The 72089-nt window shown below is 39.1% G+C and overlaps 1 protein-coding gene across 2 annotated transcripts; it reads left to right on the top strand.

The window, feature by feature from the left end:
- Positions 1-50816: 50816 nt before the first annotated feature.
- LOC120531207 (C-X-C chemokine receptor type 2) lies at positions 50817-60278 on the top strand. Of its 2 annotated transcripts, none has more exons than XM_039756414.1 (2): positions 50817-51252; positions 58084-60277. In XM_039756414.1, the coding sequence occupies exons 1-2, from the start codon at positions 51246-51248 to the stop codon at positions 59148-59150; spliced, it is 1074 nt and encodes a 357-aa protein (XP_039612348.1). In that variant the 5' UTR covers positions 50817-51245; the 3' UTR covers positions 59151-60277. The 2 variants fall into 2 exon arrangements, with proteins under 2 accessions (XP_039612348.1, XP_039612349.1); XM_039756415.1 differs by lacking the exon at positions 50817-51252 and adding an exon at positions 57835-57893 and having other exon boundaries at positions 58084-60278.
- The last annotated feature ends 11811 nt before the right edge of the window (positions 60279-72089 follow it).

The following is a 72089-nucleotide window of genomic DNA, read 5'->3' as shown; positions in this document are numbered from 1 at the left end:
AAACAAACATTGCATACTTTTAAAAACACATATTTCCCATCATCAAGTATGGCAGTGGCAGCATCATGCTTTGGGGATACTTCTCTGCAGAAGACCTTAGAAGACTTGAAGTGTAGATGATGAAAGGAAATTAAAAGAATGCAGGCAACTCCTGCAGGAAAACCCAATGTAGCCTGCAAGAAACCTGTGTCTTGGGAGAAGAATTGTTTCCAGCAAGGCCACAAGCCCAAGCATGATGCCAAATCTACACAGCAATGGCTTAAAAACAACAATGTTAATGCCCTGGAGTGACTGAGTCAGAGTCCAGGTGTCAATTCAACTGAGAATTTGTGGCTTGACTGGATAAAGGCTGATTAACTCACTATCACCATGCAATATGAATGAGCTTGAGTAGTTTTACAAAGAAAAATAAGGGCAAAAGTGCAGCATCCAGATGTGCAAAACAAACAGAGACCTGAGCACATAGACTTAAGGCTGCCAAAACAACATCTCCTAAATACCCACTTGGATGGTGTGAATACTTATATTTGTAATTACATTAAACCAGTTTGCAAAGATACGTTTTCAATTTGACATTGAAGTGTCTTTTTCTCTTGAGCAGGGTCGAAAGGCTAGATTAATTCCACTGTATTCAATGTTGCATAATAATAAAATGTGAAAACATTCAAGCAGGTGAACATTTTTTATAGGCACTGTAGCTATCTAGCCTATTTTTTATCTGCTTCTATTTCATTTACACAATTTCACATCTATCTATCTATCTATCTATCTATCTATCTATCTATCTATCTATCTATCTATCTATCTATCTATCTATTGTGATAAAAAATTAGGCAGCAGACAGAAAAAGGTTTGGGAGTGGGCACCCCGTATACTGAAACATCAGCAAAAAGAAAATGTATGTCTTTACATAAACAGAGTTCACAACTGAACTAACAGGTTGAGACTGCTCTTTAAATATGGAGGATAGAAGGAAGAGGTGGAGTCAGGTCAGCTGGAACAGGAACTGATGTGGCAGGAAGGGAATTATTGGTACCGGAAATTATGTCATCAGGGTTAGCTGGAAGTGATGTCAACAGTGGGAGGACTGATGTTGATGTCATTGAGGGGGAGGGCCAGCTGAGGAGGAGAGAGGATCAGGTGAGAGCACCAAAACCCGGTCTGGCTGACGAATAACACTATTTGAGCCTGTAAACTGTCCCCCATGTGCATTTGTGTGACACTATCTATCTATCTATCTATCTATCTATCTATCTATCTATCTATCTATCTATCTATCTATCTATCTATCTATTAATCAAGCTTCTTTAGTATCAATCTTTCTATGACATACAGTATGATTAAATACACAAGTAAAGTTTTGTGAAGGTGAAATAAAAGGTAATATACTTAAGCCTTCAGGTCTTCCCATGCAATGTTAGCAATAAAACTAGAATATACCTATACAGACCACGCCATATTTGACAACTTTTTCCATGATTTTCAGATGTAGCCCTCATTTACATAGTCTTAGTGAGTTGGAAGCGCAGGTGATGGGTGTAACAGAACAAGATGCAGAGGACAGAAAGATATGGAAGAAGATGATCCCTAACAGGAGCAGCCAAAAGAAGAAGCAGAAGAGTGAGTTGGAAGCAGTGATATACTCCCATGAGGCAAGTTGTGTAACGTGACATGCCCTATGACTTGCTTCAACTAGTCAACTAGTCCATAACCTGCTCCAACAACATCTAACAGGTTTGATTTAGCCTTAGCCTTTAGTAATGGGAGCGGGCTTTGTGTGCTGACAATCAATGAATGCTATATGAATACAAAGAATCTAATGATAAGTAATTAGGAACATGAGTGCTTTGAACCTCACAAAGAGGACAGAAACTTGTCTGTCTCTTGTCTCATATTTTACTTCCCATAATAAAATGGAAAAATGAAAAAAGGGGTCAAGACTGTGGTTAAATTTGCTGTAGCTGTTAACCCTTCATACAGCACTGGCTCTGTCAAGCAGCACATTATTGGCTGTCACAAAAACCCATTAACACGATTGTATTGGAAGGTCAGCATGCGGTTGCTAAATGTGACATGCCCAATGATTTTCAATAATGTAAACTGACATGATCCGACAATGAGATCAGCAACTTAGTCGATAGGTCTGGCATACCCCACAACCAGAAGTCATGTAATGTGACATCAGCTTTAAGAAGAAGACATTGCAGGTATAAGAACACTTTACATGGGGTAGGGGCACTTCAACCACCAGAAATGTACAGCATCCGCCTGAATGATGCAATGACAGCCACACTCACAAAACATTAGTTATTAGACGGTGAAGGGGTGAGAGATAGAGATAGTTAGCCAATAAGGGAAAGGGGAGGATTAGGTGGTCAGAATGACCAGGACATGATGGGCAAATTAGCTGGATATCAGTAAACACCCTACTCTTCACAAAAGATGCCCAGGGATCTTTTATGACCACATAGAGTTAGGTCCTCAGTTTTACATCACATCCAAAGGACAACATCAATGTTTACAGCACAGTGTTCCCATCACCGCACTGAGATGTTGGGATCCACACACAGACCCCCTACACCACTGGCCGCACCTTACACCTCATCCAGCAGCAACCAAGGTTTTTCCTAGATGGTCTCCCATCCAAGTATTAGCTGGGCTTGAACATGCTTAGTTTCCGAAGGCTTTAGATTTAGATAAACAGCTTAGCTTGCAGTCATGACAGTTGAGCAGTCAATTTATACCAGACTGCTTTGTGTATTAAATAAAATGGACTTATGTATTTTAATAAATGCTTGTTTGCGCTGGCACTGGATAGTGGCAATGTGTTGCATGTTTTATCAGAGATGCCAGTAAGAATTTCACTGTACTGTACACTATGCACTTTATTACTACTACTAATACATCTACATACATAGCAGTGGAGCTTACTTTTAGCACACTGTCCTAAAGAAAAAAAAATCAAGGAGACCCAGGTAAATGAGAAAAGTAGTTTATATATCTAAACATAAACACATACAAGGTAGGTAGAACACAAGGAATTACAAGAATACAGAATAATAAGGAATAAAGCTTCTCTGGGTCTATCTAAACACAGCAGTGTGCTTCTCTAGCCCTATGGAGTACCCGGTCCACTTACCTACAATGCTCCTTCTATTTTCCTCACCTCCTTCAACAACTACTGACGACTCTGCCCCCCTGACAGGTGAGCCCTTGCCAGCCTGTCTGATCCCAGGATTACCTCCACGGTTACTTTTGGTCCCTTTCCTGGATGAGAACTAGCCCCTACCTTCAGTGCTATGCTACCGGAGCTCACCTTGGTAGCCATAAATATCACTCCAGGCCTATTAGTGTGTTTACTATGGAAAGGCCAAGTAGCTCCACAGAGGCCCGACTAACATATGCAGTTTTCACAAGCTGCTGCCGTCTATCAGCTTGGGGAATTTGCCAGACCTGGTGCTATATCCCCACAACTGTCCTTCCATTCATTTTTTCTTGAAATAATTTCTTCTGAGGGTTATTTAAATATACACAAAACTCACATCCCTGCTAGGATATTCTCTGTTTGGTTTCCTGGCCAGAATGCTACCTAACATAGTGCACATGACTCCCATGACTGCCACATAAAGAGAATTGCCAAACAACAGAATTAGGTGGTCAGTGTCAAAGATAAGCTATACATAAAGTAATGAGCTATAGGGATGCAGACCAGGCCCATACTTGCCGATAAGACTTGACCATGATGAAGCTTACAACACATATTAATAAATGCTGTATCAAAATTTCAAAACTACAGGTGGCACAGTGGAGTACTGCTTAGTGCTGGTGTCTCAAAATTCAGAGACCCAACACTGGACATGGCATCTGTTAAACTGTCCATCAGGATTAAATATGGTAACAGAAGAAGAACCTCCTGTGGCAGACGACCAGGGATCCTGCCCCGCTGAGACGCCTGGAGGAAGGCTGGACCAGGAGAGCTGCACTACTCTTCCCTGGGTGCCTGGACGGTCCTAGAGCCCTGGAGGACAGCTCTTCCACCACACCAAGAAGTGCTGCCGGACCAGGGATGGTGTATGCCTGGAGTGCTTCTGGGTGTAAGGGCAGCACTTCTGCCACACTGGGGCGTTATAAAAGGGATTACCTCACTCCATTCGAGGAGCCAGAGTCGGGTGGAAGAGGACAGAGCTTGCGAGGAGTGGAGTGGAGGCAGCTGAAAGGACCAAGGACTGAGCAAACATGTAAATACTGTAAATAGTGTGGACTAAACATGTGTGTTGTGGGCATTTTGGTGTCGTGTCTGTCTGTGGCCGGGCTATCTTTTACATTCCTAACAAGTCATCAACAATCACCAGTTGTCCCCACATACTGTAAAAAGCTAAATGGCACCCATCCCCACGCCAGCCCCCTGTTTTTGGAACCTGTATTTTCTAATCCAGAAACAAAAAGTATGCAATATGTCTGTTTGTCACAAATCAGGCTTGCAAACACTCTGTCTTCTTCACAGTTCACAATTTGGTGCCACCATACCAGACAGCATCATGCATTCTCTTGCAGGTCTGATGAGTAATCTGTTCTAGGATAGTAATCTTTTCAAGCCATCAGACTATTTTTACATTAAGGGTCTCATGTCACTAGCATATATTCTGTATCAATATCAACTGGACATATTAACATTAATCTAATAGAAGTTTTGAATTTTTCAAGTCAGTTATTTTTTCTCAGTCATGATGTGTACAGTATACGTGAAGTTACGTTCTAAATTGAGGCATTTTATTTTTATAAATCCTAAAAAATACTTTACGGTCCAAATGTAAAAACCATAAGTTTTTTCCTTTCCATAATATGAAACACAAATTTACACTCATGAAAAGAACGAGATCCACAAACAAAGAATGCAATTGTCACCTAGCAAAGATCAGACTGGGCTGATGAGTGAAACTGTACAGTATATTTATTCTCTGATTTGGTGGTCAAATGCACTCCTTCTTGTCCTTTCTTTATCAGTTTATTCATTTGATTACACTAATTTGTCACTGACTTAACATTTGTTTTTCTTTGAAGAGGGAGTAGCATTAACTCAATTGTGTGTGAACTTCGAAGATTCCGTGAGGTAATAAGAAAAGAATTGTAAAATTATTTGATTATACACTTGGAATCCTGACCGTCAAGACTGAAGCAATATGCATTTGACTCCTTCTTCAGTATACTGAAGCAGGGATGCCTTGTGCCTGTAAAATTATCCCTTGAAGAGTTCAACGATGTCCATGTTTTTGTCAATAAACGTTAAGGCTATCTTCAGCTACGTTGATGGGATGTCACAGACTGTGGTCCTCCCATCTTTAAGGATTCATTAATTTACACTAAGCAAAGGAAGGATAAAGTCCCAAGTGGACAATCATCCAGACATCAGCATAGATCACCAATGACCCCAAATTGACCTACTGGACTGTTGAGTCTGCAAAGGCTTGCATAACATAAGGATTGGAGTGGCCAACAAGAGAACACGCAAGCCAGAGTGCAATGCTGAACTAGCAATCTCTTTCCAGTCATATCACAAGATGCAACTCTAAGTGTAGAGATTATCTTTATTTTATTTAGCATGAACCATCATAGAGTGCATTACTGATCTAACATGAGAACAATACAGTTTAAAGCAGAATACTGCAATAAAAAAGAAAAAGCACAGCAAATAATGAGTAATACCCCACTTTCAGAACGCAGGTTGATTTTAAGCAACAAGTAACTAAAACACCTCTTAGACACCAACTCTGTAAAGTTAGAAAAAAACGATATGTCAGACAAATAAACGTGAAGGAGTTATACAGTTCAATAAAAACTACAGTATAAAAATATAAAACCGGGTACAAAGTAACGGGGCAGGGCAAATTCATAAATTCTTGGTGGAGTTTTCAAAATTCAAAGTTTATTGTCATGTGCACAGTAAGGAAACACATTTCCCTGTACACAGATATTCTTTCTGTGAATAAATGACAAAACCAATGTATAAAGATAAACATAAATAATAAGTAGCAGACAGATAATAAGTAACAGAGGCAGCATAAAGTATAAAAACAGCATAGAAGTATAAAGTGTAATTGGGCAGGTAGGTGTGTGATGGACAAGTGGATACAGTTGTGTGAGGTAAATAGAATGAGGTGGCCCATGGTTATAAACTCCAGTTAGTTATTTAGGAGTCTAATGGCCTTGAGAAAGAAAGAGTTCTTTAGCCTGGAAGTCCTGCATTTCATACTTCTATACCTCCTGCCTGAGGGTAGAAGTGTGAACAGTTCATGTTGGGTGTGTGTGGGGTGGTGGGTGGGGTTCCTGAGGATCAAGGCAGTTCAGAGAAGCAGACTAAGCTGGTACATACTTATCACACAGGGAGTAGTGGCAACAATCTGGAAACAAATAAATAAAGGGACAGCAAATATGAGAAAGAGAGAAAAGGCCAATCTTCAGTCTGATCTGAAGGCCGTCCCAAATGGAGCCTCATTAACACTCTTAGGAACCAAAAATGATGCGAGTGTGGCAGTGAGAAGAATGAAAGTCAAAAAAACTCTCAGTAGTGTGTGGTAAGAAGAAAGGAAACATAAAAATGTTTTTGAGATAAAAGAGCAGATAAACCACATGAACAAGTTTGCATAATCCCTCCAGTGGTTGGCTTTGACTTCCTGTGATGAGGAGGTTGTCATAGAAGTGATTCAAAGAGCAATGAGGCACGAGAAGACGTCCCTGGTTACACAGAGAGCCCAGGAGGTTAGGAATGCTTCGAAGGCGCAAACACTAAGAGCACAGTATTTGATTTATGTTAATATACTAACTTGAGGTGATTAGATTTATAAAATGAGCCATTTAGACTATAATTTTAAAATGATAGTGGGGCTATAACATAAAAAGAAAAATAAATCAATAACTGAACTTCTGTTGTTTCTCATATAAAGAACACTTGGAATTCTCACATCATCAAGCTCCATAAAGACTAACTCATGTTGACTATGCATGCTGGGATTCACAGAGTTTAGCTTAGCATTGCTACATGTTATGTCATCATTACTAGCATAAATAATTTGTGACATACATTAAAACCTGTTTTTTTTAAACTGATCAAGACTTAAGCTCTCCCATAACCATAATCATTTGTATATTCCTTAGTGAATGTGATAGCCTGCTTGTTCAGTTCAGAGTCTCAGGAACTTGCAGCCTATCCTGGCAATATTGGGCACAAGATGGGAACCATCCCTGCTTATTCATACATAAAGTACTTGGCCAGTTTAGCGCAAGCAGCCATACCACCTGTGCTTCAGAACAGATCATCCACCTGAAGCTAAGTATGTTTGGGACCAGTCAGTACTTGGATGTGAGATCACCTAGGAAAAGTATGGTTTACTGCTGGAAGAGGAGTTAGTGAGGCAAGCAGAGGGTGCTTACTCTGTGTTCTGTGTGTGGATCCCAATGCCCCAGCACAGAGACAGGCACACCGTGCTGTGATTATGGCACTATCCTTCGGATGAGACTTAATACTGAGGTCTTGACTCTTTCTGGTCATTAAAGATCCCTGGGCATCTTTTGAAAAGAGTATGTTTTATTGTAATATCCAGGCTATATTTCCCATCATGGCCTTGTCCGTTCTGACACCTTAATCACCCCCTCTTTCTAATTCTCTATCTTTCTCATTTCTTCACCACCTAATAGCTAATATGTGGTGCAATAATGGCTGACATTATTTCATCCAGGTGGGTACTACACATTGGCGGTGGTTGAAGTGCTTCCCCTCTGCCTATGTAATAGTGCTTTGAGTAGGAATAACAGCACTATGTAAATTAAATTAATTATTTAGGTAATTAACTTAATGTGCACATTTTTTTGGATATGGGTAGAAAACTGGACTTCCTCTTTTCCTGTGACTAGCTGTTCCATCCTCAACATTCTTATCCCTATGTACCTCTCATCTCTCCTCTGAACATGTCCAAACCATCGCAATCTAGCCTCTCTCACATTGTCACCAAACTGTCATACCTGTGTTGTCCCTCTAATATGCACATTTCTCAGAATGAAAATGGTAACATCTTCAACTCTACCACTTCCAGCTCTGCATCCTGTCTTTTCATCAAGTGCCACTATCTCGAAATCATACAACATAGCTGGTCTCACTACCATTTTATACAGTAGACCTTCTTTTTCACTCTTGCAGGCACTCTTCAATCACAAATCACTCCTGCCATTCTACCCCACCCAGTCTACCCTGCCTGCACTCTCTTATTCACCTCTCTGCCTCACTCTCCGTTGCTTTGGACTGCTGAACCCAAGTATTTCAATTAACCTACCTCCACAACCTGTGCTCCTTGCAGTTGCACCCTTCCACCACCTTCCCTCTCATTAATGCACATGTACTTTATCTTACTCCTACTGACTTTCAATACTCTTCTCTCCACCTCTTCAGGTTCATCTCAACCTGTCATCTACTCTCACTATGGATCTCAATGTCATCCGTGAACATCATATACTTGTTTGACCTCATCTGTCAACCCATCCATCACCATTGCAAACAACAGTGCTCAGAGCCAATTCTTGATGTAATCCCACTCTCACCTTGAACCAGGCTGTTATTCCTACCACACATATCACCCCAATCACATTGTCCTTATACAGGTGCTAGTCATAAAATTAGAATATCATGACAAAGTTTTATTTCAGTAATTCCATTCAAAAAGTGAAACTTGTATATTAGATTCATTCATTACACACAGACTGATGTATTTTAAATGTTTACTTCTTTGAATTTTGATGATTATAACTGACAACTAATGAAAGTCCCAAATTCAGTATCTCGGAAAATTAGAATATCACTTAAGACCAATGCAAAAAAAGGATTTTTAGAAATGTTGGCCAACTGAAAGGTATGAACATGAAAAGTATAAGCATGTAAAGCACTCAATATTTAGTTGGGGCTCCTTTGGCCTGGATTACTGAAGCAATGCGGCGTGGGATGGAGTCGATCAGTCTGTGGCACTGCTCAGATGCTATGAGAGCCCATGTTGCTCTGATAGTGGCCTTCAGCTCTTCTGAATTGTTGGGTCTGGCGTATTGCATCTTCCTCTTCACAATACCCCATAGATTTTCTATAGGGTTAAGGTCAGGCGAGTTTGCTGGCCAATCAAGAACAGGGATACCATAGTCCTTAAACCAGCTACTGGTAGCTTTGGCACTGTGTGCAGGTGCCAGGTCCTGTTGGAAAATGAAATCTGCATCTCCATAAAGTTCGTCAGCAGCAGGAAGCATGAAGTGCTCTAAAACTTCTTGGTAGATGGCTGCGTTGACCTTGGACCTCAGAAAACACAATGGACCAACACCAGCAGATGACATGGCACCCCAAACCATCACTGACTGAGGAAACTTTACACTGGACCTCAAGCAATGTGGATTCTGTGCCTCTCCTCTCCTCCTCCAGACTCTGGGACCTTGATTTCCAAAGGAAATGCAAAATGTACTTATCAGAGAACATAACTTTGGACCACTCAGCAGCAGTCCAGGCGAGACGCTTCTGACGCTGTCTCTTGTTCAAGAGTGGCTTGACACAAGGAATGTGACAGCTGAAACCCATGTCTTGCATACGTCTGTGCGTGGTGGTTCTTGAAGCGCTGACTCCAACTGCAGTCCACTCTTTGTGAATCTCCCCCACAGTTTTGAATGGGTTTTGTTTCACAATCCTCTCCAGGGTGTGGTTATCCCTATTGCTTGTACACTTTTTCTACCACATCTTGTCCTTCCCTTCGCCCCTCTATTAATGTGCTTGGACACAGAGCTCTGTGAACAGCCAGCCTCTTTAGCAATGACCTTTTGTGTCTTGCCCTCCTTGTGCAAGGTGTCAGTGGTCGTCTTTTGGACAACTGTCAAGTCAGCAGTCTTCCCCATGATCGTGTAGCCTACAGAACTAGACTGAGAGACCATTTAAAGGCTTTTGCAGGTGTTTTGAGTTAATTAGCTGATTAGAGTGTGGCACCAGGTGTCTTCAATATTGAACCTTTTCACAATATTCTAATTTTCCGAGATACTGAATTTGGGACTTTCATTAGTTGTCAGTTATAATAATCAAAATTCAAAGAAATAAACATTTGAAATACATCAGTCTGTGTCTAATGAATAAATCTAATATACAAGTTTCACTTTTTGAATGGAATTACAGAAATAAATCAACTTTGTCATGATATTCAAATTTTATGACCAGCACCTGTACATATCCTGCACCATTCTCACATACTTTTCTGCTACTCCTGACTTCCTCATACAGTACCATATCTTCTCTCTTGGCACCCTGTCTTACTCTTTCTCTAAGTCCACAAACATGTAAAGCAATTATGTCTGTCCTTCTCTGGTATGAAACTATTTTGCTTCTCACAGATCACCACCTGTCCTCTCAGCCAAGCATCCATCACTCTTTCCCTTATCTTCATCATGTGGCTAATCAACTTTATACCCCTGTAGTTACTGCAGCTCTGCACGTCTCCCTTATTCTTGAAAATAGGTACTAATATACTTTTCAGGCATTTCTCAATTTTCAAGATTTAGTTAAACAATCTACTGCTATCTCTCTCCTAAACATCTCCATGTCTCCAGTGGTATATTGTCTAGGCCAAGTACTTTTCCACTTTTCTTCCTCTTCATAGCTTCCCTTACTTCAGCCTTGATAATCCCTAGTACTATGTAATTCACTATCTTCACTTCATCCAACCTATATTCTTAAGTTCTTCAAAGCACTCCTTCCTCCTTTTCAAGACACTTTCCCCACTTGTCAGCAAATTTCCATGTGCAGCCTTTATCACCCTGTTTTGCAGCATGTCCTTCCCCGCTTGGTCTCTCTGTCGGTCCAATTGGTACAAGTGCTTTTCTCCTACCTTTATGTCCAGCTTCTCATACATCTCAACATATGCCTTTTCCTTGGCCTTTGCCACCTCTCTCTTCGTCTTGCACTACATCTCTTTTTTCACCTGTCTGTTTCTGTCATCTTGCTGGTTATTCCATTTCTTTTTTGCTAACTTCTTCCTTTTTATGCTTTCCTGTACTTCCTCATTCCACCACCAACTCTCTTATTCTTCTTTCCTCTGTCTAGATGTCACACAAAGCACCTTCAGCTGTGGTGTTCCAATCATCTATCCTGTCTTCACCACTGCCCAGAGCCTTTCTCACTTCCTGTCTGAATTTCACACAATAGTCTTCCTCTTTCAGCTTCTAGAACCTGATTATTGGTCCCATTCTCACTGTCTTCTTCTTTTCTATCTCAAAACTCATCCTGCATACCACCAATCAATGACGTCTAGCTACACTATCCCCTGCCTCCACCTTACAGTCTCTAATCTCTTTCACATTGCACCTCCTACATAGTCCACCTGTGCACACCTTCCTCCACTCTTATACATTACACTGTATTCCTCCTTCTTCTTAAAATATGTAATCACCACCATCATTTCCATCCTTTTTGCAAAGTCAGCTACCATCTGCCCTTCAACATTTCTCTCCTTAACACTTTACCTGCCCATCACCTCCTCATCACACTTTTCCCTTCACCAACATGCCCATTATGGACCGCTCCTATCACCACTCTTTCTTCTTTGGGTATACCCTCCACCATTTCATCAAACCCACTCCAGAAATCTTCTTTCTCTTCCATCTCACATTCCACTTGCGGAGCACATGCACTGATGACATTTAACATTACTCCTTCGATTTCAAACTTTATGCTCTTCACTCTGTCTGACATTCTCTTCACCTCCAAAACACTCCTAACATACTCTTCTTTCATAATTACCCCTACCCATTTCTCTTTCCATCCATACCATGATAGACCACTTTGCACCCACCTCCAATGTTTCTAGACTTACTCCCTGGGGTCCATGCCCAGCCAGGATGCCTCTTTACTGGAAGGACCAGGGAGATAGCTTATCCAGGACATTACCTAACCCGGAATGCTAGAGGGCAGTCCCCTTAACTTGCAGCAGTGCCACAGGTTTGGAGCATGGCAGCTCAACACTCCGTTGGGCCCGTGGCCACCACTAGGGGACACCTGGAGAATTGTGGAGCCCTTGGAGAAGAAGGTCCTCAAGCACATGGAGCACTTCCGTGTGCCCTATAAAAGGAGCCAGCCACTACTACTCTGAGAGCCAGAGTCGGAAGAAGGTGTACAAAGCTTGCTGGTGGAGTGTAGGTGAAAAGAAAAAGAGAGAGAGAGAGAATGAAGAGAAAGGAAAAGAAAGAAGAGATCTGTGCTTTGTGTAGAGTTGTGCTGTGTGCTTTAACTGTGCTATGCAGGTGGGAAACTGGGGAAGGTGTTTCCCACATGGAAAAAGACAAATAAATAAATAAATACATAAATAAATAAATGTGTGCTGAACTTGTGCCCTGTGTCTGTCTGTGTCAGGTTTGGTTGGCAAGAATGCCCTCTGCAGGCCACATATTCCATCTACCTTTCTCTGATCTATCATATCAGCCATCTCTTTTCCTTTACCAGTCATAGTGCCAACATTTAAATTTCCAACTCTGAACTACATACTCTTTCTCTTCCTCCTCTCCCATTGTCTTTGAACCTGCTTTCCCCCTCTTATTCTCCTTCATCTTCTTCGCCCAGCAGCAGCATAGTTTCAACCAGTATCCTGCTGGACAGCAGCATTTGTGGCAGTTGGTGTTAACCCTGACCGTGACCAATCTGGTATAGACAGTTTGTTTCTCATCCACATGTTTGATTTGGCACAGGTTTTATGCCGGATGCCCTTCCTGATGCAACCCTCCCAAGTTTACCCAGGCTTGGCTTGTGCGACCTCCGTGGTAGGGTTATACCTTATAAACTAAGTAAAATACTAAAATTTCTAAAAAAGGCATTTTACTTACTACAAACATGTGCTTTTAAGACTAATGTCTTGGAAAAGTACCAAAAGAACAACAATCCATTGTTTATTTATTGGGATTTTAGCCTATCCTCAAGTTAAGTGTCCTATTGTGTCATGGTTTTATTATTTCCTGTTTCAGCAATCATTTTATTTTATCAGCGGTTAAGTAAGTTTATGTGGCAATTGGTCAACAGAGAATGACAAGGCACCTGAAAAAAAGAAGGATAATGATTGAAATATTGAAGGCTTTATTTAGACACTCCCCGTGCAGCGCCCTTCAGTTTATTTTCCAGGTAACTCAATCCCAGAAGGATTAACAATGGGTTGCATTGTCATAGAAACAGTCCTGTGCTTGTTCAGGTGAAGCACAGAGGGAAAGCAAATAGAGCAGACCAACTCTAGTCCTCCTTTCTGTAACTTGTGAGGTTGGGTTTTTTTTTAGATCAAAGCTTTTTGTATTTGTATTTGTCTGGCTTGAAAAATGTAAAATTATAGATTCAGGGCTTTTATTTCATAAGGCTGGAAGGAAATTAAATAAAAAAACACTCTTTTTGTTACATATCACAAAGTAACTTGGAAATGGCATAACATTTTCATGGATACTTCTAATTCTAATTCAGAGTTATTGGGGGCCTGCATTTATCCCAGTGGCATCCCTGTGGTTATCCCAGCTCTGATCAGGACACTAATCCATCACAGCACCCATTGATACAGTTAACCTAACCTGCTCACCTTTATAGATGTGCAAAAAAGAAAAAAAACCTTGAATATGCAAACAGCACTAGATAGCAAATTTGAAGTTAGGGCAGTGGATACACAAAGAAGAAACTGTAACCACTAGTCTACTATATATCCCCTGGTTTATTATTATTAATTAAGATTCCTTCAATAAACAAAATATTTTCTACTTTTTTACAAACAGGTCAACCTTGCAGTTTCATTTCAAAGTTGTCATTAGCAATCGAGTTGCAAACTAAATTTAACCTTGCCCAGAGCAGCATTGTTTTCATAGTCAGGCGCTATGTGATTCTTGAGATAAGCAAGCCTGAACATCAACATTTTATTGTATCAGTTCCATTGAAATTTTTCCTGGCTGAAAATCACTAATGCTGCTCTAAACAGGATGTCTCAGTCAGTCTGCCCAGGAATGGGGAAGGTAGTTTTTAAATATGACTAAAAGCAAAAAAGATCTACTGTATTCATTGTATGTGTCTATCTCTTTATAACACATGTAACTGTAGGTTATAATGAACTGGTGCTGGCAGATTTCTTGAAAAATGACCTTGATGCTGTGAAAGGTTAGATGTAGACATTGGTGATGTGCAAAACGATTCGTGTTAGCCATTCAGTTCACAAAAATTATTTAAATCTCTGAATTACTGATTCAGTCACTTCAAAAACAGCAGTTTAAAATCTAGAATAGTATCATAGCGATGTAACAGCTTTAACCTCCAAACAATATAAAGAGCAAGCAACAAAATAAGTAATTTGCAGATAATAATCTCTCTATTATAATAAAAAAAATCTTGGGATGAGACGAGACTTTTTAGCTTGGGACGAGACGTGACTTTTTCAGAGAGATACTTTCATGTCCCGCGAGATGAGACTTTGTGCCAAGAGATTTAACCACGTCCGGGGCCGGAAATAAAAGACAAAGAGTAAATGACAAAGTAGAAGAATTCAAAAATGTCGGCGCGATACACATGCAGAGCAGGTTAGAGATAATGAAAGTACTAAAATTCGAAAGTCTCAAAAAAATGATAGTAAAGATTGCATTAGCGCAAACAAATGGAAATTATTACTCGGTGAAATAACGGAACAGCAAAAAGAAATCAAATATATTGTTTGGATTTAAACTTTAAGTCAGAGACTTGAAGATCATCTAATTTGTGTTGCCATCAGGGAAAAGTAGTGTTTCTTCCCAATGAAGAGGAGTATCCGAGAGAATTAAAAGATTTGTTATTTGGTGAAAGTGAAATCCACATATGTGAGAGGCAGAGGTGCAAAGTGGCTGGTGCGTAGCGCAGGCCAGGGGTGTTGGCAAGCAAAGCAAGCAGGGGGCGAAGACCCTCTAATAATAATAATAATAATAATAATAATAATAATAATAATAATAATAATAATGGGCAGCACGGTGGCACAGTGGGTAACACTGCTGCCTTGCAGTTAGGAGACCCGAGTTCGCTTCCCGGGTCCTCCCTGCGTAGAGTTTGCATGTTCTCCCCGTGTCTGCGTGGGTTTCCTCCAGGTACTCCAGTTTCCTCCCACAGTCCAAAGACGTGCAGGTTATGTGCATTGGCAATTCTAAATTGTGCATGGTGTGTGGGTGTGTGTGCGCACCCTGTGGTGGGCTGGCGCCCTGCCCGGGATTTGCTTCCTGCCTCACACCCTGTGTTGGCTGGGATTGGCTCCAGCAGACCCCCGTGACCCTGTAGTTAGGATAAAATGGGTTTGATAATGGATGGATAATAATAATATTCTTTATTGAATTCTGACAGTAAATAAAATTTCATCAATCAAGAAAAAAAAAACTATCGCACTAATAGAACCTCCAAATAGTGCACACATCATGATAAAACTTTCAGATGGAATCTCCCATACATATATCATCAATGAACTGTCTCTTGTCTGCAGTTTGTTCCTCTATTCAGTACACAAACTGATTCTTTCGGTGAACTTTTATCTGCAGTTCTTGAACAAACTTGAAATGGCTCTCCAGATCAGTAGGGGACATGCTGGTTCATTCAGTCAGCCAGTGCATGTACTGAGACAGCCATAGTCACTCAGTCAGAGTGAACTGATCAATGGGAGGTGCTTGGTGTCTTCTACTAAGTCAGTCATTGGCTAGTTGTCATTCATAGACCAAGACAAGTACAAAAGAGCTAGTTTGTTAATTCATTGTATATCACTAGTAGACATGTTACTGTTGCAATTCTCCAAGCAGCTAATGGACAGCCTGCTGTAACCTTGCCAGGTTACTGGGGATTGTAGCCAACCTAGCACTGTCCAGTATTTCTCTACAATAGTAAAAGCATGCAGTGTTAAGGGTGGTTACACGGTGGCCCAGATGTAAGTGACTTTAGGCACAGGTATAAAAGTCCTTTTGACTTCATGACCAATGAGGTCAGAGTTTGGAGGTCATGACTTGACAAGGGCTCACCTAAGGTAAGAGAAAGACAGAGAAGCCAGAATAGAGTTTGTGACCAGAAAGACAGGCAGGGACTGTTAGTTTGCAAGTTTTATTTTTGTTATTATTGCATTGCCATTTGCTTCTCCTCTACAACATTATATTTTTTAAGTTAATAAACCTTTTCAGCTTTGTTTTGGTGTTCAGGTTCCTTATTTAAGTGTTCCTCGTCTGGTTGAATACCCACAAAAACCCATCAAGCTCCACACACCTCTCCTGCCTCTGACCTTCGGCCCCTTAATAGGCTCTGGCTCACTCCTAACCACCTGCCTCTTTCCATTCGGCTCAGGCGCTCTCACTCTCCATCTCTATCTCTGCCTCTCTGTCTTTCTTTAACTTTTAACCTCCTTCATGTCTCAAGTCTACTTCTCTCAGTCACTGGCTAGTCTCTTTTCTTTTTGACCCTCCTTCTTTTTTTTCCTCCCAACACTCATGCTTCCCTTTTAAAATGGATTCAGTTTCTGTCATTAGAACACTCTCGTAGGCAAAGTATTGTTCAATAAAAGCCAAATACAGAATTAAAGGATAGGTCTGGTATTTTTCAAGGTGAAATTATAGTATTTCTTTACAATCAAACATATTAATTTTCAACATAAAAATGCGTTCTATAGTAAGGTTTCCTATAAAGATTTTAAAAATACCTTGTCTGTTCTTGCAGCTTACAATGGGGCTCAAGGGCACTTGGGACTAAACATGAAAAAAGACTTACACTTAATGAATATGTCCATTTATTAAGACAAGAATGTTATCAATATTAATCTGTCTCTTGAGATGGCACAAATATTGTAAAACAGTGCATCTATGTTGCTTTAGAAATGAATAAAAAACCAAATAAACCATTTGTAAGATTAGGCCAATTTAAAAGAATATCAAGTCTGCACCTCATCTCGCTGATTGTCTCCTTCTCCTTGTAACCTTTCACCCCCCCAGGGGCATGGTTTTCTCCAGCTTATTTTGTAAATGAGACAGATGCCATTTTCATTTTGAAAATGATTTTTGGGGGGTATATTTTCTCTCAGGATTTAGACAAATAGCTATCCTTTTAAATCGAGAGTATGCCCCACTATGAAGACAAGGATATATTTAGCATTACTGATGAACCATATTTATACAATCCAGAATATACTGATGAGGAGGTCCAACAGATCAAAGAGGAAAGAAGTGAGAGGAAAGTAGAACTGAAGAGACAAAAAAAAAATGTAACTGGAAGCTATGGTGCTGCAACAAACAACTGGTGATTGATGGTACATATATGGAAAACGTGAAGTAACGTCAACTGAGGAAGAGTACCTCTGTTACAGGGAATGGGATGTGCTGCTTCCACCACTGGAAAATGTAGACATGTCAGGGAATGAGCCCACTTTGTTATGCAATGGAGAGAAATTTTCAGCTTCCACCAATCATGTTATTCTGGTGATATTTTTCCATCCATTTTCCAACCTGCTGAATCCAAACACAGGGGTCTTCTGGAGCCAATCCCAGCACGAACCAATCCTGGGCAGGGTGCTAACTCACCACAGGACACACTAGGGCCAATTTAGAATCACCAATCCACCTAACCTGCATGTCTTTGGACTGTGGGAGGAAACCGGAGCACCCGGAGGAAACCCACACAGACACAGGGAGAACATGCAAACTCCATGCATGGAGGACCAAGGAAGCGAACCCGGGTCTCCTAATTGCGAGGCAGAAGTGCTACCACTGCGCCACCGTGCCGCCCTGATATTTTTCCACTTTTCAAAATTAAACTGGAAGAAACAAATGAGCAGCTTTCATTAGACTACGTTTGTTTATTTATCTTATTTTTTGCAGTGTTAAATACTTACTTAGCATTGATGCGTGAGAGATCTGAGTGACCATATTGAGATTATTATTATTATTTATATGAACAACAAACAGGCACACGATTCAAATTTCATGCTGATCACCTTCTTTATTTACGTCTAAACTCCACTCACCATGATGGTTGTGAGAAGTCAAGCAAGCAGGAAATGTATTCTTAGTTCACAAAAAATCTTTTCAACTATCTTTGATAAAATAATTTCTAGTTTCATTTCATTATCACAAGAATGAATCATAAACAAGGCAGCCATGTTTTCCTAAATCAAAACCTTTATAGTTTTAAATTGGATGTAGTTGGTAAGTTTTAATGCAATTTCTATGGACTTGTGTACCCATCAGACCAGTCTTTTTAAATTTTGTAAATAAAAGAAACTTAAGTGTACACCACTATATTTGTGTCAAATTAATTTAGTCAACATGATTGTGAAGAAACAACTTTGACTTGAAAAATACCAAACATATCCTTTAAGAAGTGATATATTTTAATAAGATGATTTCATACACACACATACAGACATACATACATTCTCCTGAATGTGTCCCGTGCTGCTCTACACACAACTGAAGGGATTAAATTGGTTTAAGAATCTTATATTACATTAAATGGTATAAAATGATTTTTTTTTTAATTTCATTTAGGTAAAAAGATTACCGCATATGAAATATTTTATCACTTGATGAAACTAATAAAGGAAAGTCATTTTATACTCGTGTTTGTTAAACATTCATCTAAATGTTATATGTTGGCCCTGATTTAAACATAATGTGTACTAAGCACCCTGCCCCCTCAGCGCTTATTTCCGCTTTCTTGAAAAACAGGAGGCCAAGACCCTTATCAGCACTCATGTTATGTCTTCTTGTTGTACTGAAGCCTTAAATTGCAGCCAGAAAAAAGTGAGATCCTAATCCCTGCATTGCTCTAAATCAGTGAAACATGGTTTCATACTTCATTAAATTGAGTTTGACATTATTTTAACTTTAGCTTAAAAGCTATCCTGCATTTATACTTATTATTTGTCATTGTTCTTTATTTTTTCAGGTTTATTGTCCAAAGGGACTGGAACATTATCCAGTAGCACCAGATGCAAGGCAGGAACCAGACCAGGATGGAATGCACTCACTCATGTACTCCCACTGTTACCTAGGAGCCAATCAGAGACTCAGTCAAATGTGAACATTTTTGGGAAGTTGAATGCAACCTGGAATACCACAAAGATACAGGATGAACATGTAAATGTAATAAAGACATGATTTGAACCCAATCTTCTGGTGTTCTGCACCCACAGAGATAAACACTGCTGGCCTAAAATATATGTATGTTTGCAAATGTAACACAGAAATAGTAAGGGAAAGTCTCTGGAATGATAATGCTGTAATTAAATGAATTAGGTTTTTTTATTTACTATCCTTAAAATTTATAATTACAACATATGTATAACCTTATTTCATTTTTGCAGAGGGCTAGTGGAATGTAAGCCTGGAATTGTATTTCCTTTAGTAGAAATATGGATGAACCTCCACTGCCCTCTTGTGGTAATATAAGATTAGATAGATAGATAGATAGATAGATAGATAGATAGATAGATAGATAGATAGATAGATAGATAGATAGATAGATACTGAATTTATCCATTTTCCCTGAGTATAGATATCCTGCAGGCTTGGTGATCCATTTAGCACACTATATCACATTCTTTACACTTCTGAGAGTTGCAGCTACCAAAGTAGGCAGTAATGCACACAGTAAGCAGTAGCTCTGCTTTCAGTATGGCCGGGGAGATTTAGAATGGGGTAATATAGGCCCTGCTTTGCTTTGTTCACCAGAGTGGAGGCATGATTAGTCCATGTCAGTTGCTCATAAATATCCACATCAAGAAACCAATAGCTGCTAACTTGGTCCACTGGAGATCCATTGATAATAAGTGTGTGTAGTTCATGTGCTGTTTCTGTCTGAAGTCCGCAATCATCTCCTTGTTTTAGGAAATATTCAGGTCCAATTTTTTAAACTGACAACAACAAGGCACTGTGGTGGGCTGGTGCCCTGCCCGGGATTTGTTCCTGCCTTACACCCTGTGCTGGCTGGGATTGGCTCCAGCAGACCCTCGTGACCCTTTGTTAGGATATAGCAGATTGGAAAATGACTGACTGACAACAAGACAGCATCTCCATCCTGTAAAGGTAGGCAGTTATTACCAATATATAATCTATGAATTGCCAGATGGTGTTAGATTAGCGCATAGATGTACAATCACGAGTGTTCAGGGAATATGGTAGAAGATTCAGGACACAACCTTATGGAGGACCAATATTAAGGATGAGGGTGACACAGCCAACAGTCGCCCACAGTGGCCTTCCAGCTTGGCCATTCAAGACCCAGTCACAGAGAGAGGAGCTCAGTTCTGGATCCTTGAGCTTGGTGGGCCTGCTGTGGATGGGCAGCACCCTTACATCAGCATAGTTCCCATTTTTGAGAGAGAGTGGAGTGGAGGACATAAGCAATGACATCATCTGTACTTCTGTTGGATCAATATACAAACTGAAAGAGGTCTAGTGAGTCAGGGAGAGCTAAACAGAAAAGGTCCTTTGTAAGCCTTTCAAAACTCTTCATCACCAGTAAGGTCAGTGCTACAGGACGTTGGATGTTTAAGCAAATTGAGTTGTTTTTTCTTGGGCAAAAAATAATGGTGGAGAACTTTAAGCATGTGACAATAATGACCTTATAAACCTAAATGAAAATGAATATAAGAAAATGTTTCTCAATCAGTTAAACATTCATCCATCTGTTCTCTGAATCTCGTTAGTCACAATTTTGGAGTGTCAATACACTGAAACATATTCCAACAGAACTAAGAGCTAGGTAGAACTCAGCCCTTGAAGGGGCACCATCACCATTCTGAAGAATGTTTAGTCATGCAGGCCAAACTGGTATTACCAAGCAGCTTTAACATGGACCTGTTGGTAAAAAAACAAGAGTAAACAGTGAAGAGCTAATGTAGACATGGAGACGACATGCAAACTCCACACCAGCAGTGTCTGTGCTCTTCTTCATGCCCAGTATATTTTACTGGAGCTCTGCAGCTTTGATGCAGCTGTTGTAACCAATGCAACACCCTATTTTGAAAGTGCTTTTTAGTTAGTTTAGTTTTTTTTTTGTTATGAAATGTTTCATGTTATTAATTTATTTTAAAGCATTTCAATGGACTGTTGCCCTGTCCAGGGCTTTTCTCTCAATCCACTCCTCCAGGCAAGTGTTGTCCAGCCTTTCTCTCAACTCTGACTCACCTGGATGAGGCTGAGCAGCTTCTTTTGTGCCAGACTTGGGAGAACATTCCAGTGTTACTGAAAGCAATTCCGGGTCAGGTGGAAGTTTCTTAAACTGGGGACAATCCGTCACTGCAACTCCCCCTGGTGGTACCCATGAAACACTGCAGGGTTGTCTAACAGGACTGTAATTCCCAGACTGCCCTGCACTGTAGCCCCGGAAGACTGCTTTAGTGGACCAAATAGTTCATGCGATTGGCTTCCCCCTGTCCTTCTGTTTAACTGGCTTCCTTGGACGGGCAAGGAACCTTGAACCCTTAGCCGAAATGCCAGCCCATGACTGCTGTCCATGACAACAGTAATCTAACAAAAATCAGCATGCATACCATACTTTGTGTTAGATTGTAGCTACAAATGCTTTAAACTAACTCAATTGTGGCTCAGCATGCTATTTATCTGGAAATCTAGTATTTGGATTTCCTTAAGCATTCAATAATGTAAATAAAAAAGTAAGACAAACTTAGTCAACAGCTTGAAAATCAGGGGAGGAAAAGAAGAAAACATTCTTTGTTGCCAAATCACTGTTTTTACAATGCCTGATACCATGTGACTAGTGTTGTCTAATAAAAAGGGCTTCTTGCCCCATACGGTGAGAACTAGATGCACTGATAAAACGTTTTCAAGAGAACAATTTGTTTACCGAGATACTATGACATAACAGTAAAAACACATCAGAAAGAGTACAGTCATCAACCATAAAATATAGCAGTAAACATAATAGTTACATTATTACATCCCATTCTTCACATTACACATAAAATTAAACTGGCATTAAGATTTAACAAATGATAACTGTTTATCAAATGATTTACTTTAAGCCTGTTTATTAAAACTGAATGTAAACTGCTCAAAAAAATTAAAGGAACACTTTGAAAACACATCAGATCTCAATGGGAAAAAGAAATCCTCCTGGATATCTATACTGATATAGACTGGGTAATGTGTTAGGAACGAAAGGATGCCACATTGTTTGATGGAAATGAAAATGATCAACCTACAGAGCCCTGATTTCAAAGACGCCCCAAAAATCAGAGTGAAAAAATTATGTGGCAGGCTAGTCCATTTTGCCAAAATTTAATTGCAGCAACTCAAAATTGTACGCAGCACTTTGTATGGCCCCTGTGTTCTTGTATACATGCCTGGCAACATCGGTGCATGCTTCTAATGAGATGACAGATGGTGTTGTCGGGGATCTCCTCCCAGATCTGGACCAGGGCATCACTGAGCTCCTGGACAGTCTGAGGTGCAACCTGGTGGCATTGGATGGACCAAAACATAATGTCCCAGAGGTGTTCTATTGGATTTAGGTCAGGAAAGTGTGGTGGCCAGTCAATGGTATCAATTCCTTCATCCTCCAGGAACTGCCTGCATACTCTCACCACATGAGGCCAGGAATTGTCGTGCACCAGGAGCCACTGTACCAGCATAGGGTCTGACAGTGGGTCCAAAGATTTCATCCTGATACCTAATGGCAGCCAAGGTGCCTTTGTCAAGCCTGTAGCGGTCTGTGTGACCCTCCATGGATATGCCTCCCCAGACAATCATTAACCCACCACCAAACTGCTCATGCTGAATGATGTTACAGGCAGCATAATGTTCTCCATGGCTTCTCCAAACCCTTTCACTTCTGTCACGTGCTCAGGGTGAACCTGCTCTCATCTGTAAAAAGCACAGGGCACCAGTGGTGCATCTGCCAATTCTGGTATTCTATGGCGAATGCCAATCGAGCTGCATGCTGCTGGGCAGTGAGCTCAGGGCCCATTAGAGGACATGGGGCCCTTGGGTCACCCTCATGAAGTCTTTCAGATTGTTTGGTCAGAGACATTCACACCAGTGGCCTGCTGGAGGTCATTCTGTAGGGCTCTGGCAGTGCTCATCCTGTTCCTCCTTGCCCAAAGGAGCAGATACTGGTCCTGCTGATGGGTTATGGACCTTCTATGGTCCTCTCCAGCTCTCCTAGAGTAACTGCTTGTCTCCTAGAATCTCCTCCATGCCCTTGAGACTGTGCAGGGAGACACAGCAAACCTTCTGGCAATGACACGTATTGATGTGCCATCCTGGAGAAGTTGGACTACCTGTGCAACCTCTGTAGGGTCCAGGTATCACCTCATGCTACCAGTAGTGACACTGACTGTAGTGAAATGCAAAACTAGTGAAGAAACAGTCAGAAAAGATGAGGAGGGAAAAATGTCAGTGGCCTCCACCTGTTAAACCATTCCTGTTTTGGGGGTCATCTCATTGTTGCCCCTCTAGTGCATCTGTTGTTAATTTCATTAACACCACAGCAGCTGAAACTGATTAACAACCCCCTCTGCTACTTAACTGACCAGATTAATATCCCATAAGTTTCATTGACTTTATGCTATACTCTGATTAAAAAGTGTTCCTTTAATTCTTTTGAGCAGTATATTTAGGAGACCATTAGCAGTTGGGATGAACGGTTATTTGAACTGGTTGGTTTTGATCCTGGAACCTTGAACCTATGACCTGATGGCAAAAATGGGAATTGAGAATGTAATCAGAGAGCCCTGTCTGAGAGAGAATACACGCTGCCTTCCATAATACTTCCTAATTAAATAGATCTTTCAGATTTGAGTATTAAAACCCATTATTGGAGTATGGTGTGTATTTTGCAGGGTTCAATGTTAGGGAGCATGGTGGGAGAGAAGGAGAACACGGCTTTCTATCATAGAATAGATAAGAAGGTGTCAGAAAAAGACCAATATCATTACTTCTGCTCTGCCTCTAGATCTGTCTCTTCTGGGACACCAATTTAAAAAAGAGGCAAATATCTGAAGATGGGCCATTTGTCTCACCACTTTGCAAAAGGAAACAACTGAGTTGGGAGTAAGACTCTTCAAGAATTGTTTTTTTTTTGTTTCATTTTAATTATGTCTGCTATATGTGGTAAAGACTGGTAAGAAGTTATAAGGGCTAAGTGAGAAGATTGGGAGGGCAACAGGTAATTAGTTAAAAAAACTACCCGGCATTATAGATGGCACCAGAAAAGCCTAGTATTTTATGCCTGACCACTTGTTATGTGTTACGTTCAGCAGGCAATAAAAGAGTTGTCCAGTCTTTAAGTAAGGGCAGGGACATATGGAGACACTGACAAAAGTTCTAGAAGGACAGCTCATGGTGTTCCTGCTGGGTATTCATGACCCCAGAAGTGGTCCATAACAGGAGCTTGAAAGTCCTTCTCAAAAGTCCATCAAGACATCAACTCTGAGGGGTAAAATATGTCAGTAGTGGAGAGAAAGAGTGGAGGAACAAATTGTTCTCCATTAACCTCATGTACTTTCATTACATTTATTTTTGTTAAATAAAACCTTTGGCTTCATGGGCATCCTTGAATGCATTTTGTGTTAGGGTGCCACCCCTCCTCGTTTGTAGTATACACTCTAAAGGATTGCAATGATTATTTTATTGTACAAATAATTTTGTTTTTGTAGGAAATTAAATGATAGCAGCTCTGCTATTTATTCTGTACATATGTATGAACAGAATGAATTTAAATTTGCATTTGAAGGTTGCCAGAACTGACCTGGACTGGTCTGCAGCATGAGAAATGTATGATATTTAGGGAAGTAAGCACGTGCATTGTCAAAAGACATTACGACAGAATCACGCATAATGTGTTGCACAAAAATTCCCAAAAATAGCTGCTACATATACTTGTGCAATATAATAGCTAACAAGATTAGTCCACATACACAAAAATGTCTTAAAGGTTCATGTGACTGTGGTCAAATAAGGTTTATTAAAAAAGAATACATGCAAAATAATTAGAGCATTATTGAGAGATATTTGCACTGTATATCAAGTAACATGGAGCATAGTCAATGGGTGACAAACATAAAAGTTGTTCTGGGCTGTAAGAGACTGGGTACTATAGCAACCTGAAGATACTCATGATCACTGAACTAGATGTCGAGACCCTTTTTTAAATATGAAATGACACTCAAAAGTCAATTATCTTATTTTCCCTTTAGCATACCAGGTTTGTTTAGAACCCCAGGAATTATAATTATTCAGCAAACAAGGCATAGATGAAGCTAAGAATGTAATTTTTGACTGAATCCAACATTTCATTGCATTTTCATTGGTGAAACCCTAATGAATGGTGCAGAATTTTGTGGGGATTTCTTGATTAACTTTAAAATGTTTTACTTAATTCAATAAATACAGGGTGGAGCAATGAATGGAAATTTTTGGAACTACTGTAAGTGTTGGCAACCTTGGGACATCGGTAGTTGTTTGGGACCAATGCGACCTCGTTTAGAACGCCTTGCCATTAGTTGTAATGGAGCAGTGGAGCCTTTTATAAGGATGGTGACAGTGTGACTGTTACACAAAGAGGAAATCACTGGCATTCCTCTTGACATGTTACGTCAAGTAATGAAGAATTTCCACAATAGGCTGTCAGAATGTGTATGGAGAAATGGACAACACCTTCATGATGTTTTCTTCAAAACATAAAATGAATATTGAGTGAATATTGATTACTATCATTAATTGCATATTCTGTACAATACATTTTACCATTAAATGTATTTTATAATGTTTTTATTCGTGTATTGAACGTCAATTGAAAATTTCCAGTTTCCCTGCACCACCCTGTATTATATAGTTAGTGATCTGACTTTAGACAAGGATGGGCATTTCAGCTCAGCTAAGCTTATCAATATTAATTACCTAATTGTGCCAAAATAATGAAGTGTCTATCACAATACTATATAACTCTTTCCAGGTGTCTATGGCTCTTTGTGTGAAGATCAATCTTCTAACATTTGGGTGAAATTTACATTTGACAGTTTTTGTTAAAGAGCGGATATAAAATAAGAGATTGTGTCCATTGTATTAATTGGATTTAACATAATTTTGAACAGGGTGGCATGGTGGCGCAGTGGGTAGCGCTGCTGCCTTGCAGTTAGGAGACCCAGGTTCGCTTCCCGGGTCCTCCCTGTGTGGAGTTTGCATGTTCTCCCCGTGTCTGCTTGGGTTTCCTCCCACAGTCCAAAGACGTGCAGGTTAGGTGAATTGGCGATCCTAAATTGTCCATGGTGTATGTGTGTGTGCCCTGTGGTGGGCTGGTGCCCTACCCGGGGTTAGTTTCCTGCCTTGTGCTCTGGGATTGTGACCCTGTAGTTAGGATATAGTGGGTTGAATGATGGATGGATAATTTTGAACACATCAATAATGTCACCTCTTAATTCCTTTTTGTTTAAACTCCTCTTACCTTGCAACTCACAGTGTCTCGATTTTCTCTAGTGCTCTTTTGTAATATGTAGATCAAAACTACACACAGTATTTGAGATGAGGCCAATGGTTGTTTCCCAAAATGTTTTTCCATCCATCCATCCATTTTCCAACCGGTCGAATCCGAACACAGGGTCACAGGGTCAAGGGGGTCTGCTGGAGCCAAACCCAGCCAACACAGGGCGCAAGGCAGGAACCAATCCCGGGCAGGGCGCCAACCCACCACAGTGTTTTTTACATGCTTTATCATATTTTATTACTTTTTATTTTTTAATATTGTTTTCAACTGTTAGAAAATTAACTTCATCACCATTTTGTTTTTCCCAAGGTGTTAATATTTTGAATCACTGTTGCCATGATGTGTCTTTGGTTACTATGAAACGTATTCCAGAAGTGACACAATTGTAGTCTTTGGCACAACGCTATAAAAAGCTGTGCCCCCCATACGAAATCAACCAAGTTTGCAGATATTTATTTATTGTGTCTGTGTTAGATTATTGGCTTAGATTTCCCTTTTCCTGACTTTTATTTCTCTATTCATTACTACAATTCCTTGATTAGTCATTTGGTTTTGACGAACAATAGGACAGACGTTTGGTTTCTCTTTCAGCTTTGTTTAACTTTTCTTCTCCCAGTCATCCCCATTAACTTTGGCAATCTTTCCTGGTTCAAAGCTTAAACACTACTATGTAATATACCTTGGGAACAACCTCTATTAACTTGCACTCTACAATTGTGCTTTATTAACCTAAAATCCTATCAGCTTTGTTAATGAATTTTGTACTCTGTTTTAATCGTCAACAGTGCACGTCCACTACAACTCCAGGTCCTTCTCATAAGGTGTACTTTTAAGTTTCAAACATACATGTAATATGTTACATCTGTTTATAGTAAAATTTGTGCCAAAGTCTGAATTTTGTCCAGGTCTACATCCAATGGTTTGGTTGATTCTAGATTATCATTCTACCAAGTTTATTCACATTTGCTGACTTAACTGTTTTTGTGCTTATACGAGGGACATTCAAATGTTTTGGCACTTTTTTAAAACTCTATTATTAAGAATTTCAAAAACAAATGACATCACTTTTCTACATAGTCACCTTCCTTTGTGATGCAATTATCCTTGTTATGTAACACTCTCAGACATGGCCAGTTACAAGGAAAATATAAAAGTGCAGAAACGTTTTGCATGTCTCTCGTTTTCTCTTATTGACATGATCAATAAATAAACAAGAGTCTTGGGCCAACATTATAAATTAAATCCAAACATGGATGTGCTTTATTTACACCTACAAGTGGAGTCCCATATGCTTTTATTTTTGAAGTATGGCAGATTCAAGAAACCTACTGTAACAGAACACTTCCTTTAATCAGCTAAATTAGTTTACATGTAATGACTAGAAAGTATTTTAAACACACAAATCAGCTGTGACGGATGGCCGGGATCCTTGCCCCACCGGGAGGCCTGGAGAAGCAGGGGATTTCTTCCCCAGGTCGCAAGATGACAGCCATCCTGGATGATATGGAAACCACAGAGCTGGAAGGATCAACCCTGTGGGGATCCAGGGCACCTGAAGGACTATGGAGCCTTGGAGTGCAGCACTTCTGCCACCCCAGGAGATGCTGCCAGACCAGGAAGCAGGTACACCCAGAGTGCGTCCAGGTGCCCATGCAGCACTTCTGCCACACCAGGAAGTGTTGCAGGATTGCAGGAAGGCCATCAGGGAGCCAGAGTCAGGTGGAAAAGGACGGAACTTGCGAGAGAGGAGTGGAGGCGGTAGTGAAGTAAAGAAGATAAGTAAAAAGAACTGAGCCTTGTGAGTTCATTGTGGTGGCATTGTGTTTTGTTGCATAAAAGAACAAAATAAAAGCATGTGTGTTGTGGACATCTGACTGTCTCAGTGTCTGTCTGTGTCTAGGCGTCTTTTACACAGCATACAGATAAATGGTATGGTCCAGAAACAAATCTCTGAATTAAGTATTATCTAAAGCCCCAAAAGTGTTCATCATTAAGAGCTATAGGAATACTAGGTGAAAAGAAATAAGACTTCTTACTGTAAATATTAACTGTTAATAGAGAACAAAATATATAAACCTGAATTTTATACATAATCTTATTTTATAATTTGAATGTGCGGGTACAGATGTCACGATATTCTAGTTAAACACGCAAGTAGTCTCAAGTACATTTTTCTCTTACAATTCTTTTGCAGATTTCTTTTTTTTTTCCGTCTTTTTTTTTTTATTTATTAATTTTATTACAATCAATACATAGCAATCAAGTTTTACAAAAAAAAGAATTATGCTAAGAACAGATCGATCCCCACCCTTGAGAGAGAGAGCAAGCCAAACGGTGTGAAATTTAAGGCTTGTAAAAATACCTAAATCAACAAATTCTCTGTGCTTTATAAAATCATTTCAAAATATTACTGATTAGATCCTGCCATGTTTTGAAAAAAGTCTGCACAGATCCTCTAACTGAGTATTTGATTTTTCCAATTTTAAATAATATAACACATCAGTTTCCCACTGACTTAAAAGAGGAGAGTTTGGGTTCTTCCAGTTTATCAGAATAAGTCTGCGTGCCAACAGTGTAGTGAATGCAATCACAATTTGTTTGTCTTTCTCCACTTTAAGACCCTCTGGAAGAACCCCAAACACAGCTGTTAATGGGTTAGGAGGGATTGTGAGTCCAAGACTGTCTGAAAGGTAATTAAAATTTTTGTCCAGAATAATGTTAATTTGGTGCAGGCCCAGAACATGTGACCTAGTGAGGCTGGGGCTTGGTTGCAACGTTCGCAGGTTGGATCATGCCCTGGAAACATTTTGGAGAGTTTTAGTCGAGACAGATGTGCTCGATATATAATTTTGAGTTGTATAATTGTATGCTTTGCATATGGAGCTTGAGTGAATTCTCTGCATTGCTACTTTCCACTCCTTTTCTGATATATTAATTGAGAGGTCATTTTCCCAGTGTCCTCTTGGATCTTTGAAAGGAAGGGATTGTAAAAGGATTTTATATATTGTAGAGATGGAGTCTAACTCCTTGAAATTGAGCAATAATTTTTCCAGCGTGGATGAGGGTGCAAGATGAGGAAAATCTGGAAGGTTCTGTTTAACAAAGTTCCTGATTTGAAGATAGTGAAAGAAATTTGTAGCTGGAATGTTAAATTTGGAATGTAATTGTTCATAGGATGCAAAGACGTTGTCTATATAAAGATCTCTAAGCAAGTTAATTCCAAATTTTTCCAGATATTAAAACTGCATATGTTTGTGAGGGTTGAAAGAGGTGGTTCTTTTGCAGGGTGCCACAGAAAGAAGCTTCTCCGTCTTAAAATGCTTTCTACATTGGTTCCAGATTCTAAGTGAGTGGAGCACAATTGGGTTATTAGTGTATTGCCGATAACGTGTGTTTATTGGAGCACAAAGCAAGGAATACAAAGAAGTACTGCAGGATTTTACTTCTATTGCGGTCCATGCCTGTGTATGTTCTTCTATTTGTGTCCAGGTTCTTATCGACTGTATATTTGCCCAGTAATAAAACTGGAAGTTAGGTAGAGCCATGCCGCCTTCTGCCTTTTGTCTTTGTAGGGTCGCTCTTTTGATGCGTGGATGTTTAGAATTCCAAATAAATGAGGTTATTGTTGAATCTAATTGCTTAAAGAACGATTTATTAATGTATATTGGTATGTTTTGAAATAAAAAGGAGCTTAGGAAGAATATTCATCTTAACAGTGTTAATTCTTCCAGCTAGTGTGAGATGAAGGGTTGACCATCTATGCAAGTCTTGTTTAATTTTTTCCATGCAGACGACAAATTTTGTTGATAAAGAGCTTTATGTTTACTTGTGATGTTTACCCCGAGGTATTTAAACTGTTCTGCAATGATAAAAGGAAGGGTGTCTAATCTAATATTATATGCTTGCGAATTCACCGGAAAGAGTACACTTTTATTCAGATTAATTCTGAGACCAGAGAGCTTTTGAAATTCTGTGAGTGCTGCTAAGACTGCAGGCACAGAATTTTCTGGGTCCGATATATACAGTACCATGTCATCTGCATATAATGAGATTTTCTGTTCCAGTCCTTCTCTGCTAATCCCCTTTATCTGATCAGTATTTCGACAATGTATTGCCAGTGGTTCAATGGCAATTGCAAACAGCAGTGGTGACAAAGGGCATCCTTGTCTTGTGCCACGTTCTAGTTTAAAGTAGTCTGAGCAAATGTTATTGATGCAAACTGAAGCTTCTGGGTTAGTATACAGTAATTTAATCCATGCACAAATGTTGGGCCAAACCCAAACTTCTCCAAAATAGTGAAAAGGTATTTCCATTCAATCATGTCGAATGCTTTTTCTGCATCCAATGATAATAATATTTCTGGGGTGTTTGATTTAGTTGGTGAGTATATTACATTAAACAGGCGTCGAAGATTTGAAGATAAGTGTCGGCCCCTAATAAATCCAGTTTGGTCTTGTGATATTACTGAGGGGAGCACTTTCTCCATCCTTCTAGCTATGATTTTAGAGAGTATTTTAACGTCGTTATTCAGAAGTGAAATTGGTCTGTATGATGCACATTGTAATAAGTCCTTATTTTGTTTTGGAAAGACAGTGATTAGTGCTTGGCTTAAAGGTTTGTGGAAGAGATTGGTTATCTCTGGCTTCTGTAAATGTTGCTAATAGGAGGGAGCTAGCTGAGCGGAGAATTTCTTGTAAAACTCTGCAGGGTAGCCGTCAGGGCCTGCTGCTTTTCCACCTTGGAGTGACTTTATAGCATCCAGTAATTCTGATAATGACAGAGGTTTATCGAGCTCCTCCACACTAATAAGCGTCAATTTGTGGTATCTGTAATTTATCCAGAAATGCATTAGATTGTATATTGTCTTCTTTAAACTCAGTAGTATATAGGGATTTATAGTAGTCTCTAAAAGTGTACATTATATTTTTGTGTTCGATGATTTTATCTCCGTTCGTGTTAGTAATTACGAGATTGCGTTGCGTACATCTTGCTTGTGAATTTGTTGCGCTAAAAGCTTATTAGCTTTCTCTCCATGTTCATAATAATGATGTCTGGATTTGTAAATTAGTTGTTCGGTTTCTTTAGTTGTCAAGAGGTTTAATTCTGAATGTAGAGCCTGCCTCCTCTTATGTAGAGTCTCGCTTGGTAGTCTGGCATGTTCTTCATCTATTTTAGTAATTTCGCTTTTTATCTCTGCTACTTTCTTCGCTCGGATTTATTTCTGTGGGAAAGATATGAGATAATCTGTCCTCTTAAGAAGGCCTTAAGAGTTTCCCAGAGTATTCCTGCAGAGATCTCAGGGGATGTATTTGTCTCTAGAAAGAATTCAATTTGTTTGGATATAAATTCAGTACAATTCTCGTCAGCTAATAGAAGCGGATTGAGACGCCATCTGCGGGGTGAGTGTATGGGGCTTAGTAATTTCAGCTCCAAGATCATCGGAGCATGGTCTGAAATAACAATAGCATCGTATTTACAAGATTTAATCTTAGGCAAGAAGTTATTATCTATAAAGAAGTAATCAATCCTTGAGTAGCAATGATGTACTGGTGAGTAGAAAGAATATGTTCTTGAATTTGGGTTTAAAAACCTCCAGGGATCTGATAAGTTGTGATCAGTTATAAACTTTGTAATTATCTTTGCGGTGTTAGTTGCCGTTCCCCCTGTGGAGGAAGTCTTATCTAAAAGTGGATTTAGAACACAATTAAAGTCCCCAGCCATTATAAGTTTATGAGTGTTCAGATTGGGAATGGATGCAAATAAATTTTGTATAAATTCCTTATCATCAACATTAGGTGCATAAACATTTATCAAAATCATTTTACAGTTAGATAAGTCTCCCATGACCATCACATATCTCCCTTCAGGATCCAATACTACATCTGATGCTACAAATGGTACTGTTCTATGTATGAGAATTCCCACCCCTCTAGTTTTCTTTGTAAAACTAGAATGGAACATTTGGCCTGTCCAGTCTTTTTGCAGCCGGAACTGATCCTTACTTAGTAAGTGGGTTTCCTGTAAAAATACTATTTTAGCATTTAGACCTGTTAGGTGAGAAAGTACTTTCTTTCTCTTTAATTCGTGATTCAGGCCTTTAACATTCCAGCTTACGAAGTTAACTGTCCCATCATGGAGACACTGATTCTGAGTTTTTGGTGTCATATTATAGTCTTAACTGGAAGTGAAATAGTTTAGGTCTTAATTTCCTATTCCCCCACGAGTTGTTGCCATGCAGCTTATTATTACGTTGATAGTTATAATTATAAAGATTGAGATGATAGATTAGATATAGATCAAGCCTGCTCTCTTTCTCTTCCCCTTAACCCCCACCTCCCTTTTGCCTCCCCAGGTGAGGCTAAAACCCACTTCATGCAGTCCCAGTCCTCTGACATACCCAGAGACAGAGCACGTCCAAAGCACATCAAGCCCCCATGCAGTGGCGCTTTAAGGTTAAAAGATAGAGATATCTTTTGCAGATTTCTGACGTATATTAAAAGAGCAGCAGCCCCAGCATTGATCCCTGAGGGACACCACTTTTAACATCACTTAATTCTTAAGAAATGTAACTTTTTCATCTTTGTATTTAATCCATTTGTGCACCCATCTATACACTGTTACTTGAACTCCCACTTGTTTTGCTTTGATTATCAGCCTCTAATGTGGTTTCTCTTCAAAAGCCTTCTGAAAATCAGGATAAATAATATCATAGGCAACCTGAAACCAGGAAACAGATTGTCCTTTTTGCTCTCAGCTTTATGACTAGTATGGCGCAGCAAAACATGCTGTTATGTTTTCCATGACTAGAACTGGGCCACTGAATGTTTCATTAAGTATAATGAATAGAAGAAAAACAACATTAACCAATTCAACAAATTTTTATGACCCCAGAAATCAGCAGACATCAAAAAATAAAGCTCTGCTGCTGCGCCTTATTTCTTTGCAGTGATGGGCACATCGTATTGATGATAAGTCTCACTAGGGAAAGCTAACAGGACCTCTAGGGTCATCTTCACCTCTTCAGCTGTAGACAGTCCTAATGGTAACTTGCTACAAACAGCATGTAAGAAAATGTGAAGAAAAGAAATGAAAGGAGGAAAGATAAATAAAATGCATGGTAAACAGTAAGCAGAAGCAAGACAAAGAAATCAGAAACCTTTTGGAATGGGATGAAGAAGGCATCAAATCAGTACCAAGAAATGATTTTGAGAAAGCTGACATCTCACCTGCCTCGGAGCTTCTCCCTTTAAGATATTTAAATATTGATTGCTAGCAATGTCACATACTGAGCAGAGTGCAACACTTTCGCTCAAACTAACAGAGTGTTCACATAAGCACATCAGTTACTGTGTTGACTCTGTATAAATACAGGAAGCAGTAAACACCTGCCAGCCATGTATAGTACATAGCATCCTGCAAATGCTGCCTACTGCAAAACATCACACTTATAAAGCATAAGTTTAGGATTTTTGAATTTATGTTGTCTCAATAGTGACATACATTTAAATTTGTCAAACATTTATGGTGTTAAGTGAAGCACGTATGCCTTTCCTCAGTATCCTCAATATCACTTGTCTCGACACTTCCTCTCTCGATCACATTCTCATAAAGCCTGCTTCTCAGACTCTATCATTTTGAGGTGTCTTTCTCACTTGCTGTCTGCTACCACCAATAGTAGACAGGCCCCCATTACGCACTGTGAAAACATCATTTGTGTTCTTGCAAATATGTCCAATTTCTTTTATGCAATTCAGGCTGAACCTCATTAGTATTTAGAGACCCTGCACCACTTGGTACATTATTTACTTTGTTGTTGTTGTTGAAATGCTCTATTGCACCTCCTTTTTTATAAAACAATTGACACAATTAGGAATTTCACTTTGTATCCCTAAAGTATTACATCATCATCCCCACCACTGAGCAAACACAACCAAAGTGACCAAACAGGCTAAAGCCAAACTGCTCGGATGGACTGGACACACACACACACACAGTAGTGCTTCATTTTAAAGTAAAGATATGGATGAATATAGACATATATGCAATTTCAAAGCCTGCCAACAGATGGCATTGTACTGGTCTCTACATTGATGTATGTGTTGTGAATATTCAGAGTTCTTTATTGAATTACTTTTGCTGCTCTATTATTTCATCACCTTTTATTTTTCAAAAGATCCATCCTGAGAAATGCAGCAAATTGTTTATTATTCCCAGAAAACCATCACAAAATGTTTCAATTCTTCTTTAAGTTCTATTTTGTAATGGCCAACAATTATACTACAATGATATCCTTGATATTACTGCTCCCTAATGCAAACAGGACATTTATAGTCCCATCCATAGCTACTGTGTGACTGAGAAGTTAACCTAGAAACAAAAAGATAAGAATAAGATGAGCAGATGGAAGTAACATTGGCAGAAGAACTCTTAAATATTGAAATAGTGGCTTGGCTGTGTAACAGTAGATCTGTCTGCTTGTGGTGATTAACCTTGTTGAGCATTGATCACAAAACATTTGCACACTTGAAATCATTTGTGGGTAGCGCAGCAGTTAACACTGCTGCTGCACGGGTTTCAGTTCCAATGTCTGTGTGGAGGCTATAGATTCTCCCTGTGGCTCAACAACAACAACAACATTTATTTATATAGCACATTTTCATACAAATAATGTAGCTTTACATGATGAAGAAAGAGAAAAAAGACAAAATAAGAATTACAATAAGAGAACACTAATTAACATAGAATAAAAGTAAGGTCTGATGACCAGGGAGGACAGAAAAAACAAAAAAAACTCCAGAAGGCTGAAGAAAAAAATCAAATCTGCAGGGGTTCCAGGCCACGAGACCGACCAGGCCCCTCTAGGCATTCTACCTAACATAAATGACCTCAATCAGTCCTGATTATATTCAGGGTTCTCATGGAAGGACTTGATGATGACGGTCATGTGGACTTCTGGCCTTTAATCCATCAATGTAGGGACACCACGGTGCTTTGAGTAGGTGTTCTTGGTGCAGATCACCATCACAGAAAACCTTGTAAGACACCCTGGCTAAAGATATCTGCTAAATAAATAATAATACACACCAAAACCCAAAAGTTAATCAAACTCGCCTTTAGTAACTAGGTCATGGCCAACAATTCCTAATAAATATTGAAACATTTTTAGAAAAACTGCTAATGAGAAAAAAAGGGTCTTTTGTTAGGTTTAATTCAAATTTCAGGCAGTTCCTTGTATTCTTTAGTGGCAGGTGGACTGCTATATTACATAACTAGTAATGGGTGCAATTGCTATGAACAATAAACTAAATGATGATGAGATGATGTTGTAAAAATGAATGATGGAAATTCTAAACAATAATTAAATCAAATCAAATTTTGTTTGTCACATACAAATGATACATATAGTTTAAATAGCTGCGTGTGATCTTTGGGACAAAAAATAACCCAAAGACTCCCTAGCAGTTGTACAATATTCGTGAACTTGGAGAGGCTTCAGCTAACTCTTAAAAATTACCCAGTGTTGAGGACATGGACCCACCTGTGCTTGTTGGTATATGAGTCCTATTAATGTTTATCTCGAGAAAATATCTCCAGATAGACAATGTTTACAATGGAAACTTTAAGCCTTGCCCTCCTTTGCTGAGGTGTTTCACTTGCACCTTGTTGAAACGCAGCAATTGCTTCATTTCAATGTTTTGTCTATTCATCTGTGTCATTAGCACAATGTTGATGTTGTGCGGCAGCATTTGCTGCACATAGGTCTTTCATAGTGAGAAGTGAGGTGCAAGTAAGTGCCATCTAAAGGCTGTGATTGAGCGTGAGCAGAGCTGACTGCTGCATACACACACATACATGTTTTTCATTTATATGTGTATAATATGTAGTCAAGCCTGCGGTGGGCTGGTGCCCTGCCCAGGGTTTGTTTCCTGCCTTGCACCCTGTGTTGGTTGGGATTGGCTCCAGCAGACCCCTGTGACACTGTAGTTAGGATATAGCGGGTTGGATAATGAATGGATGTAGTCAAGTCAAGTCAATTTTATTTATAGAGCATATTTAAAAGAAGTGCTGTACAGTTTCCATAAATAAACCAATAAATATACAGTAAAACCTTGGAGAGTAAGGTGTAAGAGGTCAGTAAGAGAAGAAGATGGGTAAGCCATATAGGGACATAAAAACAAACAATATAATTTTAAACCCAACCCTTTCACGAACAGGAAGCCAGTGAAGAGAAGCTAAGACTGGTGTGATGTCATTCTATTTTCACGTGCCTGTTACATGCCTGGCCACAACATTCTGGACCAGTTAAAGACGAGCAAGGAATGACTAATTGACTCCAGTGTATGATGAGTTACAATAGTCAAGCTGAAAAGAGACAAAAGCATAAATTATTTTTTGAAAATCATCTGCAGAAAAAAAGCCTTGACTTTAGCTAGTACCTTGAGCTGAATGAAACAAGCATAGGACTTCCACACTCCACCTGCCTTTGAATCAAGGACTTCCTGAGTGATCACACTCAGAGGGTTATAGTGGGCCGCTACTTCTCCACACCCATCAGCCTCAGCACTGGCCCCCCACAGGGCTGTGTGCTGAGCCCCCTGCTCTATACCTTCTACACTCATGATTGCATTCCTGCCCACTACAGTAACACCATTGTTAAGTTTGCTGATGATACCACGGTAGTAGGGCTCATCTCTGGGGGGGATGAGTCCGCCTACAGGGATGAAGTGGAGCGGCTAACAAGGTATAATAACTTGCTCCTAAATACAGCCAAGAACAAGGAGCTCATCGTGGATTTCAGGAAGAACATCCAGCCACTCATCATCAATGGGAACTGTGTGGAGAGGGTCTCAGACTTACACTTCTTGTGAGTCACCATTAGGGAGGACTTAACCTGGGGAACACACACTGCTGAGGTAGTGAAGAAGGCCCAAAAGGGACTCTACTTCCTGAGGGTGCTCAGAAAGAACAACATCCTTGAGAAACTGCTGGTGTCCTTTAACAACTGCACAGTAGAGAGCATCCTGGTCTACTGTCTCTGTGTGTGGTTCTCCAGCTGCACAGCAGCACAGAAGAAAGAGCTCCACAGGGTCATTAAGGTCACCCAGCAAATAGTCAGCTGTCCTCTCCCCTCACTAGAAGAACTACATAGTTCCTGTTGCCTCAGGAACGTCAAGAAAATTCTTGAGGACCCATCACACCCAGGACATGCATTGTTTGAACGTCTGCAGGCAGACGTTTCAGATCCATAAAGACTAAGACAAATAGACTGATAAACAGTTTCTATCCTTCGGCCATCACCATGCTGAATGCTGCTAAGTGGTCAATCTGACCGAGTGCACCTTCATTCTAAGTTAACATTACATAAGGGACAAGTGTAATATAATGTATGTATGTATGAGTGGAAAACATTGTTCTGCTGTTATGGACAATTTTGGATACTTATTTTATTCCCTTATTTTAGGTGTAACTTGAGTAATTGTGTTTGGTTTTTTTTTTATTTTAATTTTATTTTTTCTGCACTGGAAAATTGCACCTAAAAATTTCATTGTACAATGTCTCATTGCTACAATGACAATAAAGATTTTGATTGATTGATTGATTGATTGATTGAAAAATCAAAACCAAGATTTTTTTCAATGGGTTTACAGTAAGTTTTCAAAGGGCTAAGGTTGCTTGCAGGATCACAAATAGTAATCACACAGAATTCCCTTTCTTATTGTGCAGGTGTTCCAGTACTGTATGAAGGATCAAGGTGATGGAATGTTCTGTAGATCTACTTGAATGATAGGCAAATTGTATGGATCCAGTTGTTTTGGCAGAAAAGAGCATATGTGATTTTTGACTTGCTTCTCGAAACGCTCTAGGCATTAGTGCAACAGGACAATAGTCATTCAGGCAGCTTGGATGTGATTTCTTAGGTACAATGTTGGATCTTTTGAAGTATGTTGGTTTGATCAACCAGGTTTAGGAGACATTAAATATTACTGTAAACAATGGTGCAAGCTGATCAGTACTGATCTTACAATACATCCTGGAATGCCATCGATGACCTACTGCCTTCCTGCTGTTCATTTTCCTAAAAGTTCTCCTTACGTTATGTACCAGCAAAGTGAGTGCTGTTTACTCAGTGGTACAACCGCTGCAGATGTGTTGTACTATTGGCTACTGTTAGCAACACTCACATTGAAGCATGTGTTGAAGTCATTAACCATGTGTGCCAGAGAGATGTCGGCGCTCACCTTGATGGGGGAAGTTATTTTATAGTCCATTATTGTCTGCAGACCTTGCCACGTTCACCTAGGATCAGACTGTTCTAATTGCCCTTTTGCTTTCTCCCCATATTATCACTTAGTGGTTTTCATGGCTCTCCTTAGCTTGTATGAGGCAGCTTTGTTATCGTTCATATTCCCAGACACAACCCTTGAGTTGCATGCAGCGGCACAAGCATTTAGTGCATAACAAATAGTTTTATTCAAATATAGTTTCTGTTTTGGATAATTCTTAATGATGAGTTTTGATGGAGTTACATTTATGAGATATCCAATGTAGCACATTATAGCTTCCATAAACACATTGATGTTGTCATCAGAGTTGCATCTGAACATATCTCAGTCAGAAACACTCAGAGTGTCCAGGAGAATGGCATTGGACAAAGTGCAACCTCATATGTTACTTTTGCTTTAACTTTTGTTTATTTCTAGACATAAGAAAGATGGTGGAAAGGTCAGATTTGCTCAATAGGGGCAGTGTCTGTGCTTTATAGCTATCTTTATGCTGAGTATAACAGTGGTCCAGTGTCCTGACCCCTCTGGTATTGTGCTGATAAAAGGTAAGCATTATCTTTTTGAAATTAGCCTTGTTGAACGTTCCAGCCATGATGACTCTTTCTGGTATGGTGAGTGAGTGTCTCATGCAGTCCTCTCTTAAAGTGGAATATACACAGTCATGACATTGATTGAAGTAAACAGTATAAAACAATACATAATGTTAAAATGTTTAGACAAAACAACACAAATATTAACATGATCTTAACAGTATTTTCATTTAACTTCCTTCAGACAAAAAACTGAATCTAGTCCATGAGTGTTCATATAGCCTCTTTCAGCATTCCAGCTACTTTACAAGCTACACTGTTGAAAGACTTGTTATTTTAAACTAAGCATTGAACACATTAACATGACAGTTCTTTTCTTGTCTGTGCACTGTTCAGGTGGATTTTTAAGTAAATCCCTTTATTTTTCATTCTATTCAGTGTTTAATGCATTAATGATGATTAAGGGATGAAAATAGTATGGTTTATGGATATGGTGAGAGAGGACATGCAGGTGATGGGTGTAACAAAGCAAGATGCAGGGGACAGAAAGATATGGAAAAAGTTGATCTGCTGTGGCCACCCCTAATGGGAGCAACCAAAAGAAGAAGAAGAAGAAGAAGGGGATGAAAATGAAACGATTGGTGATGTAACAGCTGAGGTTGCCTCTCAGAGCAGACATGGAATGGGTGGCCCTTGTCTGATTTAGATCAGATTAGATTGGATTAGGCAGACTTTATTAACCCCATGGTTAATACAGCATACAGTAGCAGAAACATAAAAAATTCTTTTAGCGTCAGTATTCCATAACATTTCAGTAATTATTTACTATTCCGATGCTGATCTTTCTGGTCATAAAATGGGTCATTACGATAGCAATTGAGAAGAATTCATAATCAATTGCAGAATTACAGTATTTGAGGGTTCCTCTACAGTGCCTCTTTCTCTTGCATGATTTGACTCAAAAACTAATCAGCATATCATCATCTCTTAACATGTTTATGATTTGAGTTTGGTATTTTTCTCTCCAGCCGTTTTAGTGGTAGATTGTCATCAAGAATCTGTGACACTGTGACACACAGACACACAAACGGACAGACACAAATCCATCATCGAGGTATCAATGTTTTCAGTCCCAGAGGACCCTAAATCCTCCAAGTCCATCGAAAGCATCTAAAAATTTCTGTACATGTCAAGTATTGGTATTATCCTGGAAGTCTTTGTGTAGAAAGTAAAAAGGATGTGAAACAGGACAGTTCCCTGAGATGCTCCAGTAGTACACACCACCATGTCTGACACACAGTCCATTATCCTCACAAACTGCTGTAGGCTGCTCAGGTAGTCCATGATTCAAGAGATTGAGGGACACCAAGATTCAAAGCCTTGAGCTTTTTCCCCAGTTGGCAAGACAGAATAGTGTTAAAAGCACTGGAAAAGTCAAAGAACATCATCCTGACTGTGGAGCCATCTTTTTCCAAATGGGAGTAGGCTCTGTGGAGCATGTAGATGAGAGCATCCTCCACACTTATATGTGCCTGATAAGGCAAACTGCAGAGGATCCAGATGTTCTGATACCAGGGGTTGTAGCTGTTTTAGGATCAGCCTCTCTTATGAGGTATGAAGTAAGAGCAACTGGTCTGAAGTCCTTGGGATCACTCGAATGCCCTTTCTTTGGCACTGGGACTACAGAGGATATTTTCCACAGTTGGAGAAAAATTCAGGGAAAGGGAGAACAAGTGCTGAAGGACCCCACAAAGTTGGCTGGCAAATATTTTCGGCACCCGGGTGCTGATACCATCCCGCCCTAAAGCATGGGTTGAAAATGCAAGTAAATTTTTTTCTTGATAAAGATTGAAAATGCACATTTCATAAGTAAATAGTGTGAAACAGGCTAAACTTTGCCTTGTCTGTGTAAAGTTTTGCAGTTGTTTTTATCTTGTACCCATTCTAAGTGCAAATTAACATAGTATTTGAGTAAAGGGGAATTCTCACATTTTTGTGTTAAATCGATAATATTCAATGTTATTTAAAAACATCAATTTAGACATGCGAGGCAAGTACATTGAGTGTCACCACAGACGTTCAAGGCTCAAATAACAAAGAAAAAAAATCAGGGAATTCCCCTATTGGTAAAACTGTAAAATGCGGACGTAAACCATAAAGATTAGTATGACTGTGGGTTTTGACATCTGAGTAATATTTTTTTAAATGGAATTTAAAATGATTGTTTAAGTAAACTCTCTTTTCTTTTTCAGAAATTGTGACTAAAAACATTAACAGGTTAATTGTGATCATTTTCTTTGCATATTATTTAAACACAAGTACATTAAATTACCATTGTTGACTATGGCATTGCTTTTACTGTCTTTTCTTATCATTTTATCCATTGGTGTCTGGACCTCACTTTGATTCAAAGCTCCTATGCCTTCTATGGGTACTTTACTTGTTCTTTTAATGTTTGTGTGAATATGTCTTGGATAAAAAAGATCCTGTCATATGATTGTGCTGTTTTAAGTTCAGTCACATTGCTTCGAGGCCAGATCTTCTGTCTGTTACCCGGTCAGATTCATAGAACCATGTTTGGGCATTTCAGAAGGCATTGGCCAAATTTAATTTGGGGCCATGAGCAGAAATTGTCTTTGTCTATTATTTTTTATTGCATATTCAGTCCAGTTCAATTTATTTTTAACTAAGTGCACTACCACGTATGAGGTCAGTATACCACACAATACTTAGTTACTACAAATATTTGTATAGCATATACACTACACAATAATGGCAAATAGTAAGAATAAGATAAATGCAACATAAAATAACTATGAGGTTTGAAACTTGAAAGTACTGCTTATGAGAAAGACCAGGGAGTCATAGTGGACTCATCACTATCAAAATCCAGACAGTGAACAGAAGCCATTACGCGGGCTAACAGAATATAAGGTTATGTAGCCCAGTTTGTCTTTGGTTTTTCTCACAAATCTCTTTATAAGCCTCAACTGGTCCAGAATTCAGTCGCTGCATTATTACTAGAACCTCCTCTATTCACCATAATCACTCCTGTCTTGCAGCAGCTTCACTGACTTCCAGTTAAGTTCTGCATTCAATTCAAAATTCTTCTGTCAACTTTTACGGCTAGCCACAACCTTGCCCCTCCGTATCTGTCTGTTCTCTTCCATATTGCTGTTCCCTCCCGTACCCTTAGATCCTCTTCCTCCATCCACTTGACTGTCCCCTTCGTCCGTCTTACCTCCATGGGGAGAAGAGCATTCAGTTGCTCTGCTCCCCAGCCCTGGAACTCACTACCATGTGAGCTTAGAAATATTGATTCATTCTCACTTTTCAAAACTAAACTTAAATCACATTTGTTTATGACTGCTTTTTGTCTCTGACTACATTTGCTCTGTCTGATTTTAAATTTTGTATTTTAGTTTTGTTTATAATGTGTGTTTCATCTATTGTTTGGTGTCCTTGAATGTTTAGAAAGGCGCCTACGATTAAATAAAATGTATTATTATTAAATGTTAGAAAGTTTTTCTTCACACAGAGAACCACAGACACATCAAATAAATTACCGAATAATATAGAGAAGACTAGGACTTTGGTGGTCCTTCAAATTCCAACTTCATGTTTTTTGGAGAATACAATTAGTAAGCTCTTTTGGGCTGAATGACTCGTTCTCATCAAATCTGTACTAAAACACATCATATTATAAAATAAACAGAAAAATATGTTGCAAATATAAATGCATACAGGGTGGTTTTAGGTCATGTTTCCAACCACCCAAGGTCAACTGAATTTTCTGATATGAATTGCTATGTAGGTCAATCAACACAATTTCAGTTGGGTAGAAGTCTCCTGAAAAACTGGTTCATTATAAATGATTGCATAATAAGACATACCAGGTGAGAAAATAGAAAATATGTTGGAAAAATGAGAACAATTACTATAACTGATTTTTTAAAAAAAAAAAAAAAAACACCATAAAAGAATTATATAAACGACTCCAGTAAATTTTCAGGGGGCACATTTTACTTTGAAGCCTGATGATAGCACAGAAACAGACTCACACAAGCCTCAACATTGGCTTCAGAAGAAAAAAAACACTCAAATGTAAGAGAAAAATAACATTCAGCTTGAATTTTACTTTTATTTATACAAATAGCTCTTAAGGGACTTGAGGACAAGCGTCTCTGGTACAACATGAACAAGTTTCATGTCTCTGGCTAAGGAGTTGGCTCTTTAGAGGTGTTCATGTGGCTTGCTTAGAGGAAATGGTTGGTTTGATGACTTCAATCACAATAGCACTCAAATGTTAAGCCATCTGAGAGCTAAAGAGCAGCACCAGCAGTAAACTCTTATCATCTTATTCAATTGTTACCTTCCAAAATGAATCCAGTTAATGATATTATTTCATTTTTTCCCCGTAACCAAACTATTTCAGCATTTTCATGGTTATATTAAACATTGTGTGACTGTCCTTTAGGCACATCTTGTTTTCTAGTTTGCCTCTGGATTTTAACCTTTCAAATGTGCTTTGTTTTACTGATCATATACTGTAAAACAAGCTAAAAACATTAATACTGTAAGTGTTGTAGCAAAAAAAAATATGAAAAACCAGCAGAGAGTTGGGCCCTATGAGGAAAAGCTCAATTAAATTCAGGATTCAAAATAAGTAAGAAAGTAGTAGCCTTGGAATAACATTGGTGCAGCTGTCAGCTTGAATCTCTTCTTATGATGTTTTCATCAGGTCATAATATGTCTGACCAGTATGGGGCACTGCTAACCCACTTTACCCCAAACACAACTCAACAGACACAAGTCCCAGGTTCAACTGTGCTTCCTTCATTAAATACAGTACCTTTAAACAGGCTTCTTCCACAATTAACAAACTATTTCTTTTCTTTCCTCCAACTCTCCACTCCTCCAAGCAAGCATTGTCCTCTTCTGCTGACTCTGACTCATCTGAATGAGGTTGAGCAGCTTCTTTTATGCCTGATCCTAAAGTACTTCTGGTGCGACCATGTTGCATCTAGAAAGCACATTTAGGTCAGGCAGAATCTTCTTAAAATAAGGACTCCTCCTCCCCCTGGTGTTTCCCAAGAAACAAAGTAGGACTGCCCAGTGGAACTATAATTCCCATGATGCCCTGCAGGTTTGTATCTAGGAGATACACCTGAGGTGTGCTGCCAACTAGCCTACTGGGGAAAGAATATTTCTAAATACTAAATCTCCCCCTGTCCATCCATTATGGCATCCTGGCTAGGAAAGGTACCAGCAATCAACCCCTGTTGGGATGTCTACCCCTCCATTTCTTTCCAATATAGACACCAGTCCCGGCAAGGAACTACTGTCCTTCCTGGTCTAGATGCCTGTCCATCCACCCTGGCGCCTACAGATGGAACAATGTGAGTCCCAGAGTGTTACGTACTTCGGCGGAGGAAAGAGGAAGATTAGCTGAGATCACAGATCTTCTTTTAGGTCAACTACTTCTTGATTGTGTAAAGGAAAACTGCTGTACATTTACAAACACTGCCCCTTGTGGCAGAATGCTTAAATGTTGGAAATTGGCTTTATATTGTATACTAGCCAACCCGCGGTGTAGCATACGCCGCATATAATTATTTATTGATGAGTGAACACTTCCTGAAAGACACAGTTGTCCAAATGGGGAGGGTTTGAGGATACAACTGTCAGTGAATGAAAAGATGGAACTCTGGAGAGAGCAACATACAATTTTCCGTGACTGAAAACAGGTTTTGGTAGATACAGGCATATCTTTTTGAAACTTTGGCCCTGTGCCTTATTAAATGTCATTGCAAACACCAATCTAACAGGAAATTGTCTGCGTGTAAAAGTAAAAGGTAAATTTGAATCTGATGGGGTCAGGGAAATCCGGGGAATAAGGACAGTTTGTGAGGTAGCAGCTGTGATAGTCTTACACTCCAGCACATTGTGGTGAATGCTGGTAACAGAAAGTCTAGTGCCATTACAGAGACCTTTTGCTGGCATGAGGTTTCTGAGAAGCATGACGACTGAACCAATTTTAATTTTGAGTTTATGCAGATGCATGCCAGTGGGAGTAAGACTATTAAGAAATTCTTCGAGGAATAAAAGTTGATCTGCAGGATCGTCTGTGATGATGGAGTCAATGCTGGTGAAAGTTACTTCGTCGGTAGGAATAAGTTTCAGCACTTGTTCATTAAGGTGTAGCGAGTCTTTGTTGGTGACGCTTAATATAGCTTGCTAACTGAGTGGTTTCAGAGTGACAGTTGAGAAGTCGATGTCGCCATATGGTTGTTGAACAGAATCAGAAATAATGGACTAGAACAGATGTGGATGTGTTTGGTGACATGTTGGGGGCGGACACATGAGCAAGCAGTGCCCATGCCTCGAGAGCCATGGTGGATGCGGGAGGAGGGTGAGAGTTGGGGGCGGGGCTCTGTTGTGCATTCTTCATGACGCTGGAGGAGGGTTTGAGTGGGCGTTTGGGGTTCTGTTGTGTGCACCCCACGGTCGGGCGACTTGTTCCATTATATACTGTATATAGAAAAGCAGCTGGAACCGAAAAGAACAATGAAAAGTCAACATGGCTCAGAGGTGCATGTGGACTGTAGCACAGACGAAATCGACTGAGGTTGTGTTTGGTGAGTTGTTGCGTGCAGGCACATGAGCAGGCAGTGCACATGCCTCGAGAGTGACAGTGGACGCAGGAGGAGGGTTAGAGTTGGTGGGCGGGGCTCTGTCGAGCATATCCCATGGTCTTACAGTTGGTGGGAGGGGCTCTGTTAGAGTTCATGGGCGGGGCTCTGTGAGTTGGCGGGCGTGGCTCTTTGTCTTGTGTGCGTCTTGCATGCCCTTAGTGAATTATATATATAGATATGCAACCTAAATCTACAGTATATGTAAATAAAGAAATACAGCAAAAATCACATGTCTGCCTTATTTTTTGAGGCATAAATCATAGTGACATATTAATTATTGCTTACTGGAATCCATATATAGTGTATTGTATGACAAAGAAATGTGTCTGGAGTCTTAATTTAAACACTGAAACCAATGTCGTATGTTATATGCAATTCTAAGTTTTGATGAGTACAGGTCATTTAGGACCATCTTGTTTCTTAGTACCAATTTGTACAACATTACCTAAATTTGTATCTGCTGCTATACTGGTGAGGATTTCCCCTCATAGTGTCCAGTTGCATGGATTGCCCCGCTGGTTAGAAATATCAGTACTTATTGAGTAAGCTGATAAAAAATATAAAGTAAAAGCAGAGTAGTGTGAAATTAAGATAATGAAATATTTACTCAACAAGCAAAGCAATGTGCTAAGTTCCTGTTATGTTGGTCATATTTACGGTTGCTTGGTAAAATCTAATATTTTTCCAATTGAATTGAATCAAAAGCTATTTTTAGATTAACCTGTTTGCATAACAGTAAAGAGTTTTGATTTTTGGATACAGAGAAAGCAGCAATGAAGATTAAAAACATGTAAAACATGCATGTGAACATATGATCAAAGAGTAAATCTTAAAAGTTATAACTAATGACAAAACCGTTTGGATCTATAACATTTCCTGTACCAAAACTTGGCCTCAATTCTAAGTGAGTCTAAGTGAATGTGGTAAACGTTTGTCTGAAATGAGAGATGACAGATGCCAGTTAGTAGCTAACTGGTTAAAGATCAGGAAGTGGGACAGCAGTTGAAAAACTGGAAGAGAGCTCAATATGGAAATTTGGGCAATACCCTAGGGAAAAGTTTAAATAAAATAAATAAATAAATAAATAAATAATGACCATCCTGTGTTGGCTGGGATTGGCTTCAGCAGACCCCCGTGACCCTGTGTTAGGATATAGCGGGTTGGATAATTGATGGATGGATGGACTCCACCGCCAATTGCAGAAATACAAAAGAAGGTAAGGAGATCTGAATGTACTTAGTAATGGAATCCTGAATGATGAGTGGGTCAGTTTAGACAATGAGGTCAGCTAAAATCAAATGACCGAATAATTAATTTCAATAAGCAATGGCAAATTAAAAGGCTAGCCAGTATCTACATATGGAAGGTAACCCATTGGGTCTCTGAACAAGAGGCATAACAACATTCTAGACCCAAAAAAATAGACTGGAGACATTTTGATTTGATACACTTTATTAATTTCTGAGGAGAACTTGCCTTTTCACATGACCTTTGGGGGATAGAGCACAGGGTCAGCCGTTGTTCAGGTTAAGGCGCCTTAATCAAGGGCCCATGGGGTTAGGTTCCTTTGGGCAGTTATGGGATTTAAACCGGCAACCTTTCAGATACCAGTGCAGATCCTTAGCCTCAGAGCCACCACTCTGCCTTTTAAAAGGAATTAAAGATGTTCTTGGGGATAGACAGATGCCTACAGAAGGAGACGTCTCATATTGGAGTCAAAACTTGACAAGGATAAGCTAAATATTTGTTGTGCTGGAGATTCTTTTGCACAAAGCTACATTTTGTCTTGTAGTTTGTACTATTCTATTGTATTTCTGAGGTGGCATCATCTAGCCCTCTGTCTCCGTGAAGTAGATTACTTGTATTCTGTTTTATGTATTGTATTTACCCCATTTTTAACACCCACTGCACACCCCAACCTACCTGGAAGGGGGTCTCTCTCTCTCTCTCTCTCTGAACTGCCTTTCCCAAGATTTCTTCCATTTTTTCCCTACAGGGTTCTTTGTGGGGGAGTTTTTTCTTGTCTTCTTAGCAATTCAAGGCTGAGGGGCTGTCAAAATAAATAAACAGGGCATGTTAAAGCCCTTGTGTGATTTTGGGCAATACAAGAAATAAATTGTTGTTGTTGATGTTGTGCCACCATGCACCCATTTTTTTCTGGTTACTCATTAAAATGGGGTCACCCGGCTGGTGCCCCAACTCTTATTTGTGGACTCCCATGTTCTGTGAAACGATTACAGAAACCATCTCTGAGCTCACGCGCATGACAGTGTATAATGTTTTTTCCTTTATTTACTGGTTTAAAAAATTCTCTTCCCTGTAAATAGAGCTAACAACAAGCGTGGTTACCTTGTCACTATGTACATTCCTCCTCTTTTGTTGATGCCCTTTTGTCACGTGAGCCTTTGTCATACCATCTTGAGAACACTTGCCTTTTTTGCTTCTTTAGCAGATGGAGAAAGCTAAACTACCATAGAAGATTGCTGATATAGTTGGACCAACAATCATCTCAAGTGTGTTTTTTTTTCTCTCCTGCCTTATAGTAAATCTACTAGAACATAGCATTTTATACTTTGACATTTAAAAACAATTTTCCACAAGGCTGCAGGGCACCCTTTCAAGGTACCCCATTTCAATGGGTTGTATGCGCTAGGTGTTTTATTTATGTATAAGGCCAAACAAAAAGTCGCCACCTGGATTTAACTAAGCAAATAGGTACGAGCCTCCTATTGGAGAATTATTGCATGGCCGATTATCTTTCAGCTCGCAACAAGTTATTTAACCCCAACTGGTGCAATGAGTTGCTTCTCATTTCTTAAACAACCATGTCGAAAGATACATCTCATCGTCGTGGAAAAGATGTCAGTCTGTTTGAGAAGGGTCAAATCATTGGCATGCATCAAGCAGAGAAAACATCTAAGGAGATTGCAGAAATTACTAAAATTGGGTTAAGAACTGTCCAATGCATTATTAAAAACTGGAAGGATAGTGGGGACCCATCGTCTTCGAGGGAGAGATGTGGCCGGAAAAAAATCCTGAATGATCGTGATTGGCGATCACTTAAACGTTTGGTGAAATCAAATTGAAGAAAAACAGCAGTTGTGTAGCTATAAGAAAACCACTAATCAGTGAGGCAAACCAGAAAAAAGGCTTCAATTTGCTAGGGAGCATAAAGATTGGACTCTGCAGCAATGGAAGAAGGTCATGTGGTCTGATGAGTCCAGATTTACCCTGTTCCATAGTGATGGGCACATCAGGGTAAGAAGAGAGGCAGATGAAGTGATGCACCCATCATGACTAGTGCCTACTGTACAAACCTGTGGGGGCAGTGCTCTGATCTGGGGTTGCTGCAGTTTGTCAGGTCTAGGTTCAGCAACAGTATGTGCTCCAAGAATGAGGTCAGCTGACTACCTGAAAATACCGAATGACCAGGTTATTCCATCAATGGATTTTTTCTTCCCTGATGGCACGGGCATATTCCAAGATGACAATGCCAGGATTCATCAGGCTCAAATTGTGAAAGAGTGGTTTAGGGAGCATGAGACATAATTTCACACATGGATTGGCCACCACAGAGTCCAGACCTTAACCCCGTTAAGAATCTTTGGGATGTGCTGGAGAAGGCTTTGCGCAGCAGTCAGTGCCGGATTTAGACTTGATAAGGCCCTAAGCTATTTGAGACATGGGGCCCTTTATAAGTATATATGACAATTGCTCACTCGGACAATTTGTTTTGGGGGCCCCCCAGAAGGCGGGGGCTCTAAGCTATAGCTTGTGTAGCTTATACGTAAATCCTGCACTGGCCAGCAGTCAGACTCTAGCATCATCAATGCAAGATCTTGGTGAAAAATTATAGCAACACTGGATGGAACTAAATCTTGTGACATTGCAGAAGCTTATTGGAACAATGCCACAGCGAATGCATGCCGTAATCAAAGCTAAAGGCGGTCCAACAAAATATTAGAGTGTGTGACCTTTTCTTTTTTGATGGCGACTTTTTTTTGGCCAGGCAGTGTAGTTATTATTATTGTTATTATTGATAATCTATCATTCTGTGGATGGAAGACATTTAGCAAACAGACCTTTTAGTGCTGCCCCATCTACGGTATATGCCAATAATTTAAACCAAATTAGTTCTCCAGTTCTGCTTCATGTACTATCTCCTCTCCACTTAGTTTTCTGCCCAGTCTAACAGCTCATGGTTAGAGTGGGCTTGAATTCGTTTTCACTATACTCAGTCCCATTTCCTTGAAATATGATACAAGTTTCAATGAGAACGCCTTCCCGTTGCCCCTGTGGAAGTCCCTGTAGCACTTCACTGACACATCCCCTCCCCCACGCCGACATAATCTATGTTCCGGAAATGTGATGTCATCAGTGTTTTTACTCTGTCTGGAAAGCACGCTTCACTACACTGTTTGTATGTGCAGGGTCAACTGTTGTGGCAAACTCTTGAAACAGAAGGCTATCAAAAATACAGCATGTGTGCATACAAAAAAATCCCAGGACTTTCAGTTTGTTTGTCCCTGAAGTCTTGTGAATTGCACTTCTTCAGAACTGAAAATCTTATGACATTTCAATTTTGACCTACAGAAAGATTTTATTGCTTTGGTAAACCCACGATCCATTAATAAACTTTGGGAAGTTGGAACAGTCATTTAAAAACCCGGCCTGCTCATTACTGCATAGGAAACTTGTCAGAGATTCACTTAGAGCTGCCATCCACTGATCACTCCCTTATAAACCACAGTGTCTTTCCTTTTGCTGGTCAAACCTTAGAATATTTCAGAGATGTGGAGTAGAAGGCAGTGAGGCACCTGCCCTAAAACGTTGCTCCTACCTAGCCTGACTAGAAGTAAAGTGCAAGAGGATGAGTCAGTCTCAGTGCAAGCTGCACCACGTGCCTAGCTGGCAAGTGTCATAAGACAAAAGGACCAAAGCATCGGGAAAAAAAAAAAAGCTAAACTTTACGCAATTTATTGTTGTCACAAATGAATCAGAAGTAAAAGAATACCAGGAACATATGAAGAATGTGCTCACTTCCACCTACCGAGATGCTCTTGCTTGATGATACTCTGACACCCTAAGTCTACTAGGAGATCAAAGTATAAGGTTTTCAGATTTTTCACACAAAATTGATCTGAAGGACAAAACAAACCCACAGTGACCAGAACGATGAAAGGAAACTGCAAGACAAGGACTTGAAGAAACAGACTGGACACCGCAAAGAATGACAGGTAGGGAAATCACAAGGAGACTTGTGTGTGTTCTTTTCAATCAGGTGTTCAAAAAAAGGATGACAGAAAAATGCATCTGCTCTTGTAGGTCAACTAGTCCTTTAGTGGGTTATAGCTTATTATCTAGGTCTAGGAAAAGATTTCCGTTATGTGTAATTTACAAAGGTACCTTTATTGTTTTGTATGATATATATGAAGAAATGGGCTTTTATTATTTATTCAGCAGTAGCAGAAGTAGTACTTTGTACCTTATAAACTAATGAAGTATGTTATAGACATTTATTAGAGTCTTATGTGGCCCCAAAAAATATATAATCTAATCTAATGTGACATAAGTTAATTTATTTTTTATTTTTAATTACTTATTGTGTGGCAAAATAGCTCATGCCCTAGGACCTGTGTTCACTTCTGCTCCAAGTCACTATCTGTATAGAAGTTGCACATACTTAAAATGTCTACTTGAGTCTTCTCTGTGTACTTCAGTTCACCCTAAAATTCTAAATGTGTATGCGTTTTAAGTTAACTGGTGACTCTAAACTGTCCCTGTACAATCATTTAGCTGCCCATGGCATTTGATTTCATTATAAATTTAGGCACCCTATGGTGGACTGGCACACTGTCCAGGGTTTGTTCCTGCCTTGCTCTGTATACTCGGTTGGATAGACTCCAGCATCCCCAATCCAACCCCCCACAATTCTGTTCAGGATGAAAAAGTTTAAAAAATGACTAGAAATGATAAATGCATGTAAGTGTTCAGCAATTGTTATAAACTAATATGAAATAAATATGAGCATGACATGAAGATTAAAGGATGAATGATAGACACTATCAAACTTTCAAGGTTTTCATGGCTGATTCTGATTTCCAGCTTCTTTAACAGAAAATCATCCATTTCTTAATTCTTTTATCACTTTCAAGGCACTTTACTATACCACAGGGACAATAAAACAATGCTGAAAAATGTAAGAGTTATTGGTAAGAAATAAAGCACAAGATTGCATGTGGAATAGATGGAAATAAAATGACATGTGGCTAATGAGCTTTTAGACAGGAGCCTCGTGTACTGTGGATTATAAGATTTAAATAAACACTCCAAAAATAAATGTTTTAGGTAAAAAAAAAACTAACATTACACTTTGCAAGAAGCTTTTTGAGTCATGTCAACTTCTGTTGAAATTAAGGAGATCCAACACACTTGAGTAAATGTCAGTTGGCTTTTCTTTTACATTTAAAAGTAATTTGATTGTTACAGTCTCAGTAATTATCATTATAAACCCAAATTTTTAAGTTTGCCACACAAATTGTTCCAGTATGTAAACACATTTAAGCATCATCCTTCCAGCTATTTCATAAACCCACTTATCCAGGGTAGGGCTGCCATTCTGATGGAGCCTATCCCAGAAAGTGAATGGCAGGAAGAATCCCTGTCAGTAGTTTAGCGTTTTCAGTCCACCTAAACTGCATATCTTTGGTCTGTGGGGTGAAACCATAACATCCAGAGGAAACTCACACAGGCACAGGGGGAACATGCAAACTCCACTCTGGTAACAAACAGGATGCAAACCCAGGTCTCCTTGTGAAGCAGCAGCAGCCCTACCACTGCAGCACTGTGTTGCCTCTTTAGGTATCATGTTCTTAGCAAATAAAAGTAGGAATGCAAGTTTTTACATTGACGACATTTCTCACTTTTCAGTTGTTCTAAATAGTTTTATCTCATCATTTGTTAGCATTTTCAAGTTAAATTTAGACTTCAAAAATTAAACATTGTCCTTAATGTCATGAGGAATAAGGTGTATGCAAATATTTATTTGATCATAAGAATTTGTAAAAAAAAAAAAAAAAGTGAGTGTTTCTGCACTATAGACAGTTGTTTTTCTGAGGGCGGGTAACATGGCATGAATCTAGGCAGACATGTTAAGTGGGCACAAACTTTGATTTCCAACAAAGATAGCGAGAAATAGCGCCACTCAACTAACTTGTCTAAGTTACCACAACATCATTTTTGTTTTTTATCAGTGAATTAATGAAATAGGCTTCAAATTATAATTGAGCTAATTATTACTATCATTGTATTAGAACAACTTATTATGGAATGTTTATAATTCATTCCTTTACCCTGCGGTAGTCTGGTGCCTTATTCAGGGTTTGTTCGTGCCTTGCTCCGTAAGCTAGCTGGGATAGACTCCAGCACCCCCAGCACATCTGGTCTGGATTAAGTGGGTTAGAAAGTAACATGACAATTCTTACCTTGCAACCATTAAGTATTGGCTAAAGGTCCCCTTAATTATTTTTAGAGTAGTATTGGAGAGCTACTACAACTACTACATAAATGTGTGTAAGCTTATTCTGAGTCCTTTCGTGAGAGCCCTAAATCCAAAGAGGACTGTTTCATTTATCTTAGGTAGAATTCCCAGAGGGGACTGGGCGGTCTCATGGTCTGGAACCCCTGCAGATTTTATTTTTTTTCTCCAGCCGTCTGGAGTTTTTTTTTTGTTTTTTCTGTCCACCCTGGCCATCGGACCTTACTCTTATTTTATGTTAATTAATGTTGACTTATTTTATTTTCTTTCTTTATATTTGTCTTTTATTCTTCTATTCTTCATTATGTAAAGCATTTTGAGCTACATTTTTTGTATGAAAATGTGCTATATAAATAAATGTTGTTGTTGTTGAGATGGACTGATTTTCCTGTTAACAGCCTCACATCTAATTCATACCAGAAAAATCTCTGGCTCTCCATAAACCTGCCCTGTAATAGAAAAAGTATGTGAAACCTTGTATTTATACCTCAAGTCGACAGCCAACTAGTTTCCAAGGTATGCCTCTTGCTTTTCATTCACAACAATTTAAAACAAAAATACTTTATTATGGAAATTTATTTGCCTAAACTGGACCACAGTAAAGAGTTAGTGTTTTTACGCAAGTGCTGGGTTTGTAAACAATATTCAAACAAGACATAATTTTTCATGATTTCTTTGCATGTGTATATGTACATTGCGGATGAGCTTCTGTCTTTTACTTAAGGCTATGTTATATTAGGTGAATATTCCAGTAGCTGTACTGCAGTCGTAGCTTGCATTTACATAAGGGTAGTGAGTTGGGGGCAAATGGTGGAGCACTCCCGTGAAAGCAGTTGCCTAATGTGACATACCCAACAACTGACTCCAACTAGACTACAATCCGCTCCAATAACATCAAACATGTTTGATTTTATCTTTAGTAGTAGGGGTGGACTATGTGTGCATAAGCGCTGACAACCAATGATGTACAATGAATAGATTGTAGCGACGTGAAATAATGAACGCTTGTATTTTGAACCTCAAAAAAGAAGAGAGGCTTACCTTTCTCATGTCTCACTTTTTATGAACTAAAGCAGAATGGAACTGGCTGAACTTGTCATGCCTGTTAACCCCTTGTACAGCATTGGCTCCATCAGGCGTCATGTTATTGGCTGTCACAGAAAGGGGTTGACATAATAGCACTGGAAGGTCAGCACTTGGCCAGTAAATATGACATAGGCATCAGTTTTGATTCGTGTAAATTGATATGGTCCAGTGAAGAGACCAGTAACAGCAGTCATCAAATCTGACATACCCCAAAACTAGGAGTCAATAATGTGACATCGGCTTTATTTCATATGTAGGTATTTATGTGTTTAGGTTTGTTTCCTGCCTTGCGCCCTGGGTTGGCTGGGATTGGCTCCAGCGGACCCCTGTGACCCTGTAGTTGGGATATAACGGGTTGGATGATGGATGGATGGGAGGTAAGAGATAAGAAATGAAATGCCGTGATGTTTATCAGCACAGCAAGCCATTGAAAAAATCCTATCCTTTGATGGCAGATGATGAGTCAGGGAGAGACTCAGAAGCAGTAGTGCAGAGTGACACTTCTGATGTATCAGATCATGAGTGTTGTGGGTAGGAAATTGTAGAGGGGCAGACCTCAGAAAAGGAAGAAAATGAAGGTAAAAGGGGGGCAAGCAGCTGCGGCAGCTGTACAGAGTACAGCATTAAACACATCACCTGAAGCAGCTTCTTACAAAATGCAAAAGTGGACAAAAACATGCAGATGGCGCTACATATGTACAGTATCAAAAAACAGTGTGCCAGGAGCCATGTTGCAGTAATCTCAGCAATGTAACTGTGGTCTAGGATTATTGTGCTGAGAAGCACAATATGACTATGAAATTTACTATTAATTTAGGTTTTGCAGGAAATATTAAAATATTAAAAATTAGTTCAGAAAGGAGGTGTTCAGTAAAAATTAACACAACTATGGTTATTTGTGACTTGAGTTATATATACATTATATATATATATATATATATATATATATATATATATATATATATATATATATATATATATATTGTGATGTATGGCCAGCTGTTCATCCTGGCCAATACCCCACGCCGCCAGATGGAGCCCTCCTGCAGTATGGAGGTGCCCAAGACCAGCAGGGAATTATGGACATTGGAGTCTTTATTCACAGCCCTGCTGGATACCATGGGGGCCGCCAGGAGTCGCTGCAGGGAGGCCCACAGACTATTTGCCAAAGGACTGTGGGAAATCCCCGACGGACGAGCTGAGTTGGGAGGAAGGGTGGCTAAGCGTCTGGGAGTGAAGGATTGGTTTATTGATTATTGTTATTGGTTTATTGGAGAATTGTGGAGAGGAGCGTGCTTTGTGCACTTTATTATTATAATAAATAATTATTTGGACTTTTATCTGGTGTCTGACGTGTGGTCCGAGGGTACAAGGGTGCGAGAGAGCCCTAAACTGTCACAATATATATATATATATATTATATATATATATATATATATATATATATATATATATATATATATATATATATATATAGTGTCAGATAGAGGGCGCTATTGTCCTCTTGACCCTCAGACTATACTCCAGACACCAGGTAAAAGTCCAATAAGTTGACTTTATTATTAATAACAGTACACAAAGCACCCTCCTCTCCACAATACTCATACAATTCTCAATAATTCACAATACAATAAACCAATCCTCCACTCCCAGATGTGTTGCCACCCTTCCACCCAGCTCAGCTCAACCCTCTGGGTTTCCCACAATCCTTTATAGTCCTTGACCTGGAAGTGTTTCGCTCTCTCTGTCCCTGTAACTAGGAACACTTCCGGGTCAGATAAAAACTGAAGCACGTCATTCCTCTTGTCCATGTGACTCGGATGTACTTCCAGGGTGTAGGGAAAATAGTCACTGCTCCTCCCTGCAGCGCCTTCTAGCGGCCCCTGTGGTATCCAGCAGGGCTGTGGATAAAAACTCCATTGTCCATAATTCCCTGCTGGCATTCAGGGAACCTTCATGCTGCAGGGAGAGCTCCACCTGGCGGCCTGGGGGTATTGGCCGGGATGACTGGCCGGCCATATTCCACAATATATATATATATATATATATAAATCAGCAGGGTTAAGTATTAAAATGTCTAACAAAAAATCACACACAAATTTTCTATGAATGCAATTGCTAAATTCCATAAAGAATTGAAATGCATGTCCCTCTCAACTTAAGCGTACTTGTGGCTGTAGTTGTGTACATAATTGTGTTCTGAAATGGACTGGCTGTCCATCCAGCTCTGGTTCTTGCCTTGCTCTGATCCCTGTCGTCCGAGACTCTAAACAACAGGTACACAAATTAATAAGATGACTAAACTGCTAGCACAGAATACAAGGTAAGGCGCTCAACAGTAGGCATGTGGTCACTCCTATTCTCATGGCTTTGAAATACATTGCCCGTTAAACTTACATCATGTCTTTGTAATCATAACCTTGGAGAAATCCATCAAAATCGAAAGAGAACTTGTCAGGCAGGCTTGGTCTATGGGATACTGCAAAGAGGTGAAGGAGGAAAGGTGGATAAAATAAGGGCCATGTTCATTTTTTTGACAAACAAAGTCAGAGGAGACCACTGACTTCCTTGTCTCCTAGCATAAGATCAATGGTGCACATTAAATAGAAAAAGGGATGAGTTGTAGATACCAAATTGCACTATGCATCTATAGTAGTAAGATTTACAAGATGACATCTTGGTCAGTTTCTCTCTCCCTCCTTTTTCTTCTTTCCTTTCAAAAAATATTTTTCCAGTCTAGGTTCATTTTCAAAATTTGTGAATGTGACAAATGATGTACTTACTTTGACCCTTTAGGGGTGACTGCCATCATTAAGATGTAAGTAAGTAAGGCACATATTGCACCTCCAGTTATGGCTACAGGGCAGCCAAACATATGGCATAAAGAAACATTAGAATCATAACCATGTTGCAATTCCACTATTTCTTCTGATTTCTTCATTTATTTGATGTGAAACAGCAGTTTGCACCAAAACTGACTCAAGATAATGAGTTGCAAGGAAACACACAATGCAACAGTTGTTACTTAATGAAAGAGCCAGTTATCCATAATAACAGATGTCCTTTGTCACACAGATGAGATAGCAACTTATTGTGTATCATATTGATTATTTTGGTTATTCAGCAAAGAAGACATCAATAGCTTTTTATTTTATCAGCTCTTAAAAGATCTATTGGCACTGCCCAGCCAGTACAGACTACCAATCAGAACTAACACAGTGAACCATTGAAATGCAAGGAAGAACACCAATACAAGTAATAAGCAACCACACCCAGTACTTTAAAAATGCTTAAAACTACTCCTCTTTTGTACAATGTTCTGCGCTATTATGGGGAAACATTCTCTTGTCATCAGTGTCGAGCTGAGAGGAAGGGGCAAGGTTTACAGATGCAATATTTTCCAATAGTCTTCCTGACCTAAACTACATGTTTTATTTTTCAACAGGAAAGATGTCTCTTTCTGATTTTGAAGTGCTGTCGGTTTATGAAGATTCATATGTGGAGAATGAATCCTTCATAGTTGATCCATCAACCATCATCTGTCTTCCTGTCGACATAAAGCCTGAATTGTCCTATTGGATATTTGTTGGTTACCTGCTCATTTTTCTGATTGCGATTCCAGGAAACCTCATGGTTGCAGTTGTGATTGGGACCAACTACCGCTCTCTTGTACCATCGGACATTTACCTTTTCCACCTGGCACTGGCTGATGTGTTCTTCGCTTTAACAATTCCCTTTTGGGGTATTAGTGCCATGCAAGGCTGGGTGTTTGGCAATGCAATGTGCAAACTTATTAGCCTTATTCAGGAAATTAATTTCTACAGCAGTATCCTCTTTTTGGTATGCATTAGCATTGATCGTTATCTGGCCATTGTTTGGGCTGTAAAGACCAAAAAGAAGAGAATGCCATTTTTTAGCTGGTTGTTGTGTATTATAGTTTGGTTACTCGGGGTCATCCTTTCTTTGCCAGTTCTTCATAACCATGCCTTTAAGCCTTTAAATTTGACAAAAACTGTCTGCTATGAGGAATATAATCCCCAGACGTCTGATCACTGGCGTTTTTCTATAAGGATGCTTCGGCATGTGTTAGGATTTCTGCTGCCTTTAACAATCATGCTGATCTGCTATGGAATCACAGTTTCTCGATTGCTACAGACTCGCAGCTTTGGAAAACAAAAAGCAATGAAAGTGATTGTCTCAGTGGTTTCTGGTTTTCTTTTCTGTTGGATGCCCTATCATATCGTAGTAATGTTGGACACAGCAATGCGAGCCGGGTTATTTCCTCATACCTGTGAGAAACGCTATTCTATTGATCTAGCCCTTTTGGCCACACAGAGCCTGGGTCTTCTCCACAGTTGTATTAATCCTTTTCTGTATGCCTTTGTGGGGGAAAAGTTTAAACAAAACTTTTTAAAATTTCTTGTAAAAACTGGCCTGACAAAACGAAATGTACAATGGAAGTCTAGTCGTTCCAGTTCTCAGAACTCAGATATTACATCCACAATGATGTGAGGGAAACATTAACCATGACAGAAGAACAGTGGGATTATGGACAATTGAAAACTGATACTGTCAGGTACTCGAGGGACTCAATAACTAAAGAGAAGAGATCAATCATTTCACAGGTATAGTTGCCTAAGATATCACTATTCACCTTGCTTCAAAACCGAAAGGCCCAATTTTATTTTAAAGATGCATACTATTATGGGCTCCAATTTTTTAAAGAATGACAAAGATGGACAGTGGTTAATGTACGTACTTTTTCATACAGAAACTACTTTTTCCTATGTTGGGTCATTGAAAATATTCAGTATTATGTATTAATCAACTCTAAATGGTAAAAAAGGAACATGGGCAGTGATCAAAACACTTTTCAGCAATAAAATGCAAAAATCCTTATATAGTGTACTGGCTCACTATAAAATAAACAAAACATATGCATTTTAAAGGAAAAAAACATTATCAAAAGCTTCTTGGTAGGGTAATGCAGTAACAAACATATTGGGATATAAACCACAGGTCTGCTGGTTCAATCTCCACATCTGGCTCAATGAGTGACCCCAAGTAAGTCATGCAGACTACTTATGTTTCAGATATTTGAGAAATATAAAGCACCTTGAGGTTCTTTTCAGTACTGAAAGTTGCAATATGACGTAAACACAGATGGACTGTGATTAATCCTTTTCATTCTGAAGATAAAATGGATTTTATGTATCTGGCTATTGTTGTGTTCCTTCAGAATTAATATCAACTGTTGCAGCATGTCTTACTTTTCAGCTGGTGTTGCTCATAATTAGATATACATGGAAATATATATACATTTTCTGTTTGCAAAATGCAGCTAGGTTCATTTCTGAAATTACAAAAACAGTAAGAATACAGAGGGCTTGGGGCAGGCGGGAAAAAGGTCTGTCTTAGCTACACTCTTTACCAGCATCACATGCCAATGCACTGTGACCACACAATGAAAGAAGCAGAAAATGGTGTAAGAAAATTAAAAATTAGGTAAAGTGTGGCTGGGAAAATGGACTGTAACTCACAAGAATCCTTGTTCAGTCCTTACCACTGACTAACTGTGTGATCCTCTGCAAATTATTTTCCCGCCTGGCCAACATTTGTAAAGCATTTAAAATGTTTTAAGTGACTTTGAATAAAGCTGTTGTCTAATTAAATATTTGATTTAGTTCATGTCCAAATTTATTGTTATCTATCTATCTATCTATCTATCTATCTATCTATCTATCTATCTATCTATCTATCTATCTATCTATCTATCTATCTATCTATCTATCTAGGAGGACCCTATTGCCTGACACAACTCCATAATGTATTTGTGGCAAAGGTCTCTGTAATTCTTTGCTCTGTCCATGCACTTGTAGGATAATTGTGAATGATCTATCATATACTGTAGGCCACTTTCAAATGTAGCTATCATATAGCACATTTCCTTTCTCTCTATCAGTCTATCTATCTATTATATACATCTGTCCATCTTGTTCATCATTTATATCTATACTTTTCTCTCTCAGTCTTTCTTTTATATAATCTCTTTCATATACAGTATGTCATGAGAAGCCAGAGATTTTCCTGTCATGAATTAGATGTAAGGCTGTGAACAGGACATCCGTTCATCTCAGAGTAAGCTTACACATATTTACAGTATGTAATTTAGCAATAACAGTAGCTCTCCAAAACCATAATAAAGTGCACTCTAAAAATAATTAAGGGGACCTTTAGCCAATACTTAAATAAATGAATGATTGCAAGGTAAGAATTGTCATGTTATTTTCTGATCTGCTTAATCCCAGCTAACATAGGGTGCCGGGCAGGAAGAAACCCTGGGCAGGATGCCAGTCTATCAATGGGAAAATACACACACACACACAGACAACAAAAACACACACTAAAACCAATTTAGTATCATCATTTAACTTAACCTGGATGTCTTCAGACAGTAGAAGGAAACCTGAGCACCCAAAAGGAAACACACCCAGATATGGGGAGAACATGCAAATTACATGCAGGGAGGACCCAGAACACAAACTCTGGTCTTCTTCTACCACTGCACCACCATGCTGCCACCCTTTTCATATATGTCAGTTTATTATGCAGTGCTATCTATCTATCTATCTATCTATCTATCTATCTATCTATCTATCTATCTATCTATCTATCTATCTATCTATCTATCTATCTATCTATCTATCTATCTATCTATCTATCATTTGTATAGTGACTTTCACATCTATCTACCTATCAAGGGCAGAGGTGGCTCTGAGGTGAAGGATCTTCACTGCTATTTGGAAAGTTGCTGGTTCAAGTCCCATTACTGCCTACAGCCCTTAACCTTCAAATTGCTCCATGGGTGCTGTAAATAGCTGACCCTGTACGCTGACCCCCAAAGGTCATGCGAAAAGACAATTTCTCATCTGGGTTTGACAGAGTACTGTATATATAATAAAAAAATATATATATCTATCTTACAGTGCTGTTCAGTTCTAGCAATCTTTTATATAGTGGGTAAGAAAACTGAAAACAAAGGGATGGATGAATTAACATCCAATAAGAACATTCTTCACTTTAATATTGTGAATTATTTTTGGCTCCTTGACTTAGAGGTTTTGCATTTATAGTGCAAATTGTTTTTTAGTTCAAGTTCAGATTTAGTTCATACACATATATAGTATAAAAATGAAAAATATCACTGATAGCACATCAGTGTCCCACTCTGTCTTGAGATGATCCAGTTAAATTAGCTATTCAGATTATTTCCAACAGAGAGGGGTGAATGGCAAGAGTGTGGCTGAGTCCTGGCTGGGCATTAGTCTCACAAAATGATCCCATGCACATTTTTACATTTGTCCATATTGTACTTCCACAATTGCAATGAAAGTAATGGCTTGTCTATAAAACTTTCAAAGCAGGGTGAGACAGAATGGCAGTTCCTCATTCAGAAACTTGAAAGGGAATTTGCTGAGTTAGGAATCTGACAGAGGCTTGCATAAGAATAATGAAACAGAAAGAAAGCAAAAGATAATTCCCCAAACAAACAAACAAACCAAAATCACATGGAATTTCCCATGCGTGTCACACTTCATGTGATGACTGACTTGTGCTTCCCATAAGGTCTGAATGTCCAAAAAGAGCAGAAACCCTGGTAAAATGAATATGATAATATAAGTTGTAGGATTTTTTGGGTTATAGGTCTGCCAATATAATGACTGGGAATTCCACTTGTAGATCTTTAATTTTTTTCTTTAACAACACTTTGTTAATGGTCCTGCAATATGTTTATTTAGGTGAACCCTTTGTTATCTTTGTTTTTATGATTGCCACACTGTTGGACATGAATACCTAGTTAAAATGTTGCTAGTTCCTCAGGTTTGCTTATCCCCATGTATACATTTGGTTACAGACCTTTTTTTTGTTCTTTATTTTGCCTTATACAATTTCTTGAAATTAGGAATTTGTTAGTTTTCACATACCCCTTGGGGTCAGAGTGCAGGGTCAGCCATTGTACAACACCCTGGAGCAATTTTAGGTTAAGGGCCCAGCAGAGTAGGATCTATTTTTTGGCAGTGACGGGGATTCAAACAGGCGAACTTATGGATAGCGGCTCAGATCATTACCCTCAGAGCCACCACTCCACCCTGACTTGACACAGTCAATCGTTTTATCAATCTTTATTTTATATAGCACCATTCATAGAATATACTGTCACAATGAAATTTCACAAAGTTGACTAAAGTACATTTCAAAATAAACAGTAAACATGTGAGCTTTTAAATACGTTACAATCATTGGTTAAAGTCTGCTTATATAAGAGCAAGCGGGGAGCTTACAGTACAGTAGATGAACAGTCACAAAGACAGTATGGTAGAATCAGAATCAGGAAAGTTGTTAGAGAACAATGGAGTAAAACACTAGAGTTACAGTCAAGATGACTGAAGTGGGGGAAGAGACAATTCCTAAGAGAGATTCAAATGTCTCCAACAATGGAGCTTCACAAAGAGTTCCAGAGGGTAGAAGCAACAAACCTGAAAGCTCCAGCAATAATCAGTCACAAAATGTATCTTTCAAATTGTCAGACAGCCAGCGTCAAAGGATCTCGACTGTCTTCCAAGCTGGTAAAAAAAAGGTAACTATGACAGGGAATCTGGGCAATGTAAAATTATCATCTTTGTAAATCAGAAGGCGAGTTTTGAACATAATTCAATACTGTGTTTACACCAAGTGTAGTCCATAAGTTAAGGTGAGATGTGCTCATTCCTATTAGTCCTGGGGCCTCATGTATAAACGGTGCGTACGCACAGAAATGTTGCGTAAGAACTTTTCCACGTTCAAATCGCGATGTATAAAACCTACACTTGTCGTAAAGCCACGCACTTTTCCACGTTACCTCATGCCTTGTCGTACGCAAGTTCTCCCCTCGGTTTTGCAAACTGGCGACACCCAGCGTCAAAGCAGTGCTACTGTTCTTGTGTGATTACTCATTATTTTCATGACGCGGCTTTATAAATACACAGAAACTAACCGCATATTGTTTATTAGTGTAATGCATCTGATTGTAATTAACTTGTAACAATATAATGGTAGAGGGAACAGCCATAGTATTCCAAATACCATAACTGCTTTAGCGTTGTTACTCTCACTTCTTCTTTCTTCTTTCAGCTCCTCTTGTTAGGAGTTGCCACAGCGGATCATCTTTTTCAATATTTCTCTCACTGCACCACTCAGAGTATTTATATCACTGTATCTGAGTGTGAATCACAGCAGCAGCTGATCGGAAAGGGAATTATCGGTATACAGCTTCAAGGACACGCTGTCTCAGCCACTGCAAAATGTTTTAAAGCCTTTCCTGTACGGACCTCGCGGTTCAGAAACAGAAACGATATCATTTATAAGGTGAAATTCAGCAAAATATGTTTATTAAATTATACAGATAAAACTTTAACTTCATTTAAATAATCTATATTCTTCACTGGGAGTGTCGTTAAGGATGGAATAATTAAACATGTACTACGAAGACATTTCAATGTTCTTTAAACGTTTTGAAGAATCGGCGCTAAGCTTACAGATGGCTTAACGTCTATTAAAGAGCTGATTGTGTGGCGATCGGTTACTTGGGTAAAGAAAAGCACTGACTGCAGTGACGGCTACGCCAATATATACTGAATATAAAACAGAAAGAGAAAATAACAACACAGCTAAAAACACAGCAACAAATTTCGGCAAAAGTTAAATGCTTGTGTCATGAGCACGAGGCGGCTATGCAGCCATCCACTGTGCATAAGCTACCTTACTGATGGGCGGGCGAAGGAGCCACCGATTGTTCCTCTGCCCAGTGCCACGACAACCCTAGAGCCGCCCCTGATTGTACTGCTGCAATAAATTATTTCATCAAGTGAAACACATGTTTAATAACGTGCTTTAACTCCTATCATCATGAAAATGATATCACGTATACATCTCAGTATTTTAGTTATTCAGAGAACTGTAATATTACGAATGTAATGGATTCTGTGTCCAGTTGGAGGAAGAGAGCCGGTTTAAAAAGCAAGTAGTGATTCACACACATAGAGCACATAGAAGATCAAATACGATGTGATTTGAGAAACTGGTTAATTAAACGATTTTAAGATGAAGTTTATGATGTTCTACTTTAATGACAAAATAAACTACGTGATTAAAGTGGAAATGTCGAGATTGAAGTTGACATTTCGTGCTTTTTCCTCACTGTGTGCCTTTTTTCTCTGTACCCTAATAAGCTTTCATATGACACTCAGACAGTGGGCTACAACTCGGCTTTTCACGGCGACTTTGATATGTGACTTCTTTTTTATTTCCGGCACTGTGCGATTTGTGAATGTGAGCTTTCAAGTTTCTCCAACACGCTATGTCACTCGATCAACTTCATTTTGTTGATTATACCACGGTTTATTTGAACAAATAGTATGTTTTTCCTTTGCCTCCACTTGGTATTCGCTGAAATTCTTATATTTTCCCCGTGCTTTTCTCATTGTCTTTTCACAGAAGGCTGCGCTTAAGGGCGATTTATATTGATTTGCATATTCAAATAGGCGTAATTCTGGGAGGATTTGGGGCGTTACATAATGCGCGTGCACGAGCGTTAGTTTTCACGCTGGTCGGGATTTATGTAGCGGAAAGACGTGGAAGTTGGAGTACGCACAGATTCCTGCATCTGGATTTTTCTGTGCGTAAGCACATTTCGGCTTTTGTGCTTACGCCATGTTATAGTGCGAGTTCTACGCACGCCGTTATACATGAGGCCCCTGGTCTGAAACTTGGCAGCATCATTTTGAATCTGTTGCAGTCAGTTCATGCAGGAAGACAAATGCAATACTCCATTCAAGAGGTCATGAAAGCATCAGAAAAGGAGACAAAGCCAAGACTGGTGACTGAGAGTAAAGGAAGAATTTTGTAGGAGCTGAGGTCAAAGTTATCAATGGTGGGCTGGGGATTCTAGGAGGAGTTCCACTTTTCTTGTTTTAAGGTGTAGAAAGTTAATGGACATCTGTGATATGTAGCTTTAAAGATACACTACAGAAATGAGAGAAAAAGGCCAAGAAAGAAACCGCAAACACACCAAAGCCAAATAATCCTAAAATTAAAGTAAAAAAACTTGCATAGTTCTATTTCCCTAAAATGGTCTTATCTCCAACTACAGTACATGTAAGATTTGATTTATAGAATACTATAACTTAGACTCTACTGATGGCATACTGCCATCATACTGGCGGCAACTGGGTATTGTTGGCAGTGTCCACCTGCAATTAAATATAAAATAGTGACTTGAAAATATCAACAAAGCAACAACAGAAAACCATCACAACCACAAAATAAAAAAATAGCATTTTCCAAAACCATAAATCATAATAAAGACAGGCATAGAGCTTTCAACCTTGGAGGATTTTCTTGTAGAGCTGTCTGCCTTAGGTTTTACATCCATTTTTTCTTCTGAGAGTACTAAATTCTTTCTTGCACCTGGTTTAGAACTTGTTTTTTGAGACCTTTGTGGAATCCTCCCTATTCATGATTTGGATTTTCTTACAGAATGTTTTATTGTTCATGTCTTAAGCAGATCAGTACAATTAAAAGACGTTTTTCAGGTTGAAATCCACAAAAAGTACTCCACAAAAGTGAGATTGCTTCTTGAATGGATATTTTAAGTGTATCTTGGAAGGTTTTTTTCGCACCCCAGCTTGGCCAGGAGTTAAGAGATATTGTCACTTTGTGTCCATTTGTACTGAAGGAGAAAATGTGAATGATAAACATATATTTCAGCACAAGAAGGAGATGGAGATGGCCAATGGTCAGAAATTCTAAGCATTAATCCTGATTCCACTAGGTTTTAGGGATTACGTCTTGGATATTTAATCATACAGCAACACAGTGGTGGGTATTGTTGCCTTAAAACCTGTGGAAATGGTTGCTGTTTATTGTGTTTCTCATATTACTGCAGTTTTTCTTCCACATTGTAAAGACGTGCCTCTGATCAGGATTTTACTCAAAGAGACGCCTCCCAATTGGCCACACATCTTACCGGAGATTGTAGCAGTGAGACTTGAACTTGGGTCATTGGATTACATGGTTTCCTTCTCATCCACGTGAGCTAAGGAAGAACTTTGTCCAGCAGCAGGTGATTAGGCTGCTGACTATGAATGAGCCTCTCATCCAACAGCTGGCTCTCTCTTTCACCTTCACAACTCTCCACCTTCCAAATACATTATATGTGATTGGCTAATACTAGAGAGAGAGAGTTTGGGTTTGTAACACTCCAGTCTGTGTGACCTGCAAAGGAATGGTGTCCCATCCAAAGTTGGCTTATGTCTTGAATCTAGTGCTGCTCTGACTCAACATCATAATGAGCTTGGATTAAACAGGTTGGACAATTAATAAATATTCAGATGTATGTGTCACCAACTGTTGGACATGTCAGTAAGTATTTGTTTAGCATTAGCTTCATGTTATTTGCATTGCAACGTGATAGGCAATGTAATGATATCATCATGCTCTGCAGTAAAGCGTGACGGATCTGATAAGGTAACCATATGAAATGAAGTGGTCAAAAGACAAAAATGCATCAAATACAAGGAAATCAAGACAACAGCAACCAACACCAAATCACAAGACAAGAATCCCAGTCAAAAATATCAAAACAAAGGTATTAGCCCAGCAGATCATTAAACAAAAGAAAAACAAGGGCTTGTTTTAATTACTTGGAATCTGTGAACTTGGATATGGATATTACCTCACAATGAACTTTTACCCCGTTGCATTGTGAATGATTATTCACAACCTCAAAGGACATGTCCTCATCAATGGAGGCTCAAAAATGGCAGCAGAAATGTTTCAAAATATTTCACAACCAAAAAATAAAAAAAAAACTGAGCTCTAAAGTGAAAAATTAATGTCATCATCAAAATCCTCAAGGTTGAAAACCCTCAGAACAACTCCAAATTTGCACCCAAAGGCCCAGAGGAGGTTAGATATAATGAATTATGACAAAAATATCCAGTAGATATAGTATATCGTTCCTTATGTCAGTTCATTGAAAGGAATGTTTTTACTGTCTCCTACATTCAATCAGACATCCTAAATATTTTTTTCTTTTATAAACTTTAATTTATGCTGTAATATAATACATATTTTAAATGTCTGTTTTGATTGGTTTGTTTTTTTTTTTTTTGCCATCAGGATTACCTTTTTGAGGTTTTGATTTGTTTTGATAAAGTTTAATTTTATTCCCATCTTGCTTTTCTTTGTTTATCTGACCGTAATCATAGTGCTTGTCATAGATGACACATGCTGGCTGGCCTCATGGCCGGGAGGATGATTTCTTATGTGGCTGGTAGGCATTTATAACAAATGGAAACGGATAGACAGGTGTCCAGACCGGGTTGGTTAGTGGTACCCTTCCCTGTTAGGAGGCCATTATAAGGGAAGGACAGAGGTAGACTGCCTTCCAGGGCCTTATGTTTTCCCCTGAACACTGAATGGCAATATCCCTCTGATATGGCTCCTGGATGTACACCCTCAGGATGGCATGGAAGTTGTCATTTTAGTAAATAGCCCTGTTAGGGTCCTCAGGTGTCATTAGGAGGAGCTGTGGGAGGCAGGATGTTATACCTGATCCAGAAGTACTTCCCTGGGGCAATGTGGTAGCAACAAAAGTATTCTTTGCTCTGGTATAAAGGAAGCTGTTTTGTTTCACCCAGCCAATTTGGAGTTGGGTGGAAGAGGACAAAGCTCACCTGGGAAGTGTGGAGGAGGAAAAGATATAAGATTGTATTGTCCTTGTGCAACCGTTGAAAAGAAGCTATTTTGTTAAAGAAATTCTTATTTGAACTGGGGACTTGTGACCATGCAATTATGTTTGGAGATTGGGGCGCTGCTATGTCCCCTACATGTGGTCAGATTTCCCTCCTACTTTGCTCTCCAATAATATAAAACCCATGTTTTAATGGGCTACTGCAAACATTAAGGGTGGCATATTGTACTACTCAGATGCCTTACCACCTCAAAATTCTGGATTTATGTACTGGCCTAGTCACTGCTATATGGTGTTGGGTTGTTCTCTATGTGAAATGTACGGACCTTTTTGTTTTTATTCCTGTAGGTAGCAGTGAAGATCAGTAACATTCACTGTGATCTTTGTATTTAATAACCTTTGAACTCATATATACGGCCTCCTTATGAAATATTATTCTTTCATATACAATATACAGTAGATTCAGAAAATATTAAGACCCTTTAACTTTTTTAGCATTTTGTTATGTTGCAGTTTTACTCTAAAAATCATTTAAATTCATTTTCTCAGTACATCAAGCAACACCCACTACTCTGGAATGATAAAGCGAATACAGACTTTCAGAAATGTTTGCAAATTTAAGTGTGAAAAAAAAATGAAGGAGTCTGAATACTTACTAAATCCACTGTATATATATTTCTGCTTGTTATTATCACTGTTTTGCTTGCTTTCATTTTTTTCATATTGTTTTCATTATGTTGCTATATTAAACTGATGTCACATTACACTACCTCTGGTCAGAAGGGATGTCAGACTTGACAGCTACAGTTGCTTATCTCATTGCCTCCGTGTGTGAGATTACCGTATATACTCGCGTTTAAGTTCTCCCACTGATAGGTCAGGGCTTGATTTTACTGTATATTTTCTGGTATTTTATAATGTCTGTCATATAAGTCAAATGCAGAAAACTCACACTATTGGTCCAAGAGATTACGATATGCAGACGCCCACCTGAGAGAGTAATCACGGAGCACACTGCTTTTTTTTTTATGTATTGTGCATAAGTGACCACACAGTAATACCCAAACTACTCCAAAGCGACTTTTGCTGTGTATTATGTTTTTTGTATCTCACACCCTCATACACCTTTATCGTAACAGCATCCCTTATCTACGATGGAGCGTTCGATCAGAAGGAAATATGAAGCTGGTTTTAAATTAAAAGTCATTGAAATGGCAAAAGAAATTGGTAACTGCGCTGCTGCAACAAAATTTGAAGTGTCTGAGAAACTGGTGTGAGACTGAAGGAAGTATGAAGATGTAAAAAAAAAATGTCACATTTTTGAACAGGCATATAAGTCGGGATCTGATTTTATGATAGATTTTTCAGGTTTCAAGACCCGACTTATACGCGAGTATGTATGGTATACAGCCAGAAATCATAGGGCATGATCAACTAGAAAACAGCATTATGACTATCCAGCTGTTTTACATGTTCAAAGTATTGCATTCTCACCCAATTTTCTAAAACCTCAAAAGTGTGCTGACTAACTGAGCCAGTGCCCATGTGATGAGTTTATAGGCATTGCAAGGTTAGCTGCATTCTCTGTCCTTTTCTCCCCCATTCTACCGTGGTAGTGAAACATTACACAGACAAGTCTCTTCTGTTTGCGAGATCCAAAACACCCAAGTTCTTTGTTCCTCATACCTGTATTATATACATTGGAATTCCAGCTGAATATTCATTGGTATTCAGCAGTCATGAACACAGAGTTTGCTCCTACGACTTAAGACAAAATCAGTTATGTGTGATTTTATTGGAGTTACTTATAGACTGGCCAGACCGAGACACTAGGTATGTCGAATTATATAACTGTTGGTCTACAACTGAAAATTGCTGGAAAAGCTGTATAATGTGACAAAGCCTTAAGTCCAAGAGGAAGTATTTCTTCAGCCCATTGATTTCTATTAAAGGGGTGGTGAATCTTCTAGTTAGACACTGATTGTTTCAGTCCTACAAAACACATTTGAGCAAAGAGGCATTTGAGACCCCCTAGATACTGACTTGCTTGATCACTTCAGTTGCTGACCTGCTCAACCCTGGGACATTCAAATTTTGGTCCTCCATTATTTTTCATCTTCCAAACATGTGTATGCTTCAACAGCATCTAGAGAAGATAACAGCTTGAGCACTAAGTGCACACCAGTTAACTCCTGCTTTGATATCTGTTCTGATCTGATCTTGATGTTTACTGTGGGGCTCCTGATAGAGTCTCATCATGAATTATATAAAAATTATTATATATAGAAATTATTATTTATTTATTTATAATTATTATTATAATCATTGGATTTTGTTGTTGTTGTGGTTATTTTGTCAATATTGTAACTTTGAGCGGGTACTGTTACCAGAACAACCTTTCTATAGCACAATGCCATGCTTTGGACCGAGTCTATTCTTGGAGTTAACACTCCCTGCTGAACACACTTCCATGTGTTTGTGTTAGGCTAACTTGTGGTTCTAAATTAGCACTGTATGTTTGCTTCTGTCATGTGATTACCTGGTGTCTCCAATTTTAGGTTTCATTGTGTCTTCCACCCCATATTGAATTAAGCTATTTCTCCTAATGAATGGATGGAAGGAAAAACCCAAGTCCATAGCCACTTAGACTAGACTATTCTGACATTTACTATCACATATATTGTTAAGCCTATTTGAAGAAAAATCAGAGTACACATGTAAAATATGTAAATCAACACACAATTACCAGACTATCAAAGAATTTGTCTTTCCTAGAGCTGAACTCTCCTGTCATCTAATTAACACTCCTTACATGTAAAAAGCTGTTCATTGAACCTCCCTAACCCTGTTCATACAAGCAGTCTGTCTTGTTTACTCCAAAAGTTGTTACAGCTACAAAATAATTACATTGTAGTAGGAAGCCAAATGTATTCAACACAATTGTAAAATGGTTATCAAGTTACATAACATCCACAATTATCCTACAAGTGCATGGACAGAGCAAAGAATTACAGAGGCCTTTGCCACAAATACATTATGGAGGTGTGTCAGGCAATAGGGTCCTCCTAGACAGACAGACAGACAGATAGATAGATAGATAGATAGATAGATAGATAGATAGATAGATAGATAGATAGATAGATAGATAGATAGATAGATAAACATACTTTATGCACTATCCTTGGTCTCCTGCTCTGTCGGCAACTTTGCTAGAAAGGCTATCAGAGGGTTACTTTTTGATTTAAATAATGGTTGGAAGTTTGGACTGTGTGAAAACATGAGGAATACCAGAGGAAGCTACTGTCCTGGGTAGTAGTTCCCAGGGGACACTTGGCCATAATCCATGACTGAAGCTTAAAACCTCCTTTAGCCACATAGTTACTGAACCTGGAGTCAGGTGGAGAACTGGACAACTGGTAGGAGAAAGTGAGTGAGAGGTACAGGTCGTAAGAGAAAGGAGAGCTGTGAGATGTACTTATTTGAGCATCTGCCAGACATCTCATGGGTAGATATGGGCAGATATGGAAATGGGCTGACTTTTTAGACTCAGACAGGCTACAGGTGATCATTTGTTTCCTCCTTGTGTTGTACTTTGTGTTATTCTTCCATTATATAACCATTCTTATTTTTCTTAAATACCTTTTTATTTTGATACTTTT

Source organism: Polypterus senegalus, chromosome 6 (assembly GCF_016835505.1).
Source record: "Polypterus senegalus isolate Bchr_013 chromosome 6, ASM1683550v1, whole genome shotgun sequence".
NCBI classification, from domain to species: Eukaryota; Metazoa; Chordata; class Cladistia; order Polypteriformes; family Polypteridae; genus Polypterus; species Polypterus senegalus.
The sequence above is the reverse complement of the archived record's forward strand: the minus strand, read 5'-3'. Positions and strand labels throughout refer to the sequence as shown.